General features: G+C 38.0%; 7 protein-coding genes and 1 long non-coding RNA gene across 10 annotated transcripts; 3 read left to right on the top strand and 5 right to left on the bottom strand.

Moving 5' to 3' along the window:
- Positions 1 to 16,201: 16,201 nt before the first annotated feature.
- On the bottom strand, positions 16,202 to 17,644 carry LOC110700219. The gene has a single exon (XM_021877727.1). The coding sequence runs from the start codon at positions 17,642 to 17,644 to the stop codon at positions 16,202 to 16,204; it is 1,443 nt and encodes a 480-aa protein (XP_021733419.1).
- Positions 17,645 to 24,529: 6,885 nt separating this feature from the next.
- Positions 24,530 to 24,880, bottom strand: LOC110700217. The gene has a single exon (XM_021877726.1). It carries the CDS (start codon positions 24,878 to 24,880, stop codon positions 24,530 to 24,532), a length of 351 nt encoding a protein of 116 aa, XP_021733418.1.
- A 4,291-nt stretch (positions 24,881 to 29,171) lies between these two features.
- Positions 29,172 to 37,638, top strand: LOC110700164 (NAC domain-containing protein 73-like). Its single transcript, XM_021877673.1, is given in 4 exon segments — positions 29,172 to 29,800; positions 29,930 to 30,131; positions 36,889 to 37,245; positions 37,248 to 37,638. Coding segments are annotated over 4 exon segments (864 nt in total). The 5' UTR covers positions 29,172 to 29,629; the 3' UTR covers positions 37,382 to 37,638.
- On the bottom strand, positions 37,332 to 44,195 carry LOC110700165 (protein-lysine methyltransferase METTL21E). 2 transcript variants are annotated; one of them, XM_021877676.1, is made up of 3 exons: positions 43,338 to 44,195; positions 39,939 to 40,038; positions 37,332 to 37,414 (listed from the first exon to the last, which is right to left on the bottom strand). In XM_021877676.1, the coding sequence occupies exons 1-2, from the start codon at positions 44,015 to 44,017 to the stop codon at positions 39,987 to 39,989; spliced, it is 732 nt and encodes a 243-aa protein (XP_021733368.1). In that variant the 5' UTR covers positions 44,018 to 44,195; the 3' UTR covers positions 37,332 to 37,414; positions 39,939 to 39,986. The 2 variants fall into 2 exon arrangements, with proteins under 2 accessions (XP_021733368.1, XP_021733367.1); XM_021877675.1 differs by lacking the exon at positions 37,332 to 37,414 and having other exon boundaries at positions 39,549 to 40,038; positions 43,338 to 44,193.
- A 540-nt stretch (positions 44,196 to 44,735) lies between these two features.
- LOC110700216 (putative nuclease HARBI1) lies at positions 44,736 to 46,082 on the bottom strand. The gene has a single exon (XM_021877724.1). It carries the CDS (start codon positions 46,080 to 46,082, stop codon positions 44,736 to 44,738), a length of 1,347 nt encoding a protein of 448 aa, XP_021733416.1.
- A 131-nt stretch (positions 46,083 to 46,213) lies between these two features.
- On the bottom strand, positions 46,214 to 46,939 carry LOC110700215 (glutathione S-transferase T3-like). Its single transcript, XM_021877723.1, has one exon. The coding sequence runs from the start codon at positions 46,937 to 46,939 to the stop codon at positions 46,214 to 46,216; it is 726 nt and encodes a 241-aa protein (XP_021733415.1).
- Positions 46,940 to 50,746: 3,807 nt separating this feature from the next.
- Positions 50,747 to 64,250, top strand: LOC110700163. Of its 2 annotated transcripts, XR_002507156.1 has the most exons (5): positions 50,747 to 50,976; positions 57,107 to 57,195; positions 60,947 to 61,421; positions 61,511 to 61,771; positions 63,985 to 64,250. It is a non-coding gene; the product is annotated as an uncharacterized LOC110700163 (long non-coding RNA). The 2 variants fall into 2 exon arrangements; XR_002507155.1 differs by lacking the exon at positions 63,985 to 64,250 and having other exon boundaries at positions 50,751 to 50,976; positions 61,511 to 61,877.
- A 222-nt stretch (positions 64,251 to 64,472) lies between these two features.
- On the top strand, positions 64,473 to 65,223 carry LOC110700188. Its single transcript, XM_021877696.1, has 2 exons — positions 64,473 to 64,730; positions 64,823 to 65,223. The coding sequence occupies exons 1-2, from the start codon at positions 64,494 to 64,496 to the stop codon at positions 64,949 to 64,951; spliced, it is 366 nt and encodes a 121-aa protein (XP_021733388.1). The 5' UTR covers positions 64,473 to 64,493; the 3' UTR covers positions 64,952 to 65,223.
- The last annotated feature ends 6,504 nt before the right edge of the window (positions 65,224 to 71,727 follow it).

Raw genomic sequence — 71,727 nt, 5'->3', positions numbered from 1 at the left:
CGAAATGCAGGAAAATACTCATATATCTAGGTCTGTAATAAAGTCAGACATCCAATGAGACCTGTAGCGTCGGCCCGACTTGAGAATCCTAATGGGTGATAAAGATACGCCAACGTAGCCGACCCCCAAGAAAACTGGCCTACTGTGTCGGGCTCACACGCGTCAACTATATCGCGTGGTCTGAGCTTATTTCCGCTCTTATCCGGAAACAAGGTACACTCGCGGAGAAGAAAACATATGTAGCCAGTTGTGTGTCATGCGTCCTACGTGCAGTGGGGTGCAAACAACGCTGCAAAACGGATGCGATCTTCACACCGCCGTGATCCTAAACACTAAGAGCCCCAGTGTACAGCACATCCCTGTCCACCCCTAAAGTTCCGCAGCAAATCTGTCTGACCCGCATCAGTCACAACATAAAGTCGTTTTCCCTCTACGCGAATCCCAAGGATGGCCTCGACGTCATGCAGCATGATCGTCATCTCACCGAATGGAAGGTGGAAAGAGTTCGTATCCGGCTGTCATCGTTCAACAAAAGTCGTGATCAGCATTGAGTCAATCTTATCGTTCATGGTGGCAGGAAGGTGACTCACTCTAGTGCCCTACAACTGGCCAAACATCTTGTTCTCCTCCGCCCAAGCTTCAACCCATCTACACAAAAAGTTACAACTCCTTTCCCGGGTTTGGCATTTCAAAATGCCCATATTTAAAGCCCTTTTCTGGTCTTTCCAGATACAGGTAGCTATGTGTCCTAGAAAGCTAGGAATCACACTCCCGTTTATAGGTCCCCCAGCCACCTCACCCTCACCACCCAAGAATCATTAACGGCCCTCGACCGTTTTTTGCTTACCGCAGACACAGTAGACGCAGATGATGTGCCAGATCTACTAACAAATCTACCATCTCTACCCTTACGCACATCTACCTTATGCGTCTCATACATATCATCAAGCCTCTGACTGAATAGACCGTAATCATCATATGGTCCGCTCTGATCATCCATCCCAAGCACAACATCCTCATATGCGTCCTCATCCTCATCACCATCATCATCATCTTCATCCTCCTCAGGATAGTAAACCCGTTCTCTGGGAGCCGAGGCCAAAATACCACAGGAACAAACGTGCCTAGGCCCCGAGCTCTCCATTGAATAGTTTCTACTTCTAATAACATCCATACTCTTCCCCGCACCAGGTCGAAAATGTGATATCTAACTCCATTTAAATAACGAAAAATAATAGCAATTTTTATTATTATTATAATTTATATTAATAAACTATTTTTTAAGTACAAACAACAAAAGATAGAAATAACTAACCAAAAAAAATCAAATAAACAAAAAAAAAAAAAAAAAATCTAAACACTGAAAATGCAAAAAAAAAATAACAAAATATGAAAAAACAATAGTAACAAATTAACAAAAAAAAACCCTACTGAAGAAAAAAATTCCAAAATAAACGAAAAAAATAGTAACAAATTGTCATAAAAAATTACAAAAAACTGAAAAAAAAAAATATAGACAAAAAATTGAAAAAAAAATAACAAATTAAAAAAAATACAAAAAATTTAAAAATATACAAAAATTGAAAAAAAAATATAAACATAAACAAAAAAAAATAAAAAAAATCTTTCAAAAAAATATTAAAATAAACAAAAACAACATAATAAAAAAAAAAACCTAGTCGGCGTCCTAGCTAGACGCCAGCCCCACGGCGGCGGCGCTTGGGAAGGACGCTAGGGCCACGGAGGCGGCGCCCATGCAAGACGCCACCACCATGGCTCTGGCGTCCTGCCCAGCCGTCGTCGCCGTTGGGCTGGTGTTTGGCTAGCAGGACGCCACCACCGTGGATCTGGCATCCCAGCCAGACGCCCGACCGCTTCAAGGTTATTTTTATTTTTATTTTTTTATCTTTCAAATATAATTTACCTTGCCATCGTGTGACCGCCTTTCCTCCGCCTCCGCTGCCGCCAATTCCTTGCCTTGCCACCGGGACATTGTTGCTTGAAGATTTTATTTTTTTTAGAGAGAGGTGATGAGAGAGTAGAGAAAAGATGAGAGTGGGTGAGAATTTTTTTTTTTTTTTTTTTTTTTTTTTTTTTTTTTTTTTTTTTACGTATAAGGGCAAAAGTATCAATTCAACTAAAATTTGTGGGCTTCATGTAGAGATTTGCGGGCAATGTTTAGCAATTGAGTTTAAGAAATGTAAAGGTATTGGTATTTCTTCTCCAACTCAGGTGTCTCGTTCTGGTTCTTTTTCTGAGGGCTCGGTGGCCGCCCGTTTAAGGCCACCAGGTGACAGATGAAGACTATGGCTTGGTATAGTAGGGGTTAGGGTCAGGCGGACTCCCCTAAAGTTCCTTATATTACATCCTTAGTCCGCTCTTATGGTGTCGATAATGTGTTTTGGCTGAAACTATGGTGTCTGTAAATTCTGTCATGCATAAGTTATCTTCCCTTTCATGTTCAGGTTTTTTGGGTGTAGATTTGATGGGTCTTAGTGGTGGGCTTTGTGTGTTTTGGTTTGCCTCAGTGGTGGTTGATCCTCTTTTGGTTTCTCCACATGTAATTTTGTGTTGGGTTGTGGAGAATTTGGTAACAAAATATGTCCTTTTTCTGTATGGTGCGCCTCATGTCTTGGACCGTATGATTGTGTAGTCGGGAATTTCTGATATTTTAGCTACTTATCCGAATGTTTTGTTAATTGGCGATTTTAATCAAGTTGAATATCTCTCTGATAAGTTAGGAGGTTCCTCCAATATTCCAAGAAGATTAGATTTTATTCAATGGAGGTTGGATTTGGGATTAATGGATGTTCCATTTTCTGGTCCTACTTATACTTGGTTAAAAAATAGAGTTGAGGTGGACCCGACTTTTGAGAGATTAGATATAACTTATGCAACGCAGCAATGGTTTACTGACTATCCGAATTCGAGAGTTGTTCACCAGCTGATTTTATTTTCAGATCATGTTGCCATTATCTTTTCGGATTCAGAGAGTCGAGACATTATTAGGCTCCCTTACAGAATTGAGAATTGGTGTTTGTCTACACAAGATGTTTTAGTAATTATAAAGGAAGGGTGTCTCTTGCATTTTGCGGGTTCTCCGTTGTTTACCTTATCTTGTAAGTTGGATGTTATTCAAGTCTGTATTAGGGATCGGTGCCTATCATATCGGAAGTCTTAGGGTATTAACTAGAAAGCCTTATGCTCGAATTTATCTTCTTGTTCGGCTCAATTGCAATCTTCGGTAGCCCGTCTCCTTTTTCTAAATACAAGAGAAGAGAAAATTGTTGAAGCTATGACTTCTTTTCTCAACTGGAATCAGCGAGCCAAGGTTAAGTGGGATGTCTTAGGGGAGTCGCATTCCAGGTTACTGTTTTCAGTTGTTCAAACTCGTCGTCGCCGGAATTTGATTGTCAGTCTCAAAAATGATGATGGGAATTGGGTGTCTGACCCAATGGGTATTCGTTCTTTGATTCAGACTTTTTATTCGGATTTATATTCCCATGTGGTGTGTTCTAGGGATGCGCATTCGATGCATTGGGATAATTTGGGCTTGCCTACGTTGTTTGCTTCTCAACAGACTGATTTAATGGCCACTTTTTTGTCTTCAAAAATTAAATTTGCTATGTTTCATATTGCCGATGATAAATCCCCAGGCCCAGATGGTTTTACCTCAGCTTTTTTTAAGACTCATTGGGATGATACAGGCGGTCTTGTTACCGCTGCGGTTCAGTATTTCTTTGCCCATGGGCACGTGTTAAAGGAATGGAATCACACTTTCTTAGTTCTACTCCCCAAGGTTTCTCAACCGGAGTTAGTCTCTCAGTTTCGACCAATTGGGTTATATAATGTGTTGTATAAGTGCAATGCTAAATGTATTACTAACTGTAGGCGTCATTCGATGCACGCCTACGTTAAGCATGTTGTGAATATGATTGGCACTCATAGGAAGTGGGAATTGACATTATACGATTAGGGACAAGGAAAGTAGGGAGCCGCCAACAAGTTTTTAAGGAACTTGTAAACCGTTCACGGATCATTTAAGGCAACCACGATAAGGGACAACGAAAGGCAACAATGATTGACCCGCGAAGGTTACACCCCATTCATAATCCATGATATTACTAACTCCATATGCTTCGAAACCACGAAAGGAGGATCGGGGATGATGGTATACGAAGTGAGTCATGGAGTCACATTCGCCCGTATTGGCCTCCACTCGATTCTTATGGTGAAAAGTATTTCCTGCAATCTCAAAGGCATACAAACAAATATTCAATTTGCTCCAAACTATTATTAAGCTAAATTGGTTGAATGTTATTGCAACATATAATTCTAATTATTAGTGACCACTTCAATTAAACAACAAGATTAAAGAGGAACCTATTCAGATAAGCGGTGAAGCCTTCATTCTCTTTCTATTTGAGAATGGAGAGTTCACGTTCATAAGTTCTAGTTTGAATGTTACACCTGTAACGATTCATGAAATTTTCAATGACATCTTGCTAAGTTGCAGTGTGCTTGGTATCTAGAGAATAAAACCATTGTTGGCAAGCATGCTCTAAGGAGAGAGGGATCACCGTAGGGAAGAGTGTTACATCTAGTCCTTTAAGAGTCATAGTTGCATAAAAGGCCTTTAAATGAAACATTCGGTTTTTAATAGGTATGAACTTAGGTATGTCGGCGGTGGAGAACTTTTCAAGAAGCTTGTCCTTTACAACCAAAAGCAGTGGAAGGTTGTTCCACATAGGTGAAGTTCTCAGAAATCTTGCTCACTTGCTCTTTGATCTTGTCAACTGCAGCAACATTGACCTTAGTTTTCTCCATGGTATTGACTTGGGTAGTGAGTTTTTGCATCATGGTAAAAAGTGCCTCGATGGACTTGTGAATGCCCTCAATATCTTCCTTAGTTGCCATTGGAATGAATTGATGAAAGTAAACAGGAGATGGTGATGGAGAGAATTTCGTGGAGACGATTGTGGTGGTTTCCTTGTACGCCTCTTAGGTATAAGAGGTTGTTGTGGCAGCGACTCAAATCGTACCAATCTACCCCTTTTTCTTGACCAAGTACTGTGAAATAAAACAAATTTGCTTAATGGTTTGACTCTAATATTCCAAACAGGAAAGAAAAAGAAAGAGGAGATTTTTTTTAAAAAAAATAGATAAGAAAACTCCACTCATTCTTTATTGTGACGGAAAAAAGAGACACATGCATGAACCTAGTTTACGATCATAAACGACATGGTGCACGACTCGAGTCAAAAATAAAAAAGTGTGTGGACTCAACTTGACTCGTGAGTGATTAAGTGATGTTATTAGATGCGTGGTATGATCGTATGGCTAGACATGTAAACAGTACCAAGACGACTGATGCGTGGACCAAAATAGCACGGAAGACAAAAACAGGACTAACTAGCTGGACCGTGTACGGTACATGTTACCGTGACACGACACTGATTATTGTGACGCGACATTTCTGTCGTGGCACAGTAATCAGTTCCAGGTTCTTTTTATGCATTTTTTCCAGTTTTTATTCAATTTTAGGGTCCGTACTAAATACTATGTGGAATAAAAACCCTCGGTCATAAGTTTGTCCAAATAACAAGATGCACAAACACACTTGGGGTTAGCAACACAACAAATAAGCCAAATAGCACTTAGTCACAATGATGCAATGAAAAAGTTTGCAACCTAAGGTCAAGATCTGTGTTCCACTATGGTCAAGCTTTTTGGTGTCAACGGGTACCATGATTAAGAGTTTGGACGCGTTACCAAGGTAGCCTCCCTTGAGGGTGTATGCCAATAGGCGGCTCCGCAAGTTCGTGATGAAATCGAACTCGATTCCATGGTTTGGTGGATTTAATAACTCGGATGAACCCTTATTGTCATGAACGTTTTTTGGTTGATAAAACTTAAATCCCCTGGGTCTAAGACATATGTAGAACACATACGTTTATTCAGAAAAGTCGAAGGAAGCTAACAACGAGAAAATTACAGAACCACTAGAGAGATTCCAGGACTGCTGTGACACGGTAGGAATTACCGTGTCACGGTACAGTTTGCCGCGTGACGGTAAATTGTAACGTGACACGGCAATTGTAATGTGGTGCGGCAGTCAGGAAATCTAATCGATGCCTCTGTTTTTTCATTTGCGATCAGGTTATTCGATTTTTTTTATGAGGTGAACCTAAATACGACGTTAAAACATCAATGCATATGCAAAAATGCCAAATTATCATAGGAATATGATTCAAGAATCTTTCAAGTCTCATCCCCTCATCTCAATTAGATACCGATCACTCAAATCGATAAATAACCAAGAATCCTCCCCAGTGGAGTCGCTAAATTATAGGCGTCATTCGAAGCGCGCCTACGTTAAGCATGTTGTGAATATGCTTGGCACTCATAGGAAGTGGGAATTGACATTATACGATTATGGACAAGGAAAGTAGGGAGTCGCCAACAAGTTTTTAATGAACTTGTAAACCGTTCGTGGATCATTTAAGGCAACCACGATAAGGGACAGCGAAAGGCAACAACGATTGACCCGCGAAGGTTACACCCCATTCATAATCTATGAGATTACTAACTCCATATGCTTCGAAACCAGGAAAGGAGGATCGGGGATGATGGTACGAAGTGAGTCATGGAGTCACATTCGCCCGTATTGGCCTCTACTCGAGTCTTATAGTGAAAAGTATTTCATGCAATCTCAAAGGCATACAAACAAATATTCAATTTGCTCCAAACTATTATTAAGCTAAATTGGTTGAATGTTAATGCAACATATAATTCTAATTATTAGTGACCACTTCAATTAAAAAACAAGATTAAAGAGGAACTTAAATCGGTCGTCCAAATTATCTTATTAAACGTTTTATTCAATTATATATTCCCTTTAAACATGAAATATGATGACCAATAAACATATTAAAATCATCATTAACATTGGAAGCAATTTAGCCATAATAACGTAGGTCAAATCAAATCATAATAATAACCCTAATCATGATACTAGCAATAACAATAATAATAAGAGTAATTAAGTGAATTAATTACTCACGTTCCACGCTTCTTTAAATTGCTACATCACGAATAAATTGTTAGTAATTTCAATAAAATAATAAATCAAATTGATATTAAATTAAATAAAAGTAGAGTTGATTTGGTTCAAACCCTCAATCGAATTTAACTTTCACGCCTTGGTTTTAAGTATGGAACTTCGGGTGTTGTATGGATTCCTTGGAGTGCTTAGGGAAGGAATGGTGTAATTAGGAGAATAGGTTTAAGGCTTACATGGTGAGAGAGAGAGATGAGAATGTGTGTTGGTGCCTAAGAAAGGAAGAGAGAATTATTTGGTGCATAAGAAGGAAAGAGATAATTGTTTGGTGCCCCCAAACTAGAGAAATCAGCCTCGTATTTATAGAAAAAAATGTAAAGGGTGAAGCACGAAACCCTAGAATTGAAATGCGCCGTAGAGAAAACCCTAAAAAATTGTCGTGTCACGGTAGATTTGCCGTGGCACGACAAATTTTGCCATGTCGCGGCGGATTTGCCGTGTCTTGGCATTTTTGTTTTCCAGAGTTTCGTCCAGATTCATTTTCATATTTTACTTAAACAATAAGCACGTGATAATCAAGCGCTATTTCAGCTATTCCGGAATTATTTCAGGCTTAGGGTTTTATTATTTATTAATCGGGCTTATTAATAAATAACATGAAATGAATTAAAAAGAGTTTGGGCTAAAATGTGGGTTGGACTGAGTTTGAATAAACATTAAGACTAGTCTGCTGACTGATTTGCAGGCTATGTTTGACTGAATGTGGGTTTTAAGTACTCCCAAGGTTAAATACTTGACCCGACCAATAATGGCGGTGAAAGGTTCTTCATCATCGGGTTTGGTTTTGGGGAGACATTTTTAGGTGTCTACACTAACCGTCTTCGGGGGGTTCTCCCTTCTCTTATTTCTGGTTTTCAGAATGCATTTGTGCCAGGTCTTCTCATCTCGGATAATGCATTGATTGCTCATGAACTTTTGTCTTTTATGAATGCGTCAAAGGGTCGAAAGCGGTTTTATGCGGCCCTTAAGTTGGATATGAATAAAGCTTATGATAGGATGCGTTGGGACTTTTTGAGGCAGGTTTTATGGGATTTTGGTTTTCCTCCCTACTGGGTTCATATCATTGAGCAGTGCGTTACCACAGTGTCTTATTAGGTTCTTGTGAATGGGAATCTTACTCCGTCTTTCCAGACAAAGTGCGGCCTGCAGCAAGGGGATCCTTTATCGCCGTATCTTTTTGTTCTCTATATGGAAGTATTGTCGGCTTCTCTTCGCAGGGCGAAAGAACAGGCTTTGTTTTCAGGCATTCACATTTCTAGAGGGGGTCCTTCAGTTCCTCATCTTTTCTTTGCGGATGACTCGCTGCATTTTTCCAGGTTTCTCCGCAGGCGTGTGAAAATATTATGAACATCCTTTCTCAATTTTGTGCTTCTTCTAGCTAAATGATTAATCTTCAAAAATCCTTTGTCAAGTTTAGTCCGAATACTCCCCCTGACTATTGGGATTATTTAGCTCGGAGTCTTTGTCTTTAATCGAAGCCCTCTTTTGGAACCTATTTGGGTCTTCCAATTAATCTAGGACAGAGTAAAGTTTCGGATTTCAAGTTTCTAATTGACAAGGTTGCTAGCCAATTGTCTACGTTTGCCTCTCTACGGTTATTATTAATTCGGTGTTGGTGGCTTCTTTTAATCATATCTTATCTGTTTTTAAGATTCCTTCATCTATTGCTTCTCATCTTGATAGTATGCTTGCTAGTTTTTGGTGGAGATCTTTAGGTTCTAGGAAAGGAATAGCTCTGCGATCAGCTTCTCTCCTTCACTTACCAAAGGTGTTTAAGGTAAAATTACCTTATGCCACGTGGCCCAATGGCATGCTAACACGTGTCAGCCCTAGAGAGGCCCAACGGGATCTAATCGGATGCTGACACGTGGCACTGTAACCTTAATAGGGGAACAGATCCTCTTCTACTATAAATAGAGGTAACTCCTCATTTATTATGCATTCAAAAAACTCTCATAAATACAAATACAAAAACCGAGCAATATTAATTGCAGAATTCTCTCTGATTCAGAGAGAAAATCCATTTACTTTCCGCACTTTTATACATCTGGAGACGTTCTAACTTAATCGTCACCAGAGTTTTGTGGTTTTGCAGGTACAGACGGTTGGCGCGCATTCCCAGAATTGTAACTCTCCCAAGGGACTCCAAAAACCCCGAAAATTTGGCGTCGTATGTGGGGAGAGTACTTCTGAGATGGCATCCGATTCTGTACCGCCTGGTGAGGGCAAGCGGCCTATGGCTGAACCTGAGGTCCATACGCACTAGGATAGTGGTGACGACTATGAGATCGACACCTATGTGGCCCCAAACAAGTCATTCTGAACGAGGCGCACCCGTTCCAAATAAACAAGGGAACGGGGTGAAGACAAAGCTGGTCCCAACAACCCAGCCGACAAGCCTGTTGGGCAACCCCAGGTGGCGGAGGGTACATCCCCCGTCACCAGAGACGAGCTCATGAGATTCATGACGAGTTTCAAGGGGGAAATAAAAAATGTAATAAAGAAGTCAACTGGCTCCAACAAGGGTCAGTTGGCCAAATAGCCTTCTCCCTCCGGGAAGAAGCACCTTCAAGACCGGGTGCCTACTCCTCACCCCAAACCAAAGGGGACGGATGGGCCCCTGATCGACCTCTCCAGACTTCGTTTCCCTGAATCAGGGAAAAGGAAGGTCATCCGGCAAGTTTAGCTGGATGGGTCAAAAAAGACTTACTCTGATGCCCGGATGTTCATCCAGGAGAAGAGAAGTTCAACGTCGACTTACCAAAACAGTTTCCGCAATACTTCAATGAAGTATTCGGAGACGAACCGAGAGAGCCAGTCACGCGGCATGTCCGCATGTACTGGCCCTCAGATTATCCAGCAGGCTCCGTATGTGCCCCAACAGCCATACATGTCGCATGGATCACCATACATGCAGCCGACCCTCTTTGGGGTTCCGGCGGCACAGCAGGTCCAGCCTATGGACTGGCAGCTCCGGCTGCTAAACCTTGGGGAACAGCCGTCGGCGTTCTCCAGGGAGTTAACCGAGGCGGTTCAGCCGGCCAAGGTTAAGAATGTGTTGGTCGGTACCTACGACGGTACCACCAACCCGGTAGACCACCTAATGGCTTACACCTACCTCATGTACCTATAGGGGTTGGAAGACGTTGCCCGGCAACATTGAAGGGCATAGCCCAACGATGGTTTGGTAATCTGCCAGCCGGGTGCATCAACAATTTTAAGACGCTTGCCTACCTGTTTGCGTCCAACTTTTCCATGAACATCCCATCCAAGAAGACAAGTCTCGACCTAGGGGCTATTCACCAGGGAGACAAGGAGGGACTATGGTCCTATGTCAGGCGGTTCAATCTGATGAGAATTCAGATTTAGGGGCTGTCTGACGAAGTTGCTTATACAGACTTCTTCAAGGGTCTAAAAGACGGGTCGACCTTTAAGTTCGACCTGGTCCGCAAGAGGGTTGCTACCCTCTAAGAGGCATTGATGGAAGCCGAAGCCTATATACAGGCGACAGAGCTCTGTGCCATCAAGCACCCGCTCGAAACCTAGAAGGTCCAATAGGAAAGAGAGTCGGTCTGCTCAGCCGGCCAAAAAAGAAGAGAGCAAGAAAAGAACAGAAGTCTGGAGGCGGATCGCTCTAATCAGCCGTCCCAGAAGAAACAGAGAAAGTTGGAGTCCTATGTTGCCAAGTACGAGTTCAACAAGGACTGCTCCTCCATCCTCATGGAGATCAAAGACCGGTTAACGCTTGAAAAAACGGCAATAATGAAGAGTCCCATCAACAGCCGGGATAAGAGCAAGTACTGTCAGTTTCATGAGGATGTCGGCCATGACACCAATGGTTGCTATAGCCTCAGGCGGCTATTGGACCGTCTGGCTGATGAGGGGGCTTTAAAGTCCTATATGGTGAAGTCCAAGGGTAACCCCAAAACAAACAATGGACAACCGTCCAAGAAGCCGGCTGTGAGCTCTGATACTGATGAAGAGCACATCTTCAACATAGCAGGCGGTTTCGCAGGCGGTGGTCCTACCATCCGGGGTACCAAGGACAACATCCGGAAGCTGGTCAACTCAGTGGATGAGGGTCAGGCGTCGAAAGACCCCTTCCCTGATGTCCTTATCTCTAAGAAGGATCGGGGTAAGGTCAGGCGGCCTCATGATGACCCAATTCTCATCGAATGCAAGGTTGCCAACCAACGAGTGGGCCGGATCCTCATCGATACTGGGAGCTCATCTGACCTTATCAGCTACCAGTGCTCGGAAAAACTCAAGTACAGGCCTAGCAGCATGCACAAGGCTTCTCACCCCCTAGTCGGCTTTGAGGGAGGAGTGGTGCATCCGGTGGGGAGGATTGACCTACCCATCCGGCTTGGAGAGAAGGGGGAAGGACGACACATGGTCGTCAAGTTTTTGGTGGTCGAGGAATTGACTGCCTATAATCTGATTTTGGGCCGTCTAACCCTCAACGAGTTCAAGGCAGTCATCATCCCATCCCTCATGCTGATCAAGTTTGAAAGGGATGACGGGTCAGTGGGTTCCCTGAACGGGGATCAGAAGACTGCTAGGTAGTGCTACCTCTCAGACATCAAGCCTACTGTGACTGCATTCGGCCAAGGCGAGGAGCCATTGACCTTGATGACTTCAAGGAAGTCGCGCCTACTCCCAGAGCAGCCGGCAAAAAGAGAAAGGCGCACCACCTGGTGGCCGTCAAAAAAGAAAAGCAATAGCAATCACTGATCGGGGAACGATCAGAGGATCTCCGTCCCCAGCCGGCTGGTGATAATATTGATATTGTTCTATATGAAAGCCGTCCGGAACGAACCGTAAAAGTGGGGATGTTTGCTTTTGCAAAGTTGGGTGTAGACTTCCACCAACTGCTGAAGGAATTCAAAGACATCTTTGCCTTTGAAGTGGAAAAGATGTCAGGCGTCAGCCCGGATCTTGCTGTCCACAAACTTGCTGTGGATCCAAAAAAGAAGTCGGTTAGGCAAAAGAAAGGAACCACGGCGAGGAAAGATCTCAGGCGGCTGCCGCCGAGGTCAAGAAGTTGATGGATGCCGAGTTCATTCGACAGTGCTACTACCCGGATTGGGTAGCTAACGTTGTTCTAGTAAAAAAGCCGAATGGTACCTGGCGAATGTGTGTTGATTACGCAGATCAAGGCATGTCCAAAGGATAGTTATCCACTTCCAAAGATCGACAGTCTAGTCGACTCTACAGCTGGTCACGCCTTGATGAGCTTCATGGACGCCTAATCATGCTTCCATCAGATACCCTTGTGGAAAAAAGATAAAAAAAAAGACGGCATTCATCACTGATTAAGGGTTGTTCTATTATACGGTGATGTCGTTCGAGCTGAAGAATGCGCTTGCTACCTTCCAACGGATGATTAATACGGTCTTCATTAATCAAATTGGGAGGAATGTAGAGGTGTACATTGATGACATGATAGTCAAATCCAAGCTCCAGACGGATCACCTTACTGACCTCCGAGAAACCTTCACCACCCTCAAGCGGCATAAGGTCATGCTTAATCCCAAAAAGTGCGTCTTTGGTGTTGAATCTGGGAAGTTTCTCTTATTCTTGATTGATCAAAGGGGAATAGAGGCCAATCCGGAAAAATTATAGGCGGTAATTGACATGAAGTCACACGGCACTGTCAAGGAAGTCCAAAAACTTACCGGTTATCTAGCGGCATTGGGGAGATTCCTCAGCCGATCAGGTGACAAGTGCCTCTACTTCTTCAAGGCAATCAAGAAGAAGACTAGATTTGAATGGGGGGAGAATGCTGAGGCGACATTCCAGAAATTGAAAGAGCACCTTCACTCGTTGCCACAGCTGGTCAGCCCTCTAGCAGGAGAGGTTCTCTACATGTATTTGGCCGTCTCAAATCATGCCCTAAGTGTTGTTCTTCTAGCTGAGAGAGACGACATACAGCTCCCGGTCTATTTCATTAGCCATGTTCTCCGAAATGCTGAGCTGCGGTACCCCTTGGCTGAAAATTTTGGTCTCGCCCTGTTCATGGCAATCAAGAAGTTCAAGCCTTACTTCTTGGCACATCCGGTGGTGGTCTACACAGATCAACCCCTCAAGCGGCCAATGACAACCTTGGAGTCATCCGGTAGAATGCTTAAGTGGGCTATTGAAATGCAAAGTTTTAAAATTTCCTTCGAACCTAGGAAGGCAATGAAGGGTCAGGCGTTCGCCGACTTCATTGTTGAAATGACAAGACCGGCTCAGCCGGACAATGTTGATCAGGTTTGGAAGGTTTATGTAGACGGGAGCTCTACTATGAACGGCTGTGGTGCAGGCATAATTTGCAAGTCTCCGGAAGGGGACAAATATGAATATGCACTACGGTTCAGGTTCCAAGCCTCAAATAATGAGGCGGAGTACGAGGCCCTATTAGCTGGTATACGCATGTGTAAGGCGGCAGGGGCAAGGAAAGTTGATGTCTGCTCAGATTCTCAACTGATCGTTAGCCAATACCATGGTGACTATGAGGCCACCCATCCGGCGATGATCAAGTATCTGCAGGCGGTCAAAGATGAGGCCGGGACACTTGACGAATTCCATCTGAGTCAGGTGCCCAGGTGGTAGGCGTGTAATATATCGTTGGAAAGTTCTTCAAGTCTACTTTCCAATGCAATTTGAATCACTCCATTATCATTTGTATATCAAAAGTTATGAGCATAATAGTGAACAGGTGTCATATTTGTCAAGTATTTCATCAACGTTTTGCTTCATTTTCACTCAATTAGCTTCGTTAATCCTGAAATACATCAAAAACAATGAAACTACCCATAAAAGCATCGAATCATCGAAACTAAACCAAATTACACCAAAATGGACTAAAACACTCGACTAAGCTAATAAAACAAACCAAAAATAAGCTAATAAATACGCACAAAACACGACTTATCAAACTCCCCTAAGCTAAACTAATGCTTGTCCTCAAGCATTTAACCATGAGTCACAAGGGAGGAGAATGAAAACTCCTCAAACAATCACAATGTTCCATCAAGTTCAAAACCACGATAAAAACGAAATCAAGAGTCAACTTGCACAAAAACCACCATTCATCTCATATACTTGGACTTGACAACCAATCTTACCACACATCTCCCCATACCTACTCACACAAACATGAATAGTTCTCACTTTAGTTGTGAAAAATGAAAACAATAACGCTCATGTGTTTTCGGGGTAAAAAATGAAGCCACTCAACCTAAGCATAGCATGCATATCAACTTCACACAATCGGCCTCTTTAGGCTTGCAATGTGACTTTCTCCACTTTTAGTGATTGATGCAAACACGAAAATCATGAAATCCATATTAGGTAAGCTCGGTAAATAAGGGTTAGACGACGCATTTTAGGAATTTGGTGCTCAAAATAAAACAAATCCTAATCCCACTACACATTCAAATGTCAGGTTCAATCCAACCTTATTTCCTCCAACTCCATACAATTATAAACATAGCCCTTTATTCTTTCCTTCCTTTTTTTTCTTTTTTTTCACACAAAGAGGAAGGGATTAAATAAAAATAAAATGGAAGACTTCTCTATTTTTTCAAAGGCCTTTAAGACCATATTTCTTTTCTTCTTTTTTTTTTTTCTTTCTTCCTTTCCTTTCTCATAATCTCCCTACTTTTCTCTTTGTTTTCTTTTTTTTTTCTTCTTTTTCGTTTTTTTTTTTCAACATCATTCACACTCTTAGGGCTTAACAAATGTAAAACACCTTCAAAATAAACCTAGAAAAATAGCTCTAAAGCTTTAAATGTAGGGTATCAAGAAGGGGTTAATATGGCTCAAATTGGTTCAACCTACGGGTGAATGTAAAATAAAAATAAATAAAAAGAAAAAGAAAAAACATGAAAGCCTAAAATGTGGAGGCTCTAATTTCTACAAGGAAATTTCAATCATCTTTTCGCAACATGCATCATAAAGTCTCAAATAGTCAAAAAGCAAGACCAAGAATTCTATTATATGAAGGACAATCTAATCACGCAAGAAGAAACATGACTGAGGTAGAGTGAAATCAGTCATATAAGGCTCAAGACTCTCACCGGGTACACAAACTATTCACATAAGTAGAGCGGGGAGACCATCCTGGCCACAACCTAGCTCAAATCCAAGCACATCAATGAATGGGTTTTCAAAAACTCTTTTTTTTCAAAAAGCACACATATGTGATTATAATCATAGAAGCATAGTCGTGCAATGGCATATTATTCGACACTAGAAAGAAATAAACTACCCAAAAACTGAAATAAATCTGATATATACATGGTGAAAAGAAAATCCTCCCCCAAGCTAAACCATACATTGTCCTCAATGTATGCATAAATCAAAGTAAATAAACAAGGGGAAGGGAAAAGCAAACTATTGATCAGGAGGGGTGGGGGGGGAAACCATACCTCGGGACGGTGCTAGGACCGCCCTGAAAGTGCTGTCGCATCATGCCCCCAATATCATAGAACTCGGCCTGGAAGGTGGCCTGGGACGTCCGCGCCTTAGTATTGGGGGAGGCACGAAATTGCACTCCTTGACTCTCTGCCCCATCTGCAGATTTTATTTTATTTTATTTTTTAAAAAAAATAAATAAATAAATAAATAAATAAATAAATACGGAAAACCTGAGGCACGGACGTGCCTAATGAGGAGGCACGGACGTGCCTAGTGAGGAGGCACGGACGTGCCTAGTGAGGAGGCACGGACGTGCCTAGTGAGGAGGCACGGACGTGCCTCTCTAAAAATTCAACCACCAAACTTTCTGCCTCAGAGGCACAGACGTGCCTCCTCAGGGGCACGGACGTGCCTCTGCAGAAATTGATTTTTCTCCTTTGTCCTTCCTTTTGGCGCTTTTCCTCCTTGTTTCTTCTTCTTTTTGCTTACTTTTCACCTATATAAAAAGTACAAACAAATCAAAAACTAGTTATAAGAATCAAAACAAAAAAAAATCAAGAAAAATAATGAAATTAAAGAAGAAAAATTAACGAAATAAGAGTAAGAACTCGAGAATGGGTTGCCTCCCATTTAGCGCTTGTTTAAAAGGTCTTTATCTCGACCTCCCTTGTTGGCTCAACCGGGATCATTACACGGAGAAGGAGGACCGCTATGTTGTTCATGAATTCCTCCAAGCGACTCCTTCATCGGCTTATTCACTTGCCTTATAACCGAATTCACCTTCACATAGCCAAACATGCCATCGGGTGGAACTTTGTCCTTCCCTTTCACGAAATTCCTGTCAAACACATACCTATAAAACGGGGGGTTAGTAGCATCGATTCTCAAACAGGTACCACCATCGAACGTAGAGTTATGCCCATCAAGCACGGCTTTTGACAACCGTTGCGAGAAGGGCATCGGTTCATCATTGGCTGGTGGAGCTACATATTTGGAGCCTTGAACATCCTTGCTCCTTACGTCCTTTCTAGGCTCCTTGATGCACACCTTTTCAACAATTTGCTTCGGAAATAGTCCATCTCTTCTCAGGAAGATAGCATTACATTGTTCTTTCTGAACCTTCACTTGATCTTGAAGAGTCGATAGGCGGTTCACCTGTTGCGAAAGTTGGCTTATTTGATAAATAGTGTCTCCCGTAGAGGGAGCACCCATGACATTCAAAAGTGAGTATTCCAACTTTTCATCACCTACTTCAAAAGTGATCTTACCTTTCTTCATGTCTATGATTGCACCTGCAGTAGCTAGGAAAGGTCTACCAAGTATGATCGGAAAATTCACATCTTCTTCCATCTCCATCACAACAAAATCACGTGGAATGAAAAACTTACCTACTCTGAGGGGTACATCCTCAAGTACACCCAAAGGAAACTTCACTGACCTGTCTGCAAGTTGTAGAGATATTCGTGTGGGTTTAAGCTCACCCAGCTGTAGCTTCTTGCATATGGACAGCGGCATAAGACTCACACTTGCACCTAGATCGCATAGTTCCCTATTGATCTCAATATCTCCAAGCTTCACTGGAATTGAATAGCTACCTGGATCTCCTAATTTCTTAGGGAGAGTGTTCTGCAAAATAGCACTACACTCTACTTTCAAAGCAACAGTAGTGTTCTCTTCTAATTTCCTCTTGTTAGATAGCATATCTTTTAAAAATTTTGCATAAAAAGGCATCTCAGATATGGCATCTAGGAATGGATTATTAATATGAAGCTTTTTAAGAATATCGAGGAACTTACTGAACTTTTTCTCAAGTTTAGCTTGTGCTAACCTTTGAGGAAAAGGAATCTTGGGCACATATGGAGCAAGTGGCTTTGGTGGTGGTTCCTTTGATGCCTCCTCAACCCTAGCATCTTCTACTTCCTTCTCAGTTGCCTCTGCTTCTTCATTGTCCTCCCTTGATGGCTCCATGGTAGGAGGATCGTCCAACTGCCTTCCACTCCTCAGGGCTACAAAATTCATTTGGGCTCTTTGAGGTTGTTCTGTCTGGCCCGGGAAAGTTCCTGGAGTCTTTAAAGCTTGTTTAAATTGGTTGGCTAGTTGGCTTATCTGATTCTCCATAAGTTTACTCTAGGCCTGCAACTGTTGGATAGAGCTATTTTGATGTTGGATGGCACTGTTTGTTGCGGTTATGAAACTCTCTAAGGTCACCTCTAGGCTTGATTTCTGAGGTTGTGGTTGCATAGGTTGTTGGGAATTGGGTGGTTTTTGTTGGAAGCCTGGTGGTGGTTGGTTGTAGGTATTGGGTTGAGGTGGTGGTGGAGGGTTTTGTTGCGCTTGGGAGTTTTTGTAGGAAAAGTTGGGATGGTGTTTCCATCCTTCATTGTAGGTGTTGGAATAAGGGTCATAAGGTCTCTTTGGGTTAGAGGAGTAGAAAGCACTAGCTTGCTCGATTGACATTTCATCCGCAATCTGCGAAATCTGTGGGCAATCTGGAGCAACATGACCCTGCACATGACATAACTGACACAACTCCTATGGGGTGTTAGAAGTTCCTGCTTGGAACTTATCAAACCTGCTTGTTAGTGCCTGCACAGAACTAGTTAGCATAGTTAAAGCATCAACATCAAATTTACCTCCCTTTTTCACAGTGTTTCAGCCTCCAGGATGATAGTTATCATTGGCCGCCATCTTCTCTATGAGCTCCCTAGCTTCAGTGGGGTTCTTTGTCAAGAGAGAACCTCCTGACGCAGCATCTATGTAAATACGGAACTCATGAGTCATGCCATTGTAAAAGGTCTGCATCAAAATCCAATCTGGAATGACATGGTGAGTGCATTGTCTCTGCAACCTTTTAAATCTCCTCCAAGCCTCAGAGAGAGACTCATCATCTGACTGCCTAAAAGTTTGTAGCTCATTCCTCAATCTTGCAGTCTTCTCATTCCCTAAAAACTTTACTAGGAAGGCCTTCACTAACTTGTCCCATGTATCGAACGAGCCAGTGCCTTCATCTCTTAACCACTCCTTTGCCCTGTCTCGAAGTGAGAAGGGGAAAAGGCGTAGTCTGATTGCATCATCTGTAACACCATTCAACTTCATAGTATCACATTTCTCCAAAAAGCTATCTATATGACTTACGGGGCAATCATGTGGTAGCCCTGCGAATGAATCATTAGAGATGAACTGTATGAACTGTGGCTTGAGCTCGAAGTGCTGAGCCGTGACTGGTGGTCTTATGATGCTTGAAAGGATTCCGGTAGTCGTATCAGGAATACCGTACTCCAAGAGGGATTTCATTGGTTGGTCTACCATGTTTCTCCTGCGTCTGTTCCTTGTTCTCCTTCTTCTTATAGTTGCCTCGATCTCAGAATCAAATGGTTCAAGATCTTCTGAACCTGAGCTACGTGTGGGCATGCACAAGAAAAACTAGAGAAAAGTATCAAAAACACAAGGGAAAATAGCCGAAGCAACGAAATAAACTTAGTAAAGATGAATCACAAAAAATTCTAATGAAACCGTTAGTCCCCGGCAACGGCGCCAAAATTTGGTAGGCGTGTAATATATCGTTGGAAAGGTCTTCAAGTCTAATTTCTAATGCAATTTGAATCACTCCATTATCATTTGTATATCAAAAGTTATGAGCATAATAGTGAACAGGTGTCATATTTGTCAAGTATTTCATCAACGTTTTGCTTCATTTTCACTCAATTAGCTTCGTTAATCCTGAAATACATCAAAAACAACGAAACTACCCATAAAAGCATCGAATCATCGAAACTAAACCAAATTACACCAAAATGGACTAAAACACTCGACTAAGCTAATAAAACCAACAAAAAATAAGCTAATAAATACGCACAAAACACGACTTATCACCAGGTCAGAAAACAATCAGGCGGATGCACTATCCAAATTGGCATCATTCGCCACTTGTGATGCGCCTAGGTCAGTCCTTTGTGAAGTCATGGAAAAAAGAAGTATTGAACATGATCCCATTGGAGTTCTTGACCGAAGCTTTACCACGATGGATCCCATCCGGGATTATTTGGTATACGACACCTTGCCGGATGCCCCTTCAGAAACGGCAGCATTGAAAAAGCGAGCTTTGAGCTTCGAGATCTACAAGGGGGAGCTTTTTAGAAAGGGTTACCTCCAACCGTTGCTGAAGTGTATTACTCCTGAAAGGGGTAAAGAGGTTCTAGAGGATCTGCACTCGTGCTTTGAGCATCACATATAGGCGGCAGAACTCTAGCAAAAAGGGCCAGACGACAGGGCTACTTTTGGCCAACTCTTGAGGCAGACGCCATGGAAATGGTGAAAAAGTGTGACAAGTGCCAAAGATTTGGCCGACTCATACACCGTCCGGCTACAGACTTGACGGCTATCTACAGCCCGGTTCCATTTGCAAAATGGGGCATGGACATCTTAGGTCAATATACGTCTGCCACAGGCGGGCGAAGGTACATCCTGTTGGCTGTAGATTACTTCACCAAATGGGTTGAGGCAGAGGCGGTCAAGGGCATTAAGACAAAGGATGTCATCTCCTTCATCTGGAGAAACATCATCACCCGGTTTGAGGTTCCTATGTCCATGGTCTTCGACAATGGCCCTCAGTTCGAAATGCCTACCCACAAGAGCTGGTTGGGAGATAAAAAGATCTCACATTTCTTTGCATCCGTTGGCCGCCCCCAAGTAAACGGGCAAGTTGAAGCTTTCAACAAGCTCATCTCAGACGGCATTAAGAAAATTGAAAGGGCTGGCGATCTATGGGCAGATGAGTTGCCTCATGTCCTGTGGGCCATCAGAACAACTGAAAAGGGGCAACCGGTGAAACCCCGTTTCTCATGACATACGACACTGAAGTCGTCCTGCCAATTGAACTTTATGAGCCAACACTCTGAATCATGCTCTATGATGAAGAGGCAAATTAGGAGGCCATGCGTCTAGCATTGGATACACTCCCGGAGCTCAAGGGCAATGCTGCCTTGCGTCATGAGATATACTGTCTGAGAATGACGAGAGCCTACAACAACAAAGTACACAAACGGCCCCTCAAAGTGGGTGACTTTGTGCTACGAAAAATGGAGGCAACCGGTAGGGCAAATGAGCAAGGGAAGCTAACCCCTAATTGGGAGGGCCCCTACCGGATTTTTCAAGAAGTTAGAGGCGGAACCTACCACCTAGAAACCCCAGATGGCAGGCAGCTAGCCAGAACCTGGAATGTAGATAACTTGACAAAGTACTACTTCTAAGGACTTGTAAACTTTTTGTAAATAAAGTATATTAATGAAAGAGTATTGTACTTTTATTATCTTTTGTGTAAAGTCCCATCTGTGCAATGCACAACCGAGCAACTACCAAGTCCCATTTGTCCAATACACAACCAGGCAATCGTTTTCTCTAATTAAGTAGAAGGCTAAGTATCGAACATAGTCATTCATAAGGCCAATGGCCAATATATTTTAAACCGCCTGCTCCAACATGAGCAGGCATCCGGCGACGCCCATTTAGGTGAATTGGTAAAATTACCCTATGCCACGTGGCCCAATGGCATGCTGACACGTGTCAGCCCCAGAAAGGCCCAATGGGATCTAATCGGATGCTGACACGTGGCACTGTAACCCTAATAGGGGAACAGATCCTCTTCTACTAAAAATAGAGGAAACTCCTCATTTATTATTCATTCAAAAAACTCTCATAAATACAAACACAAAAACCGAGCAATATTAATTGCAGAATTCTCTCTGATTTAGAGAGAAAATCCATTTACTTTCCGCACTTTTATACATCCGGAGACGTTCTAACTTGATTGTCGGAGGCGGAACTCCACCGAGCCAGAGTTGTGGTTTAAAAGGTACAGACGGTCGACGCGCATTCCCGGAATTGTAACTCTCCCAAGGGACTCCAAAAACTCCGAAACAAAAGGGGCTAGGTGGACTTGGTCTACATAGTATTGGATGTTTTAATTCGGCTCTCCTAGCTGGTAATGGCTGGAGGATGATGCATAATCCTCAGTCGCTTGTTTGTAGGCTCATGGTTTCTAAGTACCCCACTCTTTTTGCTTTACCGGCGACTCGAATAACCCGAACCTCTTGGAAATTTTGTGGTTTGCAGTCTGCCATGTTGGTTGTGGCTAAAGGAGTCCGTTGGAAGGTGGGTTGTGGTTCGAGTGTTCGTATTACAGCTGATGAATGGGCTCCGAGGGGTTTAGTTTCTTTTAAGGATGGTTTATCTGAGTTGGAACTCCTGACTCATGTGTCTTCTATTTTTTATCCGCGTTCAAACGTGTGGGACTCCTCAAGGGTCCATTGGCTTTTTGATGGTCTGACCAGTTGGATTCTTAGTTTGGATCGTCCGTAGAATCTAATGGACGACTTTGTTTACTAGAAATTCACCAAGGATGGGTCCTTTTCCACGAAGTTAGCTTATTTCCTTTTTCTTCAACAGGAATCTTTGGCTACTCCTGTGGGGCCCACTTCCCCTTCTTGGTGGCAGAAATTCTAGAGACTTCTTATTCTCCCTAAATGGAAGATCTTTGCTTGGAAAGTTGTTCATTCCGCTCTTCCAGTTGCTTCGGCTTTGTCTGTCAGAGGGCTTTCAGTTGATCCTGTATGTTGTTTTTGTCGCCGTGAGCAAGAGACGATTGCTCATTTAATTCGGGACCGTGATTTCGTTAGCCTTCTTTGGGGTCGTAGTTCTTTAGGTTTTCATAGGCCCGGTCTGCATCGCCTTCCGTTCCTTCACTGGTTTTCTAGTATGGTTTCTCTGTTTGGTGCTACTAAGGACTGGGTAGGCCTTATCAACTTCTTCTCTATTTTACTGGCGATTTGGCTTTCTCATAATAATGTCCGATTGGTGTGCTCGGGGTCAGCAAGAACTAGATGTTTCTCCTTCTAAGGTGTTGATTCTTTCGTCCCAGTGGTGTGCTCGGGATCAGCAAGCTCAGAATCTTTTGTCTCCAGCTATTGGGGATCCCATTTCCTCTAGTTTGCCTCTTCGTCCTAGGCCGTCTGTCACGGCTTTTTCTACTTGCTACCGTGGGGATCCTCTTTTGGGTTTGGATATTTGTTTGTTCTATGATGGTTCTTGGTCTTCCGACAACTCCGCGGGTGCTGGTTGGATTTTTTCTGGATTGTGTTTCCCCTTTGGTGCTTGGTAGCCGATGGGGGTGCTCGTGCTTCGCTCTCGTCATCCGCTTTACATTCAGAACTCCAGGCCTGCTTTGGGGGCTTGCGTAGTGCCTACAGCAAGGGTTATCGTAGGATCCTTATTTACTCGGGCTGTGAAACCCTGTGCTTGATTCTAGACCGCCGTCAACGAAGTGATGTTTCTTTATGTTGGTTAATTCAAGATATCCAGGCTCTTCTTTCCTTGTTTGAAGTTTACAGGATTCTAAAGGCTCCTAGGTCGTGGGTTTCCCCAGCGCATTGGTTAGCTAGGAAGGCTCCTGCCCGAGAGTTTCTTTGTTGGTCTTTTTAAGTTGTTTGTTTTTTTTCTTTGTACTCACTGTTCAAAAAAAAAAAAAAAAAAAAAAAAAAAAAAAACATTAAATATTATTTGTTCCAAAAAAGTTCAAATTTAATAACAAATTGTACTCACTTAAGCATTAATGCTAACGCCTAGTATGCAACACTCCAATACATAATTCGTATCACTCTACCGCAAAAAAATTACAAAACATTATGCATTGTAAAATGTGGCTATAAAACTATAGTTCATAGATTTGAAGTACCTCACTTATCAACAATTCAATTCCATCTTATGTGAAACATATGAAATAGTCTTAAAACAAACACAAGCCATTTCCCAATAATTAGTATTCCACAATTTAGCTATTTTCATTTTTTGTCCAATTACCCATTGTTACTTTTATTTGAGAATTTGATTAGTTGAGTTGAATGGGTTTTTGTTTTTTTTTTTTAACTATTATTATTTTTTAATGGAGTTAAATACTTTATGTAACTTTTATGATCTTATTTATACATAATTTGGTAATCAATATTGCTTAAGATTACTCTTACCTTTTAAAATAGTTAGTAGATTACTTTTTCATTATTAGCAAAGTCTTAGATCATTAAGATATTTTTAATCCCTAGGTTATACTCTTACAGCTCACTTGGTAACGGGTTATAAACCATTGTAGTGGACTAGAAATGAATTTGTATGTAAAGTTGAAAAGAAAATCAATGATCATTCTCATGATCACCCATGATACCACAAATTGTCTATTTTTCTTCATAAATTTCCATCCCGTCTAATACCAGTCACCTCTTAGGTGGTAATGGAAAAACATGAAGAAAATTAAAGGTTCGGGATGACATTGTATTCCCATATGGAGATTATTATTGGTTGTTTTCCATACTAAATTACACAAAAAATTCATTTTCATTACATCAATTTATTACCGGCTATTAAACAAGTCATTAAGGTGCTTTAAATGGCACTAATACAGTGGAAAAACTCTATTTGTAACCCTCTAATTGTAATGGCCATAAATATTGTATATACATTACAAAAACGTATTCGTAACGGGCAAATCTGATGATCGATATGAAACTAACTTATTTGTAACGAGCATAAATTTACACGTTACAAAGAGTACTATTTGTAATGGGCTAGATTTTGCCCGATATGAAAAGTTTTACAATTTTAACAAGCAATGACACAAATGTTTTAACATGGTGAAGCTGAGAGGAGCCTATTACTCTATTAAAGTTTCACATTTTTCACTCTCCATGGCCGTTAACCTTTCCTAATATTGTATCATATGCTTGTTTCCTTTTTTGTATCAGTGATATATAAATCAAAGAAACTAAAAAAATTCTTTATTTAACAATACATTTATTTACATAAAAGAAAAACAAGTGAAAAAAAGTGTATATGTAAAGCCATGCTTTACCTCATTGCATTATAAAAATATGAGGTAGAATATTAAATAATTTTAAAAGCATCATTAGATTATTCACCCACATAAGAGAAGAAAAAAATGAAGTAATTGCACAATATTTAGTGTTTAGAAAGAGGAGATACAATGGTATGACGTTTGCTAGGGAAACAAACAAACAATAAACCACAAACAATTCCAACTCCAATAGGAAACATAGCAAGTCTCTCCTTGGTTTCTTCAGATGGCAATGGAAATAAACATTTAACAACATTTTGATCCAACAAAGCAACAGCCATGAAAACCAATATCCCCATTACTGCATGAAGAAAATCCACAATCCCAATTCGATATTTTGCTGCTTGTTCGGGGCTCAGAGTTACAGAACCATCAATAATCCATAAGCCTTTAAATGTTGCGATTCCATATCGAACTTTACCACGTTCATCCCTTACACTGTCAGTGAAAGACATGAGAATACATGATAAACCAACGAAAGCTATAAGACTTAATGTTAAGAAATGGGATTGGAACGTTTCACATCGGCCTTGGTTTGTTAGAATGGGAGAAAACAATTCAAAGATGAGGACTGATCCTGAGGGGAGGAGGCTAGATAAGTGGGTTGTGCTCTTAAATGTTTTTCTAATGGCCATTTGGGCTCGAGTTTTTGGTTGTTTTGTTTGCTCTAATTCATTTTCCAGAAAAGGTTGCCTTTGTTGTTGCTTATTATCTAAAGATTCTTTAGTTTCAATCTTGATATCCATGGTAAAAATCTACCCAAGAAAGATGGCAAAAAATAGAATAAGGATTACAAGAGAATTAGTATGATTTATTTATATAGGTAATCAATTTTAAATTTGTTTGTTTAATCAATGTAGGTTGTAGTGCTTATATACGTGAAAGTGGTAGGTATATTCTATAACAAATTAATGCTAAAATAGAAACTTTATGCTGTATTAAATTTTTTCACCGTGCACACATGAGGCATAAATATATAGTGAGATTTTTTTGTTAAGAGCTCAAGTTGTTATTCTAAATATGAGGTGTTTGACTGTTACATGATGCCCATTTTAACATTAAGTATTAATTTTTGTATTCACATTTTCTTAACACGTTTAAGAAAAAAATTTGTTCTAGGTAACTTTTTCTTTAACATACTGAAAAATTCTAAAATGGCTTGTGTCAATCATGCATAGTTTTTGTTTTAAAATAAGTGCATAGAGTGTCTTATTCGGACTACTGTTAGTTCTCCATGAGTGCTCAGCTCTTTTATGTTAAATATCCTATATATTATTTCCACCATTTTTTTTAGTTGACACCATTTGACATTTACATTATTCACAAATTACGTTTTGATTAACTTTTGTAATTTTTAGCTACGATAAAACATAGTCAAGTGTGATCTTATTTGAATCATCTTAATATATATTTTATTAATATCTAATTTTATAAATTTTCAATGCCGGGAATTAGAGATATTAATCGTTAAAATAGTGTGTTGGCAAGCGTGATAAAAAAAAAGGTGTCAACTAAATAAAAACGGAGGTAGTATATCACTAATCCTTTATCAATTAAATTATAAAATAATATTTTGTAAAATTTAATGATTAATATACAAGATTAAAAAAATTATTTTACCATAGTGATAATATATCTCATCTATTGCTATATTGTGGAATCATTATAATTTTCACTTAATTTACCAATTCACAACTTTGGCCATATATATATATATATATATATATATATATATATATATATATATATATATATATATATATATATATACTATCTTTGTTGAGGCAAATATTGTTCTTTGCCAACAAGTCAAATACAAGTAAACAAGTTAAATTGGTTAAAGAAACGAGTAGATGAACATATGACAAAAGATACAAATGCATTCCATTAATTAAAGGATAGAGTCATGTCTACAATTGTATAAGTTGAAGGATAGAGGTTACCTACGTGGTCATGCAATTAGAAAAGACGAACAATCTTCAATACATACTAAGAGAAACTATGCTATCGTCTGGCTACTAAGCCAAGGGAAACTAAGAAAGCTAAGAAGAAAGGTAATAAGAAATGAAATGCTTGTTGTTGATTGATTTGTTGATCTGCTTCCTTCGGTCTTCATGTTTCTATTTATAGACAAAATAGAGCGGTTGTGGCTGACTCCCACAACTGTTTTGCAGTTACGCTTCTTGGCGACGCCAACTCTCTTTGAAAATTGAATTATCTACTTTGCCTTCGAACCGATTCTTTTCTGTATTTGGGCCTTTGGACATTACCAGCCCACTTTCATTATCCTTATATGTTTAGTCCAAAACCTTTCACTGACTCTAAGGTCCAATTTACTAGGTCAATTGGCAGGTATAAATGTCATTTTATGCCTTTGAGTAGGGACTATTATGTCATTTTAATTGCAAATAAATTTTAACAGTAAATCTTCAAGCATACAGCGTGAATTGGCAGAGAGGCAACAATGAAGAACATCAATGGAGAAATTCAATGAACCAAATCAAGCACAATGCAAGTTTCAATAGAGGATATGGTTACCCTACCCTTTGGGGTTGATAATAGCCTTAATGTCACTTATTTTCATAGGGTTTTCGTTTTTATTTGGCAACGAAGCCGCCGTCATCGTTGACGGAAGGTGGCGTCAAATTTGTTGGTGAAAGCTGGTGTCGAAAATGTTAAAAATGGTGGTCCTTATGGTGTCGGTGGAAAGAGGGAGAAGGAGGAGGAAGAAGGAGATAGCTTTAATGGAGGTTCGTTGAAGCTTTTCATGGAGGACATTAACTTGAGCTGTGAGCAACATCAACATGATGTGTAAGGTAGGTATCGTTCAAGTTATTTACGAAATGACCGTTGGATAAACAAAATATGTTAATCTCTATGATAAATGGGGGATCCCCCAAAATGACACTCCCTCAATTTTTTTTTTTTTTTTTTTTTTTACTTTTCATCCTTTTTGCTAAGTTTTACCCATTTTCTACATTCATCCTTTTTCCTGTGTTTTACTCACTTTTACTTTATTCTTTTTTATGAAAACTTTTTTTCACTTTTTATCAACTACAACCATATAACTACAACCTCAATTATATATATAAAAAAATCTCTTACTATCTACCTTTGAATAAAAAAAATACACCATATACTTTTAACGACTGCAGGTTTTTAGCTTAATTAGTCATTAGATTAATTATGCCACATGTCAATTTGTTGATCAGTTCTTTTTTCTTAAATTAAAATTAAAATTAATTATTTTCATTAATTATTAAAAAATTATTTTGTAAAAATTCCTCCCCACCACAAACTAGCCACTGGGTAACAATGTTTCGAGGGTGGGGGAAAGTGATTTCAGGGGTGAGGGTAAAGGTGGTTTAGAGGGTGGGGAAGAGAGGGGGTGGTTTCGGGTGTGGGGGAAGGGGTTTGGAGTGGTTTCAGGGGTGAGGGGAGGGGTATTGGGTGGTTTCGAGGTGGGGGAAAGGGATCGGGGGTGGTTTCAGGGGTGAAGGAAGTCAAGGGGTGGTTTTGGGGGTTTGGGAGTGGAGTGGAGTGGAGGTGGATATAGTGCAAGTCTAGTTGTAGTAGCCGCCGACGAGGGGTTGAATTGGTCTGCAATATGATCAATGAGGGAGTTTTCGAGGGTAGATGGTTTGTCGATGTTTGTGGGGGTCTGGTGGTTATTTTCAAAGGAGAGAGATAATAAGAGAGCTAAAATAGAGAATTAGCAATGGGTTAACTATAAATTACATAGGGGTTGATGGGTCAATTAAGAGTTAATGACTAGCGTAATTACGATCGTTAGTCATTAAAAGCATCTGGTGCATTTTTTCAAAAGTATATGTTGTATTCTAATAATTATGGGAGTATATGGTGAACAAACTGAAAAATTGGGGTTATATAGTGAAAGAACCACAGATTAATTATAAAAAGGGGTCGAAATTAATACAAAGAACATATAAGAATAATTGTCTAAAAAATAAATTAATAATTATTTTTAAACAGATCCAGGTATTGCATCATATTCCTTAAACTCCATTCTCTTAAGGCCTTTATTGGTCACCTTCTTATGTTTTATTATCAAAGTAATATTTTCGAATTGGTGATAAGGAGTAATACTTTTTTTAGAAAAAAACAAATATACAACTAGTAATACTAACCAACGAGCTTAAGAGTATTACAAATCTGATAATCGCACTCATCAACTACAAATTCAAAAACACTTGCATGTTAAGTAAGATATTTATTCATTTATTCAATTACACAACAGATATTACGCTCAAACTAATTCAAAAATAGAAATGTCTTTTAACTATTCTACCTAATGATGCTTATACTTTCTATAAACAAATAAATAAGAACTTTTTTTTTTTTTATTTGTGTTGTTGTTTAAGTGAAGTGGATGAAGAGTGAGATTTCTTGCTTGAAAAATAAATGTGTAGATGAAGAAATATATTTTATTGGTAGTTGTTAAATATAAATTACATACTCCAAATTAGATGCAAATATAAATATACTATTGCTTGTGTTATTCATGTCACTTACTTCGTGTACACTCTATAGCATGACATAGGAACTAAAATCTTATTCACTCACTCATACAAACAATAGATTGCCCAATTATCACTCAACTTACAAATATATTTTACTATTATATTATACACACTATACCTAAATCTTTTGCTGTTTTCACTAAATTTATATATATATATATATATATTAGCTTCTTTACGTCTAGTTTTTAACAAATCAAATAACTTTGTCTTAGGATAGTGTTAAAAGAGACTTCTCTACATTATTTTTTCACAAACTAATAAGCTTATATATTACAAACTTAAGATCCAAGCAAAACATTTTCCCCTTTTTTACTCCCCCACTTTTTTTGGGTTAACTTATCATCATATTATGCTTCATAAAAGCTCCTAAATCTATGTATCTCTTGTGCAAAACCATTTATTATTTCCATTCTTCTTCCTTACTTATTAAAAAGGGTTATTGGAGAATTGAATACCTTCCTTCTTAGAATACACTATTATCATCAAAAGAGATATAAAGCTTTATAAGCTAGCTTATACATATATTCTTTTACTTTATTTTCTTCTTCTTCTTTCGATCCTTATTGCGAAACTTCATAAAGGTTAATAAGCTAGAGAGCTCATGAGAAGCAGATAAATCTAAAAAGGTTTACTTATTAATAATTTTTTACGCACGAAAGTATGACTTGGTGCAACGAAGTCGACGACGTTCAAACGGTGGAGAAGAATAACTCCCTTCCATCATCAACGTCGTCGAGGCCAAGCAATGACAACCTTGACACTAAGAACGTTACTGCAAGATCAGTTAAGTCTTGCCCTTCATGCGGTCACCAGATCAAATGTCAACAACAGGTATAATCGATATAATTATTTAGTAACGGAGGAAGTATGTAGTTTTGTTGGTATACTAATTACTGATTAACAATATTCTTTTTTTTTTTTTGTATTATTATTGATTTACATGAATGTACGTGTGATTAGGCTAGGATAAATGACCTGCCGGGTTTACCAGCGGGAGTTAGATTCGATCCAACAGACCAAGAAATAATTCAGCATTTAGAGGGCAAGGTGAGGCCGAACGATGAATCGTCGTTTCATGGATTGCATCCTCTCATTGATGAGTTTATACCAACGCTTGAAGGAGAAAATGGGATTTGTTACACCCACCCTGAAAAATTACCAGGTAACTAATAAAGTTTAATTTAACAATCTTTTTGTGATAGAGTACATAAATCAATATGTGGTATGTAATAAGCTTATGGCCTTGTTTGGTAAAAAGCTTTTTAATAAGCTTTTAGCTTAATTTGCCCAATTAAAGGTTTGACTAATTAAAAAAGCTAATTTAGATGTTTGGTAAATAGCTTATTAAAAGAGTTTTTTGTGCTTGAAAAGCTCTTTTAGAAAGAGCTCATTATAAGAGCTTTTTAAAATTAGCTTATTGAACAATTAACTTTTTGAATCTTAAATACACTAAAATAGCTAACAATTAACAGCTATTTACCAAATATTTTTACACAATCAGCTAATTATAACCAGCTAGTCAAACCAACTAATATAACTAGCTAGTCAAATCAGCTAATACAATCAGCTACTAGCTAATTACCAAACAAAGTGTACGTGGCGTAATATTGTATTGAGAAATTACATGTATTACTATGACTCAAAGCGTTTGGGGTACTATTAATAGGTCAGTCAACTAATAGATGGAGACAATGTGATAATTATCATTATTGTTATTATTACTGGTCTTATTTTTATAAACGACAGTTTATTCTTAAACAAAAGAGTACTATGCAGACTAATCTATGTTTTAGTTACGTATTATATGTATTACTCGGTAAGTCGATCTGTATTAACAATAGCATGAGTCGGTATACATACATAATACATTACAATGTACTAGTTCAAGAAAAACCTAGAATACTCTCAAATTATTATGGCAACAAAGTACTGATAATTATAATTTTACCAAATTAAGATGATTCTATGGTAGTCATCCTTAAAATGACTGCCATTATACTAATTTTTATTAGTTGATTTTGATTATTTATTTTTTAATGTCAATTATAAATTATTTAATAATTTTTGAAATTCATTTATAAATTTTGAAATAATTTTTGAATTTTTTTTATAACTTTCCTAATTAATTTACAAAGTTCAGTTTTATTATTACGGAAATTAGAATATAACTCATAAATTAATTTTATTCAAAAAAATTATAAAAAATTCATAAATTAATTATGAAAATATTAAAAAAAAAATTAATTCTAAAACTATTTATAATTAATTTTTAGATAAAAATAAATTAAACATCAAACAATATTAAATTAATATAATGGTAGTCATTTTGTTGACTACCATATATAGAATTTTCAATCAAACTTTCAATTTATCAATGAAAAATTTCTAATTAAATAAACCACGTGTGCATTAAATATTGTACTTGTGTGGCTGTTAAGTTCCACTAAAATGATCATAAGTTATTGTAATATTATAAAAAGAAGTTATCTATCGTTTTATTAATTAAAACAGTTAAACCCCCGTTAAAAATAAATAAATAAAAGAGTAAAACTCAAATCTCAATATGTCAAGGTGATCATATTATCTTGAAAAAAACTTGTGTCATGACCTATTTATATTAAAATCAAGTAGGTTTAAAGTATCCCAAAGAATAATAAACCTTGCTCAAGATTGATTAAAAGTCACCTTAAAACTGTTCTTATACATACTAATATGATACACACAAAGTTATAATTTATCAATTTATGTACTTTCTTTTAGTACTCCATATTCTCCTAATTATACAAGACAAGGTTGTTGCTTAATACAGGTAATTTTCTCTTTCTTTTTTTTTTTTTTGACAAGTATTTTTCTCGAAGTATAAAGTTATAAAACCAACAAAATAAATTAACGTCATAAATTATTTTATTTTTTTTACTTGGCCAATTGAAAATGATTTACCATTTTATTTTAATTAATTTAATTTATTTTTTTTTTTATTATTTTTTTTTTTTTTTTTGCATATAGATACTTTTAACCCGAAATTATGAAAAATTCACTAGTAATATTAATACTATTTAAAATAAAATAAATAGAGATTGCATGTTTGGCAACCCACGTTTTGAAAATCATGTTTTTTTTAGGCTTTTGCAATTATCTTTAAATATTGTTCCATACATTTTTACAGGGAGATTGAAAAACCTTGTCTTTCGAATGAGATCAAAAAAACTTTGTCTTTTAAAAAATAGAGAAATAACCTCCTCTTAAGTGAAAGAACATTATTATAAGCTAAAAACAAACAAAAAGCAAAAACATTTAAAAATATAAGATTGGGCTTTTCCACTAGTAAAATCCGATGGAAGCCTTTCAAAAATTAACAACGGAGACTAAGGTCATGCTTGGATTAATAGATTAAGAGGTGATAAAATTCAAATTAGGAAAAAATGTAAGTAATTAGAGGTGTTGTTGTAGGGAGAGAAGGTGTTTTTAGTTGTTACATGAGGAAGGGAGAGAGGTGAAGGAATCATTACCCTCATAATGAGGCTAGGATAATAATAGTTACCAACCTTCCCCCTAGTGTAACACTCTTCTCTCTCTCTCTCAAATAAAGGGTAATACTTCCCTTTCATCACATCACCACACCCACAACTACATAGAACTCATTACAATCATATCATTATTAGTATCTTCTCCGCCCTTACATTTATTTTCATTTGTTTAGCTTCACTTTTATTACCATAATAGTATATTACTACCAATCCAAGCATGTTTTAAGAGAGGGAAAAAAAAGGTGAGAGAGAGTATGAAAAAGGTGTAAATATTGTGGGATTAAAAGGATAAGATGGTAAAAATTGGTATGCCAGAAACGAAGAAAAAAAAAAAGTAGAAAAAAAACAAATCAGCTTAAATGAAAAGTGAGTAGAATATAAAAGAACTGAGAAAATACTATTACTTTCTTATGTTTTGGATTTTATACGTTGTACAAAATTAAGTGGGTGGTGGAAAATAAATTTTAAAATTCAAAGGTAATTAAATTATTAAATTTTTATTCTATATATGGTTGAGGGGATTAAAATATTTCGAACACGTCCATAAAATAAAATTATATTTATTGACAGTTTATAAGATATTTATGGGCGTGTTCGGAAAAATAAAATTTTAAATATTAATTTCTTTCATTCCACAAATATTGCAACATGGTGATTGAACATGGATTTTAAAAAGAGGAGAGAGATATAGAGGAATAAAGATAGGAACTCATGTGATGATTATGAGAAAAAGAGAGAAAACATGTACAAATAAAAAAATGTTGTAATAATATGAAATATCCTAAAATAATAATTATTGCAAAATTTGTGGAACGGAAGAAGTATTATATTATGTATACACTCTTAATTAGCTACTCTAGTGTAATGAAGTTTTTTGTATAATATTCGTGAAAGGTATTGGTATGTATAGTTTGCGATACTACGAACTGTCGAAGTCCAATACTCCCTCTATTTTTCAAAACCCAATTTGACTAGGCATATATGACAATATACCAATACATTCTTGTGGAAAGATAGATTATTTTATTTCATCAACTTTTGTGTGGTCACACCGTGCGGCCAGCTAACACATGAGTAACTCCTGACCAGCTAATCCTTGAGGCCTTGACCGACCAAGTAACCCATGACCGACCAAGTAACCTCCGACCAAGTAACCCCTGGTCGACCGAGTAACCCCTGACCAACCGAGTAACCCTTAACCGAGTGAGTAACCCCTGATTGACCGAGTAACCGCTTACCAAGTAATCCCGACTATTCTTTCAAAAAAATAAATTAAAAATATGTGGCTTGTCATACGATATGACCAGCCATATATAAAACTTTGTGATTTTATATTTATTTTTTTTGTTAAATTTGTGAAATAGAGAGAAATTTCGTTTTGCAAAACAAGTAAAAATAATCTCGGTTGTTGGTTTTACAAGAAAAATTATAGAGCAAGGGGAAAATGGGAGTAAAAATAAGAAGATTGTTGAGAAGAGAATAAATAAACATTAGGAGTAGTGAAGAAATGTGGCATTTCTTTCTTTTCAAAGAAATATGTTTTTCAGCCTTGAAACCGTCATGAAAATTTTTTTTAAAAAATTGTCAAGAATAAAACGGTATTTAGGTTGTCTTCCAAAACTAAAATGACGTTTTAATTATTACAAGATTAAAATTTTGATATACATCTGCTCAAAATAAAATTTGATCAATTGATGATATGTTTAATAGGTTAATTGTGACACGTGTCACAATATGATTGAAAGGTTTTTTAAAAAAAAAAATTACACTTTTCTTATAAAAAAAATTGATTTAAAAAAAAAAAACCACCCAAACAACACCCCCCACCCCTCCTAACAGTCAAAAGCCACCTCCCCCGGTAGCCACCAACCTAGACCCCTCCCTCGCCGACCGTTCTCCCTTTCCCCCACCCCAACACCACCCCACTCCCTTTACTCCACCCGAAAGCGCCCTTTTTCCCACACCCTAACACCAGCCCCACCAAGCCCCCTTCCGCGGTAAACCCAACCCACCCCTGTGAGCGGAATTCCTCGATGGGGGGTTACGAAACCCAAAATCCCACCTACCCTCCCTCGAAAGTAATAAAATGTCACCGATTTTTAGGTTTAGGGGTGAACTTCGTCTTAGGGTTGGGTATTCAGAGTGGTAGAGGTGGGGTCCCCTTATTTAGGTGGAGAACGGCGTCGGGGTTGGGGTAAGGGGGACTTTCGGCGGCGAACAGCAAGGAGGGGTGGGGTCTGCTTGACAGTCGGGAGGGGCGAAGTGGTCGGCGATAGGTGAGAAGTGAACGAGAAGGGGGGAGGTGGAGGGGCTAAACGGGACAGGGGTGGGAATTTTTGTAATTTTTCATAAAAAATTAAAATCTTTTTTCTTAAAAGAAAGAAATTAATATAAAAAAAAAAAAAAAAAAAAAAAAAAAAATCATAGCCAATCACAATACAACACGTGTCTGGTTTAACCTTTTAAATAGGTTGATGATTTTTTGTTCTACTCCCTCCATTAAATATTATCTACAACTTTTGCCATTTTTGTTAGATCAGAGTTATGTGCAACTATCTGTTTTCTTTTCATTTTTAGTAAACAAAAACCCTTAAAATGACATTTTTACCCTTACTTAAAAATTCTAATTTTTTTAATTTTGCCATTAACTTAATTTAACCACGTTAACCTAAAACTAATCAGATTTCCCGGAGTTAATTAATCCCTCCATTCACTCCCAATCCCAACCACCAACAATTCCTCTTCGTCTCTTCATCTTCTCCATGTTCATCCTTCATGTTCATCCATTCATCATCCTCTTCGTCTCTTCATCTTCTCCAATTCATCCTTCATAACAATTCCTCTCTCATCTTCGTCCTTCATCTTCTCCAGTTCCTCTCTCCTCATCATCCTCTTCGTCTTTCTCTCTCCTCTTCGTCCTTCCGAATTTTGATTTCGTCTTCCTTTCTCCTCTTCGTTTTCTGAGTTTTGATTTCATTTTCCGAGTTTTGATTTCTTCTTCCTCTCTCCTCTTCGTCGATTTTCTGAGTTTTGATTTCAATTTTATGGGTTTTAATTTCAATTTCTGGGTTTTGATTTTGAATTTCTGGGTTTTGATTTCTAATTTTCTGGGTTTTTATTTTCAAGATTTCGATTTTCGTGGGGGTAGTAGTGGTGGTGGTTTCGAGGGGGTCGTCTGAGTTAGGGTTGGGTCTTGGTGGCGTGGGTGGTGGGGTTGTCTAGGTTAGAGGTGGGTCTTGGTGGCGTGGGTGGTGGGGTGGTCTGGGTTAGAGGTGGGTCTGGGTGGTGGGGTGGTCTGGGTTAGATGTGGGCCTGGGTGGTGGGGTGGTCTGGGTTGGAGGTGGGCCTGGGTGGTGGGGTGGTCTGGGTTGGAGGTGGGTCTGGGTGGTGGGGTGGTCTGGGCTAGAGGTGGGTCTGGGTGGTGGGGTGGTCTGGGTTGGACGTGGTTAGGGCTGGTGGTGGTAGGGTTTCGTGGGGTTGGTAGTGGTGTTGGTGAAGGCGGTGTTGGCTAATCTTTGCCACTTGATTACATTCTCTCTCCACCTTAATTACATGCCACAACTTACTTAACTTTCTCTAATCTTTGCCCTTTAAAATTTGAATTGGCAATCATAAACTGTACTTTAGTTGCAGATAATATTTAACGGAGGGAGTATTTTAAGCAGATGTATGTCAAAAAATGTATTTTAGAATAATTCAAAAGTCGTTTTATTTTTGAAAGACCGCCTAAAAGTCGTTTTATTTTTGAAAAACCGCCTAAAGGTCGTTTTATTTTTGACAAATTTTCCAAATTATTTTCCACCGTTAACAAACAAAACTATGAACCCAAAAGATTTCCTCCGAATCAAAAGAAAACAAGTAACCTAGTGATAATCAAAACTTAAGAATAAAAAACATGTCTGGAAATTGTCATGTGACTTCAATGGGAAACATAACATGTTACAGTCAATACTCAATAGTTGTACCTCGTTTATTAATCAGTACCCATTAAAGATATTAGTCTAATGTCAATGCATAGATTTATTGAACACGAAATAGAATGCATGGTAATTACCCAAATGACGATGCAACTTCCTTTTCAAGTCTATTTTGTGAGAACAGACTTGTTTTCTGTTCAAGTGTATAAATTAAGAGGGGTTGGTGATTGTGAATATGTTGGCAAAACGTCTACTTGTCTTGGTCCATTTGGTGTTTAAAACTAACTGGGGAGAGAGATTGATGTATGCTATTCACTAAAGCAGGAAAAAAAAAAAAACTATCACAAGATTCATATATGATAATCTTCGTTTTCAACACAACCCTTTTTGATCTGCCCAATCCGACATAGTCCGAAGTGATCCGATCTATAATGTGATCCGCATGTGTATAATGATTTAGCATGACATATTGCAGGAGTAAAAAATGACGGACAAGTCCGTCACTTCTTCCACCGGCCTTCCAAAGCATACACTACAGGAACTAGAAAGAGAAGGAAGGTCCACACTGAAGAGGATGGCAGTGAGACCCGGTGGCACAAAACAGGCAAGACTCGACCCGTTCTCATCAATGGTAGAGTGAGAGGATACAAAAAGATCTTGGTGCTCTACACAAATTACGGCAAGCAAAAGAAACCCCAAAAGACTAACTGGGTTATGCATCAATATCATTTGGGTGTTGATGAAGAAGAAAAAGACGGGGAATTAGCAGTCTCTAAAGTCTTTTACCAAACACAACCAAGACAATGTGGATCCATTTTGAAACTAAATGGGCGAATAGCAACCCGGGTCCAAGGAATGAGACGGGTGACTATTACAGTCATTCCTCCATCATTTCCTTTGATCAGAGAAGCAATAACAATACCAAAGGAAGCGCTTCAACAGCTATGTTCCCGTTTTGCTGTCCATAATAGCTTCTTAATCACCCATCAAATCTTCTGTACATAAAAAAGAACATAAACAAGCACCAATTCTTTTTCAACAGAAGATGACCAAAGACTAATAAAATTAGCCACTAATTTTCCCTAATTCTGTTCATCAGTGGAATATATGTTTATAAGGAAGTGTACATAGGTGCTGTAATAAGGTCTAATATGACCCAACACATTTATTTCAAAAGACCATCAAACTGAATGTAATAAAAGCAAAATTCTAACTATCATATTTATGTATAAATTGCCTGATACTCCTTTTACTAGTAAATTCAGTGAACTTTCTTTCATTATAAAAAAAAAAAAAAAAAAAAAAAAAAAAAAAAAAAAAAAAAAAGTAAATTCAGTGAACTGATCTAGGAATTACGCAGAGGTTTGTCCAACCCAGGAGATAAAAACAAACACTACTTAAAAAGGTAATAATATCTAAAACACATTTCTTCACAAAGCATTTTAGCACAGTAGTAATCAGCTACTATGATACCTACAGGACTTACCAACTTATATATCTCAATGAAAGTATGAAACACCAACATCCTTTCACATTTCTCCTCATAATCTCCTACTTAGCTATATACCACAATTAATTTCATTTTGATTTTTCACAACTAAAGTGATTATTTTTTTTAAAAAAAAAAAAAAAAATTGAAATAACATAAGTAATTTAAGTTATACACAAATATGAAGTATATATCTTTATTAAAATTATGGTTAATATTGATTAGCTTTGACCTCAAACAACAACAATAACAAAACCTTAGTCCCAAAAGAATTTGGGGTCGGTTAACATGTATCATCATAAGCAACTGTTCGGAAAGGAAAAAGAGTATAACAATATAATCAACCTATAACCAATTAAATAAAAGTTGGAAAAAAGTGTGTAAAGTGAAAACAGAAAGAGTAACAAATACTTCCTCCATTCTAGTAATATTGGAACAATTCCCATTTTAAGAAGTTGCATAAGTATTGTAACATTTCCCTATTTGCACATATTTTCTCTCTTTCTCTCTCCTCATCACATGAGTCCTTTTTTTTTTGCGGGATCACATGGGTCCCTATTATATTTCTCTCTATCTCTCTCCTCATCTTTAAATTTGTGTCTGTCCCCCATGTGGCAATATTATTAAAACAAAGGAAGTATAATTTACAAGAGTTTTCAAAGAGTGATAAGGGGATAAAAAGGAGAGGGAAAACAGGTGACCTCAAATTAAAATAATTTTTCAACTCTTTAGAAGGAGAATCCCTCGAATAGTCAACCAGATGGCCTTTATATCCACCAGAAGAACTGAAGCACCAAATTTTTTATTGCTTGTGACCCACAACCAATGCCCACACAATTAAAGCAAACAAACTCTGAAAATATGAGTTTGGGAACAATCAGGATACATTGTTAACACAATATCCTTGTGCAAGCAGGTACGGCAACCTTGCCCCCTTACCTAAAGCTCCACTGGTGAAAAATGAGGTTCCATCAGCATTACGACCATTCAACTATACTCCAGAGAACCAAAAACCTTTTGATGAAAAGTAAAAGGCCTTCCACTAACCACCCATTAAGAAACTACACCTGAGGTGTCTAACAATCTAAGTCACTACTCTTAAACAGTTTACTAACTTAAGTTTGATACAGTGTATCTGCTCTTCGGCAGCACAATTCATCTAATTAAATATTCCAACAACTCATAGGGTAGTAAGAATAATAGTAAAACAAACTAATTTATTTCAGATATAGAAATACTTAGAAAGTTTGCCAAGCACTATTCTACCATTTCCTTTCAACTTTTTTAAGATTTATAGTCACGTCACTTGTTCTACAAATACCTTATGCTACTGTACCTAGTCCCAGTCCAGTCCCTTGAATTATGGTGCAAAAGATCTTTGAGTTTACACCATTTCACAATTACCAAACAGAATTTCATGAGAAACAAAAGTCTCAATGATACTGTGCTTTTCGCAGTTAGTGGAAACAACTCCAACAAATCATAACAACTCATACAATTAACATGCAACTCTAAGAAGCTTTCTCCTAGCCATTCAATGTTCTTTGTGTGCAGAAAACTATATATCAGGGTTGGGTCATATATTAGCATGTGAATAGAATACTTCCCAAAAAATAAAAGATAAAAATAGTACAGCAATACTGCAGTCAAAGAAAACATTCTAAATACAACCCATCAAAAATAGAGAATTATAAATAGGATATCTGCTCTTCTAGTATTTCTATATTCTTAAACCCGGCAAATCTTAAATAACCTTAATAGAATTTCTCTATTTCTGTTCAATCAACCATAGTACATGTCCACTCTACCATCCATTGAGGATAGGATCCTCTATGATAAATCCTCTCCCCAACTAATTATATATTACTACTTAAACTATACCTATATCCTCACAAACTCCGGTACAACTCCTTTACAGGAGAGCCAGATTGGCCTTCATATGCGCACAAAGGGGAAACAGTTTTTAAGATAGGTACGATGAGAGTAGACTATTTTGAGATTAATAATAACTCACTAATCAAAGTTCCTGCCAATACCTGGCTCCAACTACTATCTGCCTCAAAACGATCTCCTAATGCTCCAGTCTATTCATCAAGAACTACCATCCTCGTTGGCTGTATACCTGTATTTTCATCTCTGCAATAAGCCAATAATAACATGTAGGTAAGAAATAGTGGCAAAATCAAAGCAGAGGAAGTTTGTATTCTCTGTATTTCAGCAAGCAACTGCAAAGTACGTTAGCCCTTATAGTGAAAATGTAAAAAAGTAAAAGATAATAATCAACATAGTTACACCTTGTTTGGATACAAGGAAAGGAGGGAAAAGAAGAGAAGGGATAGTGAGGGGAGAATTTTCTATTGTTTGCCTGTTTGGATAACAATTGTAGCAGGTGAGGGAAATGGAGGGAAAATTTTCCATTTATTGATTAAAAATAAAATCTTGGAAAAATTGATTTTAATAGTCCTAACTTTGGGTCATCTACTATAAAGTCCCACCTTTGATTATTTCACAATGGACCCAACTTTGGGGGCTTCCAAACGATCCTTAACTTGTTGTAACTAGTTTAACCGGTTAGCAATGCCACGTATTGCGTTTTTATTGGGCATTGTTGTTTTCATTTTTATTATTTAAAATAAAAAATTTATATATATATATAAAAAAAAAAAAAAATGATCACCCTCTCCCCACCCACCTCCTCCCTTTTCACCACCATCATGTTGCTTACACTACTATCCCCGACCACCCCACCACACCAAACCACCACCTTCTCTCTTTTGTGATCATGGAAAACCACCAATCACCCCTATCACCTCTATAAAACTAAAAAGAACACCACCTTATCTCTCCTTTATCTCTTCACCACAAGCAGCACCTTCTTTCTCTCTTCTATTCCATAGGCCACCTAGCCATGCCGACCACCGCCTTCTTTTTTTTCTCTCCCTTACACCGACCATGCCAACTATCCATAATGACCACAATTAGCAGCGGATTTGGTTTTTCAGGTCTAGATGGGTGCCGGAGAACCCGGAAAATGGGTATGGGTTTGGCATTGGAGATGGAGATGGAAAAGTGGTTGCAAATCTAGGGCTAGTCATTGCGGCAATGGGTTAGGATTTCCGATGATGGTGTGGGTGGTAGAGGTGGATGGAGTCTAGTAGGTGGTGGACTAGTAGTGACGGAGGGGGTGGAGCTTGTGAAGGAAGAGAGTGAGAGAAAAGTAAATTTTTGAAAAAAACAAAATTAAAAAGCTCAATGAAAATGCAACACATTGCGCTAGTAACCTATTAACCCGATTGTTTCGGGAAGAAGTTCCCCAAAGTTGGGTCCATTGTGAGATAATTAAAAGGTGGCACGGTTTATAGAGGATGGCCTAAAGTTAGTTTCATTAAAATAAAGTTTTCCCTAAAATCTTTTCTAATTCAAAAAAATTTGGAAAGATAATAAATTATACAAACTGAATTTTCATGAATAAACAACTCTGCCCTTTTCTTAAAAATTAAAATTAAAAAAAAAAAGATCCTCAAATTTTCTCTCCACAAATAACGGGACATTGCACCCTTCTTATCCCCAATCTCGTAATTCCAATTTTCTACCACCATCATTGTCATTGTATTTGTCATCAATGGCTTCTACTGTTTCAGCAACTCTTCTCCCCTCCTTTGCTGATCTCTCTCTTCCTTTTTAAGGAGGGAAGGGAAGATAAGGGTGGGATAGGGAAAGTGAGGGTAAGGAAGAAGATAACAAATTCCTTTATTTGGATAACAGAGATCACAAGGGAAAGGGAAGGGAGGGAGAATTCGCTGCCAATGGAGGAAGTAGCCATTGAAACGGAGCTCGAAAAAAATGATCAATTAGATGCATCGGTAATTTTGTCAACTTTTGCCGTCATTGATGTCAGCAAAATTATTGCTTGATCAATGATGAAATTAAAATTCTAGTTTCAAATTGCAGTTTGATGTAATTTTGTCAACTTTTGCCGTCATTGATGAAATTAAAGTAGTTTGATGTTTTTCAATTGTAGAGTAGAGGAGAGAGAAAGTGGCAACCATTTGTGGATAAACGATGAAGAACAAAACAGAGATGGACGAAAAGCTGATAAATGGTAGCAGAGGAGCAACGTAATAGCCTAACAATTCCAATTTCCTTCTAAATCTTTCCAATTTTAAGAGATATATTACTTAAACATTAAAGGTAATAAATTCCCTTCATGTCCCTTCCCTTCTTTTCTTGCAACCCTCTAATTTGCTATCCAAAAAAAAGAAAATTGCATCCCCTCCTTACCCTTCCTTCCCTTTCCCTACAAATCCATCTATTCAAACTGTAAGTATTGTACCTAAGTTTTTGCTGAAATTCAAGAGATAAGTAATTTGCCATGATTGATCTGAAGATGAAGGAATCATGCGCTGATGGAGCCAAGATAATTAGGAAGAAGAAGAAAATCAAGCGTTTTTGGTTTTTTTGGTTGTTGAATGGAGCAAAGGAGCAAAACTTTGCTGCTTTTGATTGTTCTAATGTTCTTCTTCACCCTTTCTTCCTCCCTCCCCTCCTTTTCTTCCATTTCTCATTTATCCAAACAAGGGAGCTGAATTTCCTCCTCCCTCCCCTCCCCTTCTCTTCCCTGTCCTCCCTACCCCTTCCCTAAAATTGTATCCAAACAAGCTGTCAAAGACAAACAGATACGTAATAATATACACCAAAAAGAAAACAATATGATAGTAACTTAGCATGCATATGACAAAACCAAGTAATATCAACTAGCTGTTCAATAGTTCAGACCTCATACTCAAAACACACAATTTTTCAGTTTCCACCACTTAACAATTGACTAGCAAAATTTGCAAATCACATCAAATTCCAAAGAGCCATATTTCTTTTCTCAAGCAAAATAAAATAAATGATAGTAGTTAGCAAACCCTTCACTATGCAAAGTAAAACTTTGATCGACTTGATACAGGACACTAGGACAGCCATCTAAACTAAAAGCTACTTCAAGATTAAAGCTGCTTCAAGACAAAGTGTTCCATGGTTTCTCTTTCTAAATCCTCTTTTGCAATACAGTCAAACGATAGACTAAAGCTACAGATAGTCATTCCATAGTCAAACCGAGAGCAACAATCACAAACCGACTTGCAAGCAAACATCAAAAGACACGTTACCTGTTAACCATCCCTCCTCAATCACTGATCATACAATATTCACATAAGAAACAATCAAATTTGTCAAAATTTCAAGTACAGCACACATTATTATTGCCGATTTAGCTACTGTGTATATAATCATTCTTCTCAAGTAAAAAAAAATAACACTATTCTTAGTCACAATTTAAAGTTTATCAAAATAATCACAATCCCAACAAAAATAAAAAAATTTGAAAATTGCCATTAATAAGAAAAAATAACAAAATAAAAAATATAGAGAGTAACCGATGATCTTACGCAATATTATTCTTCTTTTTCCTGAATATATAAACATCAGTCTCCTCATAATTATACTCAGGATGCAAATCCTCATGTGGCACCTTCTCAATCTCGAAAACCTCGGCAGAAACCTCCCAAAACAGCTTATCAGCTTCCGGCGACCTTAATTGGTACCCAAGCAATACGACACCATTTTCCGACACCATTTCCACCATAGTTTCCACCAACGGCCTCACTGTATTCTCCAAGTATACAACATCAGCAGCAATCACAACATCAAAAGGCGGCGAAAGTGCCGTGATTTGTGCGGAATTACCCCAATACAATTGTGCCGTCTTCAAGGACTTCTTCAACACTGGTTTATTCTTCTTCAAGTTGTGCTTTAATGCCGGCATTACAGCGGCGATGTCGGTGAGGTAAACGTCGGTTAACCCCAAGAGATATAGACCCATTCCAGCAACTCCGCAACCTGTTCCGAGTTCGACGCCGCGTTTGTCATTGAAGTTTAGGAGATCGGAATAAGGGTTTGGGTTTGGGGTTTTAGGGTTTAAGTGAGACCAATGATCAGCAAATTTGACGAGGACGAGAGATGCAGGCCAGACTGAGGTGCCGACGTGCATAGTCTTGTTGTCCTGTTGAATTAAGAGAGTAGTGTTGTTGACGACAAGTTCGATTACCGGCGAGTCTGTAAATTTCATGGTTGATAACTTTACAATTGCTATAATCTGTGTTTGTTCTGGCTAGCAGTTGGGTAACTAGGAGTATTAACGCTCACACAGTCACACTTGGAGGTCGAGTAAAATGTTTCACTATCTTGGGGAAGTGTCTCATTTTAACCGGCATATTTGCCAATTTGAATAACGGTCTAGTATAGTGCTTCATTAGACCACTCTCAATGGTGAGCAAAAAAAATGTTCACCCACTCTCTCTCTACCCACTTTCTCTCTCAAGAAATAAGTTTTGCTCATGGGCAAATTTTTTTCACATATTCTCTCCCAATGGTGAGCAAAAAAATTGCCCACCCACCACTCTCTCTCTCTCTTACTTTTTCAATACCCCACCATTACTTTCTCTCTCCTACACAACACTTCTTTATTTATTTATTTCATTTATATTTTAACAATGTTACTCCAAATAAATAAAAACTAGTTAAAATTTGTGTAACTTATTTTTTTTATTTTTGTCCTTTTTATCGTTAAAATTTGTCGTAAAATTAAGTACGTTATATAAAAAAAATTTTAAAAAAAGCTCAAAATTTCTTAAATGTTTTTATTTATTTTAAAAGCGGTACAATACTAGAAACCAATTACATTTGCAACGTCATGCGTAATTAAACTTAGGAAATAAAATAAACACAACAAGTAAAAGTAGCTACGCCATAGTACTTGGCTTTATTTAAGTCGTGCTAATTTCTCCCTAATTACGTGGCCCGTAGTGTTGCCAAATATGTTCGACTAAATCACGTTTCAGAGATAGATGAATTTCTCTGTCACGGAGGGAAGCTTTTCGCTGTAGAAATGCGTTGAAATCAAAGTTGGTAGGTCGGCCTACGTTGAATTCAAACGGTGGCGTTGTAGATGTTGATGCTGGTGTTGATTCTTGTTGATCTTCTTCGTAGAAGGCTCTTAGAACTTCGGCTCGAGTGTAGTTGTGGCGCTCATCTTCAACAATCATGTTGTGCATAATGATACATGCTTTCATTATGTCCCGCAGTATGTCCTCATCGTACGCCAGCGACGGTTTTCGTATTATTGCAAATCGAGCTTGCAACACACCGAAAGCTCTTTCAACGTCCTTTCGAGCGGCAGCCTGGTGGTCAGCGAACATTTTATCTTTGGCCAGTTGAGGGAATGTGATACCCTGAACAAAAGTTGCCCACTTCGGATAAATGCCGTCGGCTAAATAATAAGCCATGTTGTATTCATGGCCGTTAACCGTAAAATTTACCGGAGGAGCTCGACCATGCAGAACCTCATCGAACACTGGTGAACGGTACAACACATTAAGATCATTACAAGATCCGGGAATACCAAAGAAGGAATGCCATATCCATAAATCCTGATCCGCAACGGCTTCCAGTATTAGCGTTGCTTTCTTGTTCCTACCGGCGTACTGCGCTTTCCAAGCCGTTGGACAGTTCTTCCATTCCCAATGCATGCAATCAATGCTGCCTATCATGCCTGGAAAACCACGCAGTTCATTTTGATGCAGTATCCGGGCCAATTCATCAGTTGTAGGGTTTCGCATGTACTCGGTTCCGAACTGGTCAATGACCCCGGCACAAAAACGTTGTAGGGCAACTCGAGCGGTTGACTGACTGATTCGAACGTATTCATCAACAGCGTCTGCAGCCATGCCATAGGCTAACATTCGTATCGCGGTTGTACATTTTTGCATAGGTGATATGCCTAACTTTCCAGTTGCATCCCTACGCTGCTGGAAGTAAACATCACCTTCAACGACCTTGTTCATTATACGTAAAAACAAAGGTCGTTGCATACGAAATCTTCTTCTAAATTGGGTGGTATTGTACACAGGATTATCGGAAAAATAATCATTGAACAGCCTGGCATGTCCCATTTCCCAATCTCTTCTGTTCGTACCCCCTCTACGTGATTTTGAAGTACGTTGGGATTGTGTTTGGGGCATGAGGAAAGATGTGGGTTGGTATGTGAAGAGTTCATCAACGAGTTGATCATATTCTTCATTATTGGAAGAAGATGAACTTGAACTTGAACTTGATGATGGTCTGGAATACATCATGTATTAATATTGTAATTTTCTGAATTGGTGTGGTTGTGGATATGTGCCATGCCTACTATATATATCAAATAAATCAAATGAATATGTGGTTACAAATCTGAATGACCACACCAACTAAAGCATTCAAATTTTCAGCCACGGAATAGGTATACTATGCTAGTTGACAATGACAAATCTTGACAAAGTGAATTCAGAACAAAAGTGACTACACCATGTCGGTATGAATGACCTAAAGTTAAAGCATATTGACAAAGTTTTGGCCTCCACTTTGGATCTCTATTAAGCATTTCAACAGCGTGAGGAAAAGCGAAATTACGACCTTGGGCGAGATGGAAAAGCTTCGACGCACTTTTTATACGGTCAGCTTCGTTGTAACCACTCCCTCCCTCCGGAAGTCTACCTGCTTCATCATAGCAAGATATCCACTGTAGTGTGTCTGCTGCCAACCTTCTCCAGTGCGACGTCAGACTCTTCATAGGTCTTGGTGGAAGTAAATGCGGCTTCTCCGCATGAGCAAGTTGATATGCTGCGTGTACATCGCGCCAAAGGGAAGTTGCTTTCTGGCTCGTGCCTTTAATAGCATTCTCGCTGATCTCCAAGTACAACCCAATCAGAGTTTCATCTTCCGCAACTGACCAAATTCGAGTCGCTCGTGCAACAACCTGGTTGGATTTCAGTTCCGGAACTGGTGGAGGATATTGCGGCGTCTCTGGTACGCTGTCTTCTTCGCTGTCATCGAATTGTGTGTTGCTATCATGTTCAATTTCAGGTGTACATTCTTCATTAACATGGTTTCGTAGGGGAAACTGAGTAGGTGTCTGATACTGTGGAGGTGGTTGCAAAGACGTATTGCCCATTCTTTGCAAGAACAATTGAAACTCGGGATTAGTTAGTAAATCATCACTAAAACCAGAAAATTGTTAACGGAAATTTGGGTTGTTTGGATCCATTAAAAGATTCTGCATCACAAAACAAAAGATAAATATTTTTACTAAGATTTACTCAAAAAACAAATTAAAATGACAACAAATCCAAAAAAATATCAACAACTTTATTAACCAATTCACATATATACTAATTTAAAGTCATAACTAAATTTTAATATTAAAAAAACAAATTAACCAATAATTTCAAGACTTTATTAACTACAAATTTAGTAATGTATGGAGAAAACATCAACAACTTTCTTCAATTACATAATGCAATTACAGTACATGGCCTACAATATTTTTTTTAAAAAAAAACACACATATACTAATTTTAATACATAACTACATGTATATATTTAAAATAAAATTAACCAATAATTGCAACACTTTATTTACTACAAATTTAGTAATGTAAGGATAAATTATCAACAACTTTCTTCAATTACATAAAGCAATTACATAACATGCCATACAATATTTTTTTTTTTTCCAAAAATCACATATATACTAATTTTAATACATAACTACATGTATATATTTTTTTAAAAAAAATAACCAATATTTGCAACACTTTAACTACAAATTTAGTAATTTATGGAGAAAATATCAACAACTTTGTTTAATTACATAATGCAATATAATTACATGGCTTACAATATTTTTTTTTCTTCAAAAAATCACATATATACTAATTTAATTACATAACTGAATTTAAATATTTAAAAAAAATTTTTTTACCTCAATATGGATGTTTTGCAACAAATATATTCTTCTACAAATTTAAAATGCTTAAGAAAATAAAAAAGTGGAGGATTTTAGGTGATTACGAAATTATATCAAAACATATCAAAATGCATGTCTATTTATAGAGAATTTAATTTTATGACCGTTGGTAATTTTTTTTTTTTTTTTAACAAATATATTTTTCGGAAAATCAGTTACAAATAATATTACCGTTGTAAACGGCTAGTATTTTCTCATTGGTCAATCCCCTGCGCAAGACACGTGGCGCGCTCTGATTCGCCAGCAATTCTGACGCGCCTCTGCCAGCGAAATTTTTTTTTTTTTTTTTCTAAGCGTCAAAACGACGCGTTTTGGAAGCGGCCCTTCAGACCACTCCATCAAAACGCGTCGTTTTGATAAGGGCCCAGCCAAATTTTTTTAATTGCGTCTGACCTGCTGTGGGGCCCACTTCCTTCACTGTAGCTACACGAAAATGCTCACTCTTTGGGCAAATTTCATTTTGCCCATGGGCTTTTTTTGGCTTGATCAAATTTTCTCACCTTCTACAATGGTGAGCATTTTATTTTCCCATCAAATTTGCCCATGAGCAAATAAAATGCTCACCATTGGCATTGCTCTTAGGGAGTGTCTCATTTTGATTTTGACTGGCATAAATTTAACCGTGCGATGTATGTTGTTTCGGGGTTTTCTGATGTCCTGCGGGAGAGTTACAATTCCGAGACTGGAACCGGACGCCTGTACCTGCAAAACAAACGGATACTCCGAGTGATTGGAGATCCGCCTCCAACGGTCAAGTTAGTACTTGTTTAGGGAGTAGTTAATGCGGAATACTGTAATTGAGTCTCTCTAGGTGAGAGTGTTTAATGTGTGTAATCCCGTTTAATGAGGATTAATGAAGATATTTATAACCTTAGGAAGCGTGCCACTCTCTAGGTTTAGGTTTAACCTAGGGCTGACTGGGCCTCCTTAAGAGTTGGGCCTTGGTGGCCAGCTATCCCATGTGTCATGGGAAAGGACACGTGGCGTGTCACAATTGGTCCACGGTGGACAGATCACTGACTGACACGTGGCAGACTCTAATTGACCTACGTGGAGGACATGTGGCGGAACCTGATTGGTCCACTTGTCGAATGATGATTGGTGGGTAAAAATCCCCTAATCATATGGTTTATCAGTATTTTTTAAAACAAAAATATTTTTTTGTAAGTACGTGATAAAATTTGTTATTTTATTCGTTATAAGTAAAATATATTATTTAATATTTTCATTTTAAAATAAATTGTGAATTTCCTCACCTTCGTTATATATTTACATAAAATTTCTAATCCCAAAACATAATACTCCATACATTATATTTAATTCATTTAAACTTTAAAATCTCATTCGCCAATTTTGCTTATGAGGCATTTGAACTATTTAATTATAAAAGAATTTACCAATCTCTTATTTAATTGGCTATAATTTTAAACTTTATAATCCTACATGGCTCGTTAAGAAAATTTTATAATTTTTTTTTTTTTTGTATTTATGTGCTACAATTTGTCATATATTTAGATTAAATTCCTAATATCAAAAGATAATATTTTATATTTAATTAATTTAAACTTAAAAAACTCATTTGTCAATTTTGCTTATCTGGTATTTAAATTATTTAATTCTAAGAGAAATTAATAATCTCTTATTTAATTGGCTACAATTAAAATTTATAATCCTACATGGCGCGCTAAGAAAATTAAATCCTACATGGCTCTCTTAAAACTCGGGAAATATATATATATATATATATATATATATATATATATATATATATATATATATATATATATATATATGAAAAATTCATGGGAATAATCCGACCTTTAGGCCATTCTTTTTTAATAATCCCACCTTTGGGTGCCTTTAATTTTTATTGGTCCCATTTGACCAGAAACCGGTTGAAGAGGTAATTTTTTTTTGTTAGTTTAAAATACACATGTCATTACATAATTGGTCCCAAAAAAAAAACAAAAAAAAAATACCCAAATAATTCAGCACCATTCACTATAACCTCCACTGGCACCATTCCCCACCGCCACCTCTAAACCAAACTGACTTCACGCGGCCACACCTACAACCCACCACCCCCTCTCACCTACCGCACCCCAATAGACCGAAATCCCACAACCACCTTGAAACCCACCGTGTCGATCGGAACCCCACCTAACCCAACCCCAAAACCAGATTGTAAAGGGTAATTGAAGCTGAAGCGAAAAGGTGCCTGAAAGGATCTCCATAGTAATCGAAAATCAGAAAAAATGGAGATATTTGGTATGGACTTTGGCTGAGTAATTGGATAGCTTCGCCATAGCCAAATTCCAGAAATAGATTGCTTGCTTCGGGGTAGGTAAAGGGTTGCGGTCCGATGGGGTAGGATGAGACTGGTTTCAGTCCGGCGGGGCTGGGGCGAACCCTCCCCCCCATATCGACAAATTGATCTCCCCTCATATCGGGAATTTGATGCAGTGTGTGGAAGGGAAGGGGGGTGCGAAATCGGTGGTGTGGGCAGGTTTTTCGGGGTTGGGGTAAAGGAGGGGTGGTCGGAAATCAGTGGTGGGGGCTGGGGGAGGTAGTGACTGTGTGTTTTCGCCGGTCGGAAATAGCGCCGGAGGCAGGGGTTAGGCTGGGCGTGGGTATAGTGGCAATGCGGTGGCTGGCGTGGTGATTGGTGTTTTTTTTTTTTAAAAAAAAAAAAATTTTAAAGTTTTTTTTCAATTTTTTAAAGATTTTTTTTAATTTTTTTTTTACCAATCACAGGCCGCCACGTGTCATGTAACCTGTTATAACAGGTTACATGACCGGTTGGGACCAATAAAAATTAAAGGCACCCAAAAGTCGAATTATTAAATAATAATCAAAAGGTGGGATTATTAAAAAAGAATGACCTAAAAGTCGGATTATTCTCATAAATTTTTCATAGATATATATAGACAAGGTTATAATGAGAACCAATCCTTTAATAAGGAACTAGAAACTAATCAGAACCGTTAGATCTAAGAGAAGAGGCGCGCTAGATCAGCGGCTAGGATATATTCTGACAAATTAAATGAAAGTCCCACAAACAAATTCGCGATTTTCTCACTCCTCACCAACGCCGTTTTCGTTCTCCTTTACCATTTTCGTTCTCCTCTACTCTATTGACGCGGATTCTGAGCTTTTCCTACTCCGTTGAAGCATCTTCTGAGGTAAGATGTTTTATTTCTCTCTGTTTTGCAATCATTGAATTTCGATTTCATTATCTAGGGTTAATCGTTAATTCTTAAATCGAACTCTTTGAATTTCTTCATACTTTCAATTTTGATATCAAATTTACATTTTACTTTACCAGTTCTTCAATTTTGAAGTTCTTCTGCTGCAAATTGAAGTGAAACGGATTGATTGTTGGATGTGCCAAAAATTTTGCATAGATTATGGTTAATTTTGCAAAAATTTTATTAATCGATTTATAATTAGTTTAATTTTGCAATTTTAGTTGAATTAGATTTCTAAACTATTTTTTTTTTTTAATCTAGCTTGTTATTTTTAGAATGTATGTAAACTAAAATTCAGTTCATTTAGCTCGTTATCAACAGATTTTAGTTATTCAATTTAGAATTTGCTTTAACAATCTAGGTTTATAAATCTAGCTCTTTAAAGTAAGCTAAAATTCATAAATATCAAACCCGGCCAATTAGATTAAAATTTGTTAAAATAAACTAAAATTGTGCAAAAGTTAACTATTTTGCTCTAAAAGTATAATTAGTAATTTACCATGTATGTACTGATGGTTTATTGGATGTAGTGGCTCTTGACATTTCAAGTCTTCCTTAATAAGACAAGTTGGTTGTTGTCATGGCAAAATCCTTGGCTGCAAGAATGAGAATGGTGCTTGCTAGAAGAATGGGCTGTCAATATATGGGGTTCGAGTATGATGTTGTGTTTGTTGTGCATTTGAATCATAGGTTTTCATTAAACCTTTTGTGCTCAAGACTAGCAATTGTCTAATTTCATTGAACGATCATAATCCTAAGTGATCTCTAAAGTAAATAAAAAAGAATATAAAGTGAATAAAAAAGACTTTAATGTAAACCTATTAGCTCAAGTCGTAGAGCACTATGCAAATGCATAGAGGTGTAGGTTCAGATGAGTCAAATTATAAGAAACAAATATATTGAGTTCAATGTAGAGGTTTTCAAATTAAAAGTAAATAAAACTATATCGAAAGTAAACAAAAAAAGAAGAAATCTAATAAAACATATAAATAACTAAAATAAACTTTTATACAAAGTTTAATCTTTAGACTACACAAATGAACCTACGTGGGATTTGAACCCACATCTTTTGTGCAATTGCACAATGCTCTACCGATTGAGCTAGTAGGCTAGTGTTATCAATCTATTAAGTAATACTAATTGTATAGAGAAAATAAGTCATGCAGATGAAGAATTGAGCTAGTAAACCAAATAATCTTAAAAGTAAATAAAATAATCTATAAAGTAACTGCAATAAAGCCTTGGGTTATGGTAACATAGTTTTGTTCTTTTATTTCATATCTGGGTAGGGGTTGGAGTTGGAGATGGGGCATGTCACTATTTGGTGATAAAGTGTTGAACTCAAAATACCTCAGCTCAAAAGTAAATAAAAAAGGCTAAAAAGTACATTAAAACATCATTAAAGTAAATAAATAATATTACTTCTGCTAATGCTTCTGCTGCTCCTCCCGCACAGATTGCACTCTTGCTCACAGCAGCTTCCCGTTTTGCTCAACTTTAAGAACTCTCGAGCAGCATTTATAGCAGCAGGCATTAGAGCAAACGTAGCATAGCAGCAGCAGGCGGTACAACAGAAATAGCATAGCAGCAGCAAGCCATGGCAGGGAAGTGGCTGCAGCAGCAGCCTAGGCAGGGCCAGCAGCTGTAGCAGCAGCCTGGCCTGCAGCAGCAGCAGCTGCCCTGCGTGGCAGGGCTGCAGCACTCAACTCGATCATTTACAAGAAGGTGGATATGGATGCATATGTTTAAGTGGGGCGGGCTATTAGGCTTGGGACAGTGATCATGGATGAGTTGGATAAGGTTGTAGCTGCTGGAAAAGTATGCTCATACTACACTTCTCCTGCATTTGCTGAAGCTCTCGCATTAAGATACGACCTCCAACTAGCAAGAAGATTGGGGTATTTAAATGTAAATAAAAAATAATCTAAAGTGAATAAAAAAGACTTTAAAGTAAACTGAATGAAATACACACAAATAATTAAAAGAAATAATTTCATCTCATAAATAAACCTACGTGGGATTCGAACACACATCTTTTGTGCACTTGCACAATACTCTACCTATTGAGCTAGTAGGCTAGTGTATATTGTCGAAGTAAAGAAAATTACTAAAAAGCAAATAAAAAAAAATAAAATGATCTCAAAAGTAAACAAAACAATCTCAAAAGTAAATCTAATTTGAAAGGAAGTATGATCCTAAAACTGGATGCTTGCATGGTCCAAATCCCAAAAGACTACGGAGTATTAGATATAGAAGGATCTGACATAATTGCTTTGGGGTATGAAATATTTCAACAAATGGATATATTCCTTCCTTTGTTGTGCTATTCAAAAGCCTGGATACTCAGGACACTCAACCTGAAAATACACAAAGTATCAAAATTATTAGAGATAAAACTGACTAAAATATCATTACATAATGCAGCAATACTGTAGTGAAATGCACAAAATGCATTCAGATCCCTATAATCCCTTTTTATATACTCTATACATCCGAGTGATACATGACAAGCACAATAAACCACATCAACCACCATCCGCTACTGGCAAGCATAACCCCATCAAGAAATTTTTAAAGTAATAAAAAGTTACTCAAAAGTAAATGAAAAATTATCAAAAGTAAAGCATAAAATTTACAAGTATAAGAACTACACGAAGGGAATCTCTGTATTGACATCAAAAATCAAGTACAAATCAATTACAAACAAAGCAAATATATAATTGACTGATTTAACCATAGACATGGAAAATGAAAAAGAATCATTAATCAATAGAACAACTATTCTACACCCCAACTCCACCATGTAGTGTTGCTCATTACAAGTTGCAGTTGCATACTCTCATTATGAGTATATGACATCAAATAACTATACCCAGAATTCAAAAGCATAACCATTCAAAAAGACCAAATAATTTAGAGGAATCAACCAAAATAAAAATAAAACTCTGATTCATTAAAATAAAGACCTACCTCAGTCGAACATATGATTCATATAGATAAAAAAAAATACCTCAGTTGAACAAATAAGAAAAGCAACCTCAAATCATACAAAAATCAAATAAATTATTGATACCAAATTATGAAATAGAACTTGCAATTACTAATTCTATAGAACAATTATGAAAATCCTAGTTTTTGCAATCGAAATCGCATAATCTTGACTTTTAATAATAAAATTAAATCAAAGAAAACAACAATAATCAAAATCCAAATTTCGGATGAAAATATCAGAAAAAATAGATAAAAATTCTATAATTTTAGAAGCTGACAGTACATCCATAGAAATTCATCAAAAACATAATTCGAAACAAAACTCATGGAAAAACATCCGATTGAAACAAAAAATAATTCAACGAAACTCTAATTCGAGGAAATCCTAAAATTAAAAATGAAATTGTAAGTTGCTCAAATTAAAAATCACGAAAACCCTAATTTCATACTCAAAATCCTACAAAATCAAAAAATTAAAATCCAATTGAATAAATAACAACAAAGAAAAACAAAATCACTTAGCTTACTTGTCCAGGTTCAAGCTGCAACGAAAGACAAAGATGAAAAGTAGATCGATGCAAAGATGAGAAGAGTGCAAAAATTCGCAGGAAGAGAGAATATGCAGGAGAGAGAAAGTGTATTGAACAAAGAGAAAGTGAAAATGAAAGGCGTTTAGAATGAAGTCGGTAGTCATTCAAAACGGGAAATTATCATCATACCCTTAATGAAGCGGGTGAACTACATGCCGTCAGATGAAGCGCAATGAACGATCCAGATGAGTTCCTAGTTTCTATGGATTTTTTATGAAATACCACTGAGTTTTTTCAAAATTTACCATATACCACACAAAATTTTTTAATTCACCATATACCATTCAGTTACTGTACGTTAACACAGAATGCCATTAATGGTAACTTCTGTTAGTGTGTCGTTTGGGGTAAATTACCAATATGCCCTTACGCATTAAATGGCGCCATTGTTAGGGTTGACTTTCCCAAACACAACGTCTCATCTTCTAAAATTTGACCCCCCATCTTTCTTCTTTTCCATTGAAGAAACTGTCTGTTTGTCTTCATTGATCTTCAACCCTAAAAATCCATCCAAAAATTGCAAATTGTCGATTTTGTGAAGTGAATTGCAACTAGGAAAGCAAATTGGGACCAACGGTTGAACTTAGAGGCAGTTTGACGAGGTTTCTGACACAGCGTGGTGTTTGTGACTGAATTTTGCACAAAGTTCGCAACTTCGGTGGATTAAGCATACGCAAGGCATTACTATCCTTATCCATTTGCATTTCGAGTTCTGATTTTGTTGTTTTTTTGCAAAATTGAGTTAGGGTTAGGGTTTCGTGGAAATTGATCATCTGTGTCAGTTTGTTTGCTATTAAATTCGAATGTGAATTATATGAAAGTTAAGTTTGATGTGTTGTATGCGAATTTGAGTTATGTTAAAGTGAAGTTTTTTGTTTTGTATGCGATTTATAGTTTGGATTGTGATGTAATGTGTTGTTGGTAAATGTTGTTGTTAGGATGAGTGCAATGTGGTTGTTAGTTCGTGCTCCAGGGGGTACTTTTGATGTGAGGGTGGATGAAACTGATAAGACCAATTTGATGGAGTTGTTTGAGTATATGTTTGAGGATTCAGTGAAACAGAACGTATTTCTCCCTAAATACGCTAGTAGAAAATTTGAATAGGCACCCCCCCTTTAGCACCGGTTCTTGAAAACCGGTGCCAAAATAAATGGGCGGGATTGGAAATTTGAGAGTTGGCACCGGTTCTAACCTAAACCGGTGCCAAATAGCTTAATTAGCACCGGTTCAAACCGGTGCCATCCTTTATTAAAAAAAATAAAAATAAAAAGAAGCAGGGAGTGGAGTTGGCACCGGTTTAGAGAGAACCGGTGGCAATTACAACAATTAGCTCCGGTTTGAACCAGTGCCAGTTTAAAAAAAAAAACCCGGGTGTTTTAATTATGCCCTTTGCTTCTAACGTCTCTGCCTCTGGTTTTCGCTGCTTCCCTCTTCTCTTCTCTTTGTATTGCTTCCCTCTTCTCTTCTCTTTGCATTGCTTCCACTCCATTGAATTCTGGTTTAGACCTTCCATTGGAGCAGTTGCCGCCGCACGCACCACCTTCATCTCTCCTCCATTGAAGCATCTTCGAGGTAGGTATACCTAGGTTTCAATTTCTCCATTGAATTCCTTCCCATTCATGGGTTTTTTGAGGATTTGCGATTCATTTTAGTACTTGTAAGTTTCTTGTAATATAGAGTTTGTCAACTAAACGCGCAAGGCCCCCCTCCACAATGACCCTCCACATATATACTTAGCTTGTATATGGTTATGAAATGTAAGTTCTTGTTTTGATTTTTTAGCTATGTTACTTAATCTGTATGTGAGTATGTTGCTTGAACAGAACAAATTATGCTAATGTTGTATACGTGTGACATTTATTTTATATATATGCATGCTGATTGGGGGTTTTGGGGCTGCTGCTTGCTGGTTGTTGGGGGCTTCTAGTGCTGCTGGTGGTGTTGTTGTATGTGTGGCTGTTGCTGTGAGTTGCTGTAGTGATTTGAGGTGATGTTTGGCTGCAAAGGGTGGAGATGGTCTTGGTTGTTAGGTGTTTGGCGTGGTCGGTGATTAGGAGTAGTATGGCTGCAATGGAGCTGAGGGAATGCGGGCTAGATGTGTAGTGTTTTGGTGTAGGTGTTTGAGTGAGGTAGCAGGGGAGCAAAATGAATAAATAAAACTTAGCCACTTGTCTCTTGAATTATAAAATTGCAATTACTAAAATGAATAAATAAAACTTAGCCACCAGGGTTAAGTAGTAATAGGTCATATAAAATTGCAAATATGCGAACCAAACATGTATAAATACATTGTGGCGATAAATTTGATATATAGGCGATATATAGGGTTAAGTAGTGTTATACCTTTTGTGGTTGTTGTGGTTTGTTGCCCCATTTTCTCTCTCATTCCTTAATCATATGCCCCTATCTTTTCTTATTACCCATTTCTCATACTTCCTAACTTTTGTTGATTCTTTTGTTTTTTCTTTTTTGTGTTTTTATAGATTCATATGTGATTTGAAGTTCAATACCAGCTTGAAGACTACATATTTAGCTCAAGTGGGAAGTTAGAAAGATTACATCCATTGTATTGGTATGAATTATAAACTTCTCTAATAAGCTATGTATATTTCTTTCTCTTTATTGTTTAAATAAAAGTTTTTTCATGACAAACTAAATACAACAATAAAAATGTGAAATACTTGCATCATCATATGCCTAGATACCCATTCAAGGCTTTCTCATTAGGAGAAAGTCTTGAATAGTCCCCGGTTGGGACTGTTCTTGAACGTTTACTCTCACTTAGGGGGTTCAAGAGTTTTGCGAGAGAGTTTCATCTTATCAGCGCAGAATGGGTTTCGATTGCCTCTATTGTCCTTGTGTTGATTGTAATAATGTGAAGGTGGTCAATAGTGTTGATATCATTAGAGATTATGTAGTTTGTCGTGGGTTTAGGGTTAAATACCATGTGTAGATTTGGCACGGTGAAGAAGGAGAGTACAGTGGGGATGTTATTGGGAATGATGTGCATGATGATAGAAGCAATGACATTCGTGTGGACGAGGAATACAAGAATGATGAACATATTGTTGATACTGGTGCTGAGGATGGATTTGAGGATGATCATGTGGATGAGGTCGAGGATGAAGGGGTGGATGAGATGATGCATGGTTTTGAAGGTGACGTGTTTGAGTCATTATCGGAGGCTTCTAAAAAGCCTTTGTATCCTGGGTGCAAAAAATACTCTAAACTATCAGCCGTGCTAACACTTTTTAACATTAAGTCGAAGCATGGGTGGATGGACATTAGTTTTACTTCTTTGTTGAGCGCGTTAAGTGAGATGTTGCCCGACGGGAATGAAATTCCTAAGTCTTACTATTACGCAAAGAAGCTCATGTGTCCATTTGGTTTGGAGTATAAGAAGATACATGCATGTCCTAATGATTGTATTCTTTATCGAAATGAATATGAAAAATTGGAGGAGTGTCCACGATGTAAGAAGTCGCGCTACAAGCGCATGAGTTGCAATGCTGGTACGAAGGGACCGCCTGCTAAGGTGTTGTAGTATCTTCCCATTATTCCAAGGTTTAAGCGTCTATTCTCAACACCAACAGACGCTAACAACTTGAGGTGGCATGAAGAGGGAAAAAGGAAAAACAGAATGCTGAAGCATCAAGCCGACTCCCCACAACGGAAGAACCTTGATATCAAGTTTGGAGAATTTGGTGATGAAGTTAGAAATTTAAGGCTTGGTTTGTGCACGGACGGGATGAATCCATTTGACACTCTTAGTACCCAGCATAGCACGTGGCCGGTACTGTTAGTGATCTACAATTTGCCTCCTTGGTTGTGCATGAAACGGAAATACGTAATGCTTTCTCTATTGATATCGGGGCCAAGGCAACCTGGAAACGACATAGATGTTTATCTTGCGCCCCTTGATGATTTGAGAAAGATGTGGGACGAAGGGGTTTCTGTTTTTGATGCTCATAAGAATGAGATGTTCACATTACGTGCAACTCTTATGTGGACCGTTAATGATTTTCCTGCGTATGGAAACTTGTCTGGGTATAAGAACAAAGGGAAAAAAGCATGCCCCATTTGTATTGATGATACGCCAAGAAGACGCCTTGATCATTCTCACAAAGAGGTGTACTTGCGAACCCGAAGGTTGCTCAGGCGCGATCACCCGTACCGTAGGCAGAAAAAGGCTTTCGATGGGACAACGGAAGAGGGGACTGCTCCTAGGCCGTTGACTGGTGAGGAGGTTTACGCTCGAGTAAAGGGTGTACGAACAGTCTTTGGGAAATTTGAAAAAGCGGCGGAGTCAACTGCTCTCTTTAAAAAAGAATCAATCTTTTGGTTGCTCCCGTACTGGAAAGAACATGACGTTAGGCACTGTCTTGATGTAATGCATATAGAGAAGAATGTGTGTGATGCTCTTGTGGGAACGCTGATGAATATTCAAAGCAAGACAAAGGACGGAAAGGGTGCACGGGACGATTTGAAAAAGATGGGGTGCGTCCAGAATTGTGGGTTCAGCAAAGGATTAGTAAGGAAAAGGAACAGGAAAATGAAAATGAAATGAGTTCGAAAAAAGGAAAGGGGAAGAGCAAGGGAAAGGGAAAGGCCACGGATGCGTCGAAGAAGAAAAATGAGGGAAAAGCCAAGAAGGGCAAGGCCTATTTACCTCCGGCTTGCTACACATTGTCAAGGGTAGAAAAACGGATGTTTTGTGCATGTCTGTATGACATTAAGGTTCCATCAGGGTACGCATCTCACTTTAAAAGATTTGTATCCTTAAATGGAGAATTAAAGCTGACAAGTATGAAATCCCATGATTGTCATGTTCTGATGCAAGTTTTCCTACCAATTGCAATACGTGGTATTTTACCAAAGCACGTGAGGGAAGCTATTACAAGCCTCTGTTCGTTTTTCAATATAATATGCAGCAAAGTGCTTGATCCTTGTACACTTGATGCTTTGCAGGCGGATGTGGTTGTGACTTTGTGCAAATTTGAGATGTACTTCCCACCCTCGTTTTTCGACATAATGGTGTATTTGATTCTTCATTTGGTGCATGAGATTAAGTTGTGCGGGTACATTGGAAGATAAAGTCAGGAATCGGGCTCACGCGGAAGGAAGTATGATTCAAGGGACCGTGGCTGAGGAGGTCGGTAATTTTGTGGCCGACTATATAGCCATTGCTAAACCTATTGGTATTCCTACTTCTCGACACGAAGGGAGACTTGATGGTCATGGCACAATCGGGTCGAAACGAATGTCACCTGATCGAGAGAAGTTCTTACAAGCGCACTTATATGTGTTGCACCATGTTGCAGATGCTCACCCATATTTAGACGAGCACATGGGTAGTTTGCGTGATGAATTTCCATCGAAAGGTGAACGGGCACTGATGCAGTTGCATAATAAGAAGTTTGTGAGCTGGTTTCGTGATCGAGTGATGGGTGGAAAGTATGAGAGTGTCACAGATACAGTAAGGTGGCTTGCTTATGGTCCTAGGATGACGTTCGCTCATTTGAGGGATATGACATAAATGGGTACACATTTTGGACTGAGCGTCAGGATTTGAAATCATCCTTGACCCAAAACAGTGGTGTAATGCTTGTGGCATCGTCAAGGGAGTTTGCAAGTGCTAAGGATAAATCACCTGTTGATGCAGAGTTGTCATACTACGGTCGAATTCAAAAAAAATTTGGGAGCTTGATTATTGTGACTTCACGATTGCTCTTTTCCGGTGTAAGTGGGTTGATAATATCAGGCGTAACGTCAAACATGATGACTTTACTCTTGTAGATCTTGGCCACCTGAATGATAGTGCTGAACCATTCATCCTTGCATCTCAAGCCAAGCAAGTGTTTTACGTAAGTGACCCAACCGACTCAAAATGGTCTATTGTGCTAGCCGGCAAAAGAAGAGTCCTTGGCGTTGGAGATGTCGAGGATGAGGAAGAATATGATGCGTTTGATGACTCGGCACCTTTCACTGTTCCTAGACCTGTTGTACCAAATGAGATAGACGACCAAGACAATTACATGCGATTAGACCACGACGAAGGAATATTAGATTGAGGTACTATTTTTTGTTAGTTTGAAATTGTAGGCGTCGAAAGTATTATTAAATCAAATTATTAGGTGAAAATGAATGAAATTGTTAACTTACTTGCCCATTTTTCTTATTTTCTTTTAAATGAATGAAGTAACTTACTTGCCCATTTTCGATGTTGATTTTTATTACAATCGAGCAATTTATATTTGATTATAACTTTACCTTACAAATTTATTTATATTACAACTAATAACTTGTTACGTTTGTAATGACAGGTTTTTACATCTCATAGCGGACGATCGGTACATTTTAGGAGTCGAGGATGTAGAGGATGATGATGATGATTCATCTGGGGATGGGGACGAGCTATATGATGTCAACAAGGAGCAGAATTTGGGTGAGGCAGAAGATCAGGCTCACGATGCTTTGGAGCGTATGTTAGATGAGTTTGAAATTTCAGCTGATCAAGCGCCTCCTATCGAGAATGCAATGTCTGAGTCGTTGGGCGAGGATCAAAGTGGAGGGGGGGTGAAGGGACAAGCGCAGAAAAAGATGAGGGGTCCGACGACAAGTTTCAAGAAACCTGTCGGTCCAATGGTCTTGGAGTATGACAGGGTAGGACAACCGACAGGTAAATGGCGTCGTCAGTATGCTGTTCAAGTTGGGATTTGTGCGCGCAAAATCCCCATTACTCTTCGTTTGAGCGACGTACCTATTGGCTTGATAGACACGTTTTGGAATGATACAAGGGTAAGTGATTTGTTTCCACGTTTATAAATTCCTTCAATTTATTGTTATTTAATGGGCAAACTAATAATGACTGTTATTTGTGCTTGCAGAGTCTATTTAACATTCCAAATGAGTACGCCAAGTGAAGGGTGTTTGAATCCTTACTTGCGACAAGATTCAGAGGCTTCAAGACCACCTTAGTTTGTCGGTTTATCACAAAGAAGCTTGTGAGAAAACCAAAGAACAAGAAAGGAGGTGGCATGGATGATGAAGTCATCGATGAAGAGAAACTCCCATGGCAAATATGGCCTAGTGTATCAAAGGAAGATTGGGATGCTTTCGTTCTTCAAAAAAGCAAAAAAGAAGCAATTGTAAGTTCAAGTATGTAATACCCCCAAATCTCCCTCTACGGAATATGTAGAAAATACGTATAAATACCATAGAGATAGACTGGGGCGTATTACCGCCGCGTGATAACGCAAGGCTTATACTTTAAAATACTTTTGCAGCGGAAAATCTTTATTCTTATTAATAAAACTTTAAATAAAACTTGTTCATAATTTGTGACACAAAAACGACTCCAACTTTTCCTAAGCTAGGTGAAATTCCCATGGACTCCCGTATGCATCAATCAACTTCCACCTGAAACATTCACCTGCTTACCATAAATGGTAAACAGGGCAAAGCCAAAACAAAAGCACGTATTAGCAAATTATGCTAAGTAGATTATGTGTAAGATAAGTAAAACATAATTTAAATCATTTAGATTTAATTCATAAGAATTCCAATGTCGTACTCAAGTAAGAGTTTTTCCAATTCAATTCTTTCAAGACAAATTTAAAAACTCAATCGATTACGTTCCAAAACCAATTCCTCACTAAGTGTGCACACCCCCCAAGTGGTTTACTTTATGAACAAAGGCCAATCTTGAGGAAAGGCTAGGTCATGCAAAGTCCATAGCCTTCTCTAATCCATTCCCTAAGTAGGATTCATAACCATATCGATTGATTGCTTAAAAGCATCTTTTAAAAAAAAAATCCGTTATACTTGGACATCAATAAACTTGTAAATCATTTTTAATCCAATCCTTTTAATAATTTTAATCACAATTCAAAGCCTCTTTGAGTAACCAAAATCATTAATTTCAAGCTATCATAAAACACAATTTCATATAGTAAAACATAATTTCATACGGCACATAATTTCATAAGAACTATATTAAAACATAATTTCATAGTCAACTTTCGAAGGTATCAAACCACATAACGTACCTTAATTCCGAATATCAATCAACACTTCGCACTTTCAAAGTTCAATCACGAATACACCATGAAGAAAATAAAGGAATAGGATTAAAGGAAATTGAATTTGCGTTGGAAAGGATAGGCAGAACTTGCAAAGGTCATAAATCCTTTGATATAACTCCGAATTGGGTGATTCTTGAGCCTAACCTCAAGGATATTTTGAGAGGAATAATTTTCTGTGAAATAGAAAAATCCAAAAAATGACCAGAAGTGCCCGAAAATTGGCTCCAAAGATATACGGGCAGATTTTCTTTTAGAAAAGAGGAAAAGAAAAATAGGAAAAGTTTGAGGGAAAAGAAGAGTAAAAGAAAAGAAGGGAATTGAGTTTTTGGTGTGAAGAATATGAGAGTTATGAGGGGTTATTTATAGGTGTTTAGGTGATGAGTTTATAGAAATTTAGGGTTGTATAATTTATGGAAATTTTAAAGAATAGAAATTAGGGTTTTAAATGTATGGAAGGGTATTAGATTTTATTTGGTCATGAAATATTATTTAGTAGGTTTTAAGCTTGGAGTGCAAGTATAGAATAAGATCAAGAGATTTTAGATTTAAGAATAGAAATAAGGAATTTTAAAGGATTTTTATTTTTAATAAATTAAATTAAAACCATTTAGAAAATTTATGAGTGGCCGAAAATATTGAGCTTAATATTGCTCAATATTTTCGGTGCTTCTATGTTAATTTAATGATTTTGTAAAATAATTTATTTACCTAAAATTAATAATCCTATAAAATTTATTTGTGAAAATTAATAATTGAAGAATAAAAATCAGATTTTTATTAAATAATTAGGGTGGCCGAAAATATTGACATATAATAATTAATTAAATCAGATTTTTATTGTATAAAATCCGAAAATTAATATATTTCATGAAAATAATTAATTTAGAAAAATATTAAAACAATTTAGATTTTTATTCTATGAAAACCGAAAATACATTTTAATTAATCTACCGAATTAATATAATTTTGGTTTAGCTATTTAAATTTTGAGAAATCAAAAATACTATTTATAACATAAGTATAAAATAGTTTCATTTATTGGATTATCCAATTTAATTAGTTTTTTAGAATAATGATTTTGGCGCCAAAATTTAAATATCATTTTGGCTCCAAAACTAAAATACTCTTTAGAAAATAATTAATTTAGAAAAATACGTCAAAATACAAGACTAAAATACCTTTCAAAAATACGGGGTATTACAGAGTAACTCTGATGACAATTGTATAACATATTTAATATTTTGGTAGTTTTGAAACTAATATGTCTAATTATGTAGGAAATAAGGGAGCAGAATTCCAAGAATGCATTGCAGAAGCAATACTACCATCGTATGGGGTGTATGACGTTAGATGAATGGAGGGAGACGTGGGTGAGTGAGGGAGTATACCCCACTGTGCTTGTAGGGTCCTCCAGAGTGTCCTCTGACTCCACGACCAGTACTTTGGTGAGTTGTGCCGGAGATTTCTTTTGTTCTTTGCATTCTCGTGACAAGAAAACCGGAAAATGATCCATCAAGGCTCCGGAAACGAAATAAATGGCAGATAAACTTGTAAGCAACTATGAATTGGAACTGCATGAATCTTTTGCATATATATCACTTTACATAAACACTAACTTGATGTTGCCTTTTTGTTTTTGCTACAGCTTGAGTACACTGAAGAGCTTGTTGAAGGCAAGCTCGTCCCAACAGTGGAGAAGGACCCTTTCACCTTGGCTTTGGGAAAGCCCTACCATCCAGGATGCATATTGGGTGCGGGGGGGAGCTTGCTAGGATGGGAGAAGGTAATGGGTCCGGAATATACCAAATCAGGGAGATCTCGGGCAAGTATGAACTCACCGGTCAACTTGGATGCCACGGTGGCATCAATCAAGGAACTAGTGCGCAACGAGATGCGAGAAGAGTTCAATGCATGGGCAAAGCAAATGAACTTGCTGAGCTTGCCTTTCTCCTCGACTACACCGGTCGACTCTTCTAGTCACCCACGAAAACAAGGAGAAGATGAGATACATGCAGACGAGGAGGTACATGATCAAGTGGTTTCTAATGTATAAGTTTTGACTTTTTGAGTTACGTGGGTTCTAATTAGCCTCGCACTATCAATACACTGTTGCAGGTTAGTAATCTTGCACATGCGTACTTGAGGGAGCTTGAAAATCCAACACCTCATGACTTTCCAGTTCTACAAGTGAGTTATTTAGTTATTTCTTTGGATGGTGATATTGGTTCTTTGATTCTGCTGTGAATTTGTGAAGTTTGTTGTGTTGTATATTGGATGAAGTTTGCGGTTTTATGTGCTGTAAATGTTCTTCATTTCTTCGTTTGTTTCGTGTTTCTTCGTTCATGTAAACACCGGTTTCTGTGCTGTTTCAATGCTATTGTTGTCGTGTTTCTGTGCTGTCATGCTGTTTTTGTCATGCTTTTTCTGTGCTTGCTGCCTACCTACTTTCATGGTTGATCTAATGCTGCCGTCTGCCTGCTGTGCTGCCTGCTGTGATGTTGTGAGTTGTGCGGTGAGCGTGTTGTGTTGCTGCTGTTTCTGTGTTGTGAGCTGTGTCTACTGTTTCTGTGGAGCTGTGAGCTATGCTGCCTGCTGTGAGTTGTGCTGTTTTTGTGCTGTGTTGCCGCTGTTTCTGTGCTGTGAGCTGTGAACTGTACTGAGTTGTGCTGTAAACTGTGTTGAGTTGTGCCGTGAGCTGTGAACTGTGCTGAGTTGTGCTGAGAACCGCGCTGTGAGCTGTGCAGGCAGCAGGCAGCTGAGCAACAGCTGAGCAGCTGTGCAAGCAGCAGGCAGCAGCTGAGCAACTGTGCAAGCAGCAGGCAGCAGCAGTGCCGGAAGTACAGCTGTTGTTCTGTTGCTGCGCTGTTCCGCTGTTTTGTTATTCCCTTTTTTTTGTTTTACTTGTTTCTTACAAGTGATATTCCAAATTGGTGCAGGAAGAGACCCGTTGTGAAATTCTTCACCCGGGCGAATCGCTTAGTGGAGCTTTGAATGTCGTTACATATGGTAGTGCACAACCGGCCGAACAAGGTACGGTCCATTTGCGACCGTTTCGACCTGAGTATTATTCGGTCGGGATCCATTATGTGGTTGTCGGGTTCGAGGACATCCTAATACCTGTGCCCGTAGAGGAGGATGAGTTTACAACACTTTGGGCGGCAAAAGGTAGTTTTGTGCAATGGCCATGTGCTTGGATACGGTTGGTGAACCAGGTAATTAAGATTTAAAGTTCACGCTTTACTCTATACCCGATTTTCATCCCAAGAGTTGGATGAAATTCTTTTCTAACCATTTGTGTGATTTGTCTTATTAGCCATCGAGGAAAAGCCAAACTCCAAAGAAGAGGGTGGAGGGGCCAAAAAGCATTGATCAACCGATGCCAAAGAAGAGGAGTGAACATGGCTCGGTGAGTGGAAAAGCGTCGAACAAGAGCTCTTCACGAGGTTAAGCTATGCAAGCTACTCCACTAGTTGAAGACACGGTGCTTCAATCGTTCTCTAAGGAGTTAACTTATCTGCACAACTGTGTTTGCGTGTTGCCTAGTGACAGCCCCATTCAAGTTCCACTACCTAAGGAAATGTTCCACTACGATGATGATGCAATGGCATGGGTATTCAAAGAAGATGTGAAGGAATTTCTAAGTGGTGCAATGCTTAACATTTCCCTCATTCAAATATGCATCAGGTAATTCAACTAGTACTCAATTTATGTTAATTCAGTTTAGTGGTGATTGTCGGTTGGTTTTCGATTAACATTCTATTATCATGCAAGCAGAGCACTTATGGGAGCTTGGTTCTCCATGTCAAATTGGGTGGTTATGCCCTGAGCAGATCTCCACTGCTAGAATCTTAGGCAACCACGCTGACGTGTTGTACTATGTTGAACGAGATATCAAGGAATCAGTGCGTGCGGGAGACATGTTTATATTTGCCCCATATTATGAGGAGTACGTCAGATTATGCTTGTCAAATTCATTTGTTTTCCCAGTTTATATGTTGTACTTGCCTAATTATTGATTTGTTTGTCTCGTATGAATGTATGTACATAGTTATCATTGGAACCTACTGGTGATTTGTGTTTCCAGTAACACAATCTTCTTCTTTGATTCTGCTCGGTTACCTGAACCAAGAAAGCGCCTCATGAAGTCCATACTGCAAAAGTAAATATACATAGCTTCAATTCTTGTTGTTGATTATCATAACCTAACTCATATATATTAATTATACTAATCAAATTTGAACTTACTTTTCTATGTAGTGTTATGAAGAAGATAAATTCTCGAGCTCCTCGAGGTCCTACATGGAAATCACCGATGGTAATGCCACATGATATTGTGATTTTCGTAATATACAATGCGTAAGATGTTGCTAATTTGCTATGTATGTTTGATTCATGTACTTTGTTCCTCATGCTAGTGCGCACAACAAGATAACGGAGTTGATTGTGGCCTATACGTGATGAGATTAATGTTTGACATAGTGAGTCATTGTACAGACACACAACAGCTTGAAGAGGTATGCTAGTTTGGTTGAAATTGCGTTCCAAAACGCCTTAATTGCTCTTTTCTTGTAATTTCAAGCCTTGGCCACCTATAAATAAGTGATAAAGACATGTTATGACTATTTATGAGTTCACTTGACAAGAAATGTAGGAAATAGGCATCGTAGTAGTCAAAATGGCCTTACTCGGGCCATTTTGGTTGAAATTGCGTTCTAAAACCCCTTAATTGCTATTTTCTTGTAATCAAGCCTTAGTCACCTATAAATAAGTAATAAAGACATGTTATGAATATTTATGAGTTCACTAGACAAGAAATGCAGGAAATAGACATCGTAGTAGTCAAAATGGCCTTACTCGGGCCATTTTGGTTGAAAATACGTTCTAAAACCCCTTAATTGCTATTTTCTTGTAATTTCAAGCCTTGGCCACCTATAAATAAGTGATAAAGACATGTTATGACTATTTACAAGTTCACTTGACAAGAAATGTAGGAAATAGGCATCCTAGTAGTCAAAATGGCCGTACTCGGGCCATTTTGGTTGAAAATGCGTTCTAAAACCCCTTAATTGCTATTTTCTTGTAATTTCAAGCCTTGGCCACCTATAAATAAGTGATAAAGACATTTTATGACTATTTATGAGTTCACTTGACAAGAAATGTAGGAAATAGGAATCCTAGTAATCAAAATGGCCTTACTCGGGCCATTTTGGTTGAAAATGCGTTCTAAAACCCCTTAATTGCTATTTTCTTGTAATTTCAAGCCTTGGCCACCTATAAATAAGTGATAAAGACATGTTATGACTATTTATGAGTTCACTTAACAATATATGTAGGAAATAGGCATCCTAGTAGTCAAAATGGCCTTACTCGGGCCATTTTGGTTGAAAATGCGTTCTAAAACCCCTTAATTGCTATTTTCTTGTAATTTCAAGCCTTGGCCACCTATAAATAAGTGATAAAAACATGTTACGACTATTTATGAGTTCACTCCTACTAACTTACGTTTTGTGTATGTATTCCAAGTTTTGTAAGGGACAAACGGGAAATCCGTTCACGAGCGAGGAACTCAATATAATTCGAGACATGTTGGCGGCCTACATCACATTTAATTTGTAAATATCATTTATTTCTGTTTTAACTATCTTAGTGTACTACATTATTACTGATTAATTATGTTTGTTTGTAGTTATGACACATTTTTCTAATTAATATCATATTTTGGGATTGTTATCAATATTTATGTCCTTGTTATTATTTTCAATTATTATTATTATTAATATATTAATAATACTAATTATTATTAATATTATAATAATAATAATTATTATTATTAATATTATAATAATGATAATTATTATTAAAATTAATAATAATAATAATTATTATTATTAAATTTAATAATAATAATAATAATAATTATTATTATTATTAATTATCGGTATTATGTACATGATCTCATTATTATTATATTTATTAGTATTAATATATATTATTGTCGGAAAAAAAAAAACAAGTCAAAGGTACCGGTTCATGCTTAAAACCGGTGCCAACTACATTGAATTTAATAAAAAAAAAAACTGGCGCCATTAAAGTTGGCACCGGTTAACTGGTGCCAAATGCTTTAGTTGGCACCGGTATGGCGCCAGTTTTTTTTTTATTAAATTCAAGGTAGTTGGCACTGGTTAACCGGTGCCAAATGCTTTAGTTGGCACCGGTTTTGAACCGGTGCCAAATTTTTGAGGATTTGGCATCCCTCAAATCCCCAACGGTTAAAAACCGGTGCCTTAGGGGGGTTTGAACCAGTGCCAAATTAGAATTTTCGTCTAGTGATACTGTAGGGTTTCGTAGTGACCCGACACTACGCGGAAGGAAACCCACCAAGACCCGCCCCTTAATTAAAACAATTAACAAACATATTAAACTTAATCAAACAAGATTAAGAACAAGAATTATACTTTTGTCGCGTGCTTCGCTCCCAAAGAGCTCTTACTTCAAAATCCCGAAAACACGAGATCTCCGACGGATCGTACCCTCGACCCGACCCGAGCGTCCTAAGTTTTGAAGGTTAGTCAAGACCGGGACAAAATAACTATGAGTTTTACGAATCAAAGGTTTACTCTTAATTAGAGTTGCCTTTTTAATTCCACTCAAGGTTGTTCATTTCCCAATACCTAAGCTTGGTATTTATAGGGAAATGAGTCGTTGACTTTTCATCCTCCACCAATGTGGGAGTGTTGAATATCAATGATTTATTTAATTTCCAAATTAAATAAATAATCAATTTAATCACATTTCGACAAGTGGCATGATCATATGCAAAAGAGTGGTGGCCAAGGTTAGGTGGGGGACCATATGCCTTGCTCCCCAAGGCCTTGATTTGGTCCCCACATCATATGCACAAAACCGGGTCAAGGAAGGCTAGCTGGCTGCCAGCTAGCACTGCCTTGCTGCACAGCACCCCAGCTAGCCAGCCAGTGCGTGTTGGTGCTGGTGCTATGTGCTGGCGCTGGTGCTATGCCTCGCATCTCTCGCACCATTGCTAGCATGGCCAGCATGCGTACTGCTAGCGAGCCACGCATGCTGGCCCCTTTTCCATCGCATCATGCTACGCACCATGCTACGCACCATGCACCACGCACTACGCAGCACGCTACGCACCATGCCCAGCACTGCGATGGCTGTGCTTGGTGCGTGTGTGGCCCTGCCATGTGCACCCAGGCACCCAGGCTAGCACGATGCTAGCTGCAATGGGCTGCCTGGTGCTTGTGGTGCTTGCGATAGGCTCCCATGCGCACCCAGGCATCCATGCTAGCACGATGCTAGCTGCGATGGGCTGCCTGGTGTATGTGGTGCTTTGCGATAGGCTTCCATGGCACGCCTAGGCTGCGATGGTGCGCCTAGAGCTTGCAATGGGCTGCCATGGCACGCCTAGGCTGCGATGGTGCGCCTAGGCTGCGCCTAGCCATGATAGGTGCATGCTAGCTCGAACTAGCCTAGCATCCACATGGCTAGGCCAGTGTGTTGCTAGGGCTACGTTCATACTTGTCGCTTTGTGATTTTGCGACGCTCGGTCTCGACGCCCTAGGCTCGATATCCGACGTCTGTATTCGTAAAACTCTATCGACTTATTTAATCCTTTCGGATTAATTCGTCGTCTCGGATCGGTGATTCGATTGGGTTCGACCCGAAGGGTTTTGTTAAGATTAAGCTGTAACATCAATTGTACATTGATATTACTGATCGGAAGCGGCCTCTACCTAGGCATTCCGATCACTTGACCTTACTGAAGAATTAGCTCCGTAATAATTCTAAACCCTCTATCGGAAGAATACACTTGTTGGAAGGACACCATTCCTTTCAATCTCCCACTTGTCCTTCCGGACAAGTGTGCATATTGTGTATAGCCCATTTCTTATGTCACTTAATGTTTCTTCGTGAACTATAAGGTAAGATTCTTTGTCATCCTTATTACGTTCAGAAGTGTTTCTCGATCTCCGAGTTTGACTGTCAATAAGCAGATGATTTCTAAAATCCATCTGAGCACGGCCATGCATTTTCACAATCTCGCTCTTCGAGCGGCCTTGTAAACAACAAAACATTTTCCCTATTGTTAGTAGGGGGACGATCCAAGTCTTGTATTGTAAGTTCCTCTTACTAAGAGGACATAGTCTCCTGAGTGTTCCCGTTATGATCCCCAGTTACGGCAGACGTTAGGAAACATCAAAGAGTCTAGTACTCAAACAAGAAAACTTCACAATACTCATGGTCGGAGGAAACAGGTTTCGATAGTCATAATGAGAAATGTACTTATGACAATTTTAAATTTTCTTAAAGTACTCTCATAGGTCTTATCCAGTACAGTTCCGAACTATGCCTGTGCAAATTATTTATGACCGTCACGTCCTCGCAGCACAAGAAACAGTGATGTAAATCATACTACACACTAATCTATGGAGGTCATCAATCGTCCATCCGTTAGATGACCTCGATTAGGGACAATTTTCGATTTAAATATTCAATGTTCACTTAACAGGTGTTTCTTTATCCAAGACATGGTCTTGATATCCTGTTTTGAATATTTCCGTAAATTGAATGGACTCATTATTTAATTCTAAACCACAATTAAATAGTAATGGAGGGAATGATAATTTTGCACAAAATTAATTACTTCATTAATGAATGGTTTTAATACAGTGTCTTACATTAAATATCCTATTTAATTAAAACACATGTACAGGGAATTTCAAAGCCAGTCTCCAACATGCTTAATTCCCATCGCCTCAATGTGTTTGTTGTGTTTCACTTGAGGCAGCAGTTTAGTCAAAGGATCAGCTACATTATCATCTGTGCCAATCTTACAAATTCTAATTTCACCTTCGGATTTCCATTCCCTTATCATGTGAAATCGCCTTTGTACGTGTTTGACCTTCTGGTGCTCTCTCGGCTCCCTGGCCTGAGCGATAGCTCCATTGTTATCACAATAGAGGTTTATCGGCCCCTTGATTGAGGGTACAACACCA

The sequence above is a fragment of the Chenopodium quinoa genome, unplaced genomic scaffold, assembly GCF_001683475.1.
Source record: "Chenopodium quinoa cultivar QQ74 unplaced genomic scaffold, ASM168347v1, whole genome shotgun sequence".
Classification (NCBI taxonomy): Eukaryota; Viridiplantae; Streptophyta; class Magnoliopsida; order Caryophyllales; family Amaranthaceae; genus Chenopodium; species Chenopodium quinoa.
This window is presented reverse-complemented; position numbering and strand designations above follow the sequence as displayed.

What these genes read in the sequence shown, in the direction of transcription:
- LOC110700165 (XM_021877676.1), bottom strand. Translation starts at nt 44,017, where the DNA reads ATGAAATTTACAGACTCGCCGGTAATCGAACTTGTCGTCAACAACACT. An exon ending in AAAAAGAAGAATAATATTGC is followed by an intron (nt 40,039 to 43,337) that starts GTAAGATCATCG and finishes GGCTTATTGCAG; the next exon opens with AGATGAAAATACAGGTATAC.
- LOC110700219 (XM_021877727.1), bottom strand. Translation starts at nt 17,644, where the DNA reads ATGGAGAATCAGATAAGCCAACTAGCCAACCAATTTAAACAAGCTTTA.
- LOC110700188 (XM_021877696.1), top strand. Translation starts at nt 64,494, where the DNA reads ATGGGTCCGGAATATACCAAATCAGGGAGATCTCGGGCAAGTATGAAC. An exon ending in AGATACATGCAGACGAGGAG is followed by an intron (nt 64,731 to 64,822) that starts GTACATGATCAA and finishes ACACTGTTGCAG; the next exon opens with GTTAGTAATCTTGCACATGC.
- LOC110700215 (XM_021877723.1), bottom strand. Translation starts at nt 46,939, where the DNA reads ATGGGCAATACGTCTTTGCAACCACCTCCACAGTATCAGACACCTACT.
- LOC110700217 (XM_021877726.1), bottom strand. Translation starts at nt 24,880, where the DNA reads ATGTCTTTCACTGACAGTGTAAGGGATGAACGTGGTAAAGTTCGATAT.
- LOC110700216 (XM_021877724.1), bottom strand. Translation starts at nt 46,082, where the DNA reads ATGATGTATTCCAGACCATCATCAAGTTCAAGTTCAAGTTCATCTTCT.